The sequence below is a fragment of the Rutidosis leptorrhynchoides genome, chromosome 5, assembly GCF_046630445.1.
Source record: "Rutidosis leptorrhynchoides isolate AG116_Rl617_1_P2 chromosome 5, CSIRO_AGI_Rlap_v1, whole genome shotgun sequence".
In the NCBI taxonomy this organism is placed as follows: domain Eukaryota; kingdom Viridiplantae; phylum Streptophyta; class Magnoliopsida; order Asterales; family Asteraceae; genus Rutidosis; species Rutidosis leptorrhynchoides.
This window is the reverse complement of record NC_092337.1, coordinates 423,441,010-423,513,098: the sequence shown is the minus strand read 5'-3', so window position 1 is coordinate 423,513,098 and position 72,089 is coordinate 423,441,010. Positions and strand designations below refer to the sequence as shown.

General features: G+C 35.3%; 1 long non-coding RNA gene, 1 other non-coding gene and 1 pseudogene across 6 annotated transcripts; 2 read left to right on the top strand and 1 right to left on the bottom strand.

Moving 5' to 3' along the window:
- Positions 1-39,669: 39,669 nt before the first annotated feature.
- On the top strand, positions 39,670-39,776 carry LOC139850777 (small nucleolar RNA R71). Its single transcript, XR_011760158.1, has one exon. It is a non-coding gene; the product is annotated as a small nucleolar RNA R71 (small nucleolar RNA).
- Positions 39,777-58,542: 18,766 nt separating this feature from the next.
- LOC139848044 (uncharacterized) lies at positions 58,543-67,808 on the top strand. Of its 5 annotated transcripts, none has more exons than XR_011759807.1 (7): positions 58,543-58,878; positions 59,025-59,144; positions 60,361-60,632; positions 60,800-60,926; positions 66,884-67,004; positions 67,075-67,186; positions 67,548-67,808. It is a non-coding gene; the product is annotated as an uncharacterized lncRNA (long non-coding RNA). The 5 variants fall into 5 exon arrangements; XR_011759808.1 differs by having other exon boundaries at positions 58,544-58,878; positions 67,126-67,186; XR_011759809.1 differs by lacking the exon at positions 67,075-67,186 and having other exon boundaries at positions 60,800-60,931.
- A 708-nt stretch (positions 67,809-68,516) lies between these two features.
- LOC139848246 (uncharacterized) lies at positions 68,517-70,155 on the bottom strand (annotated as a pseudogene).
- Positions 70,156-72,089: the final 1,934 nt, after the last annotated feature.

The window sequence follows — 72,089 nt, the reverse complement described above, 5'->3', positions numbered from 1 at the left end:
CCCAGTAATTCTTTCAGAAATACATCGGGAAATTCTTTTGCGACGGAAACATCATTGATGCTCTTTTCTTCAGTTTGTACTTTCTCGACGTGTGCTAGAACAGCATAGCAACATTTTCTTATTAGTTTTTGTGCCTTCAAATTACTAATAAGATGTAGCTTCGTGTTGCCCTTTTCTCCGTACACCATTAAGGGTTCTCCTTCTTCTCGTACAATGTGAATTGCATTTTTGTAACATACGATCTCTGCTTTCATCTCCTTCAGCCAGTCCATGCCAACTATTACATCAAAACTCCCTAACTCTACTGGTATCAAATCAATCTTAAATATTTCGCTACCCAGTTTAATTTCTCGTTTCCGGCATATATAATCTGCTGAAATTAATTTAACGTTTGCTAATTCGAGTAAAAATTTACTATCCAACGGCGTCAATGGACAACTTAATTTAGCACAAAAATCTCTACTCATATAGCTTCTATCCGCACCCGAATAAAATAAAACGTAAGCAGATTTATTGTCAATAAGAAACGTACCCGTAACAAGCTCCGGGTCTTCCTGTGCCTCTGCCGCATTAATATTGAAAACTCTTCCGCGGCCTTGTCCATTCGTGTTCTTCTGGTTCGGGCAATTTCTAATAATGTGGCCCGGTTTTCCACATTTATAACAAACTACATTGGCATAACTTGCTCCGACACTACTTGCTCCACCATTACTTGTCCTGACACCATTTGTTCCTTTCGTTCTGTTAACCCCTGGTCCGTAGACCTCACACTTCGCCGCGCTATGACCATTTCTTTTACACTTGTTGCAAAATTTGGTGCAGAACCTCGAGTGATACTTTTCACACCTTTGGCATAGCTGCTTCTGATTGTTGTTATTGTTGCGGCTGTTATTGTTGTTGGGATGATTGTTGTAGTTGTTGTTGTTGTTGTTGTTGTTGTTGTGCCATTTGTTGAAGTTGCAATTGATGTTGCAATTGTTGGGATAGTTGTTGTTGTTTTGGTGACTCTTATCACCGTTTTCCTCCCACTTTCTTTTGACTAGCTTCACGTTGGCCTCTTCGGCCGCCTGTTCTTTAATTCTTCCCTCAATCTGGTTCACTAGTTTGTGAGCCATTCTACATGTCTTTTGTATGGAGGCAGGCTCGTGTGAACTTATATCTTCTTGGATTCTCTCCGGTAACCCTTTCACAAATGCGTCGATCTTCTCTTCCTCATCTTCGAACGCTCTCGGACACAATAGGCACAATTCTGTGAATCGTCTTTCGTACGAAGTAATATCGAATCCATGTGTTCGTAACCCTCTAAGTTCTGACTTGAGCTTATTGACCTCGGTTCTGGGACGGTACTTCTCGTTCATCAAGTGCTTGAATGCTGACCACGGTAGCGCGTAAGCAGCATCTTGTCCCACTTGCTCTAGATAGGTATTCCACCATGTTAACGCAATACATGTGAAGGTATGCGTAGCGTACTTCACTTTGTATCCTTCAGTACACTTACTTATGGCAAACACCAATTCAACTTTCTTGGTCCACCGTTTCAATCCGATTGGTCCTTCGGTCCCATCAAATTCTGAAGGTTTGCAGGCAGTGAATTCTTTGTAGGAGCATCCTACATGATTTCTTACGCCGTTAGCTGTATTGCTAGATTCAGAGTTATTGTTGGTATGTAGCGCGGCCTGTACTGCGGCTATATTTGAAGCAAGAAAGGCACGAAATTCCTCTCCGCTCATATTCAAGGTGTGTCGAGTAGTCGGTGCCATTTCCTTCAAAATAGTCAAATGAAACAAGTTAATCATACAGAATATTAAGAGTAGTCAATAGTATCTCGTAGCATAATATGAACTCATTTATAAAAGCTTTTTCTTCATATTAGCGTTTTATAAGTTTAAATTCGGGTACTACCTACCCGTTAAGTTCATACTTAGTAGCTAATATACAATTCAACTACTACAATTCCATATGAAAAACTGATTATAATAATATATCACATACAAATATTCTTCAAACTTACAACTTCGCTATATTACATATAACATGAAATATAGTACACTATGATACAAGACAGTTTTGAAGATAAATCTAGTTAATACGCAAGTTGTTCAGCAAAGGAAATAAAGACACGTAATTCATAAGTCCAGAAACAAGTCATGCATTCTGGTTTTACTAAGACGACTTCCCATCCTTGGTCTTGTGAAAAATAACCGTTATGACCATTGGCTAGGCAGCATGTTGTAATGTCGTCAAAAGGACGAGGGTTTCGTAATGTCCAACAGCCCCGTAATAATCTAAAAACCTTGTTTCTCACTCCAACTACTGAATCCGTCACTTGTGGGAAAGTTTTATTTAAAAGCTGCAATCCGATGTTCTTTTTCTCACTTTGGTAAGAAGCGAACATCACTAACCCGTAAGCATAACATGCTGATAATGCTAAAAACGAACACATAATTCATAGCATTATTCCTCAAGAAAGACAAGCTTTTAGTTGCAATTGTTCTATTTACAAGTGATATTCGTTTAAATATTAAAAGGTGAAGACAAAAGGCAGATTCGACGATTTAAAGACGCAAATGACCAAAAAGCTCAAAAGTACAAAGTACGATCCAAGAGGTTCAATTTATTGATGAGAAGCGTCTAGAAATGACAAAAGTACAAGTTACAAAACGAAAAGTACAAGATATTAAATTGTACGCAAGGACGTTCGAAAATCCGAAACCGGGACCTAAGTCAACTTTCAATGCACGATGCAACGGAGTGAAAATTACAAATCAACGGAGTACAAAAATATAATATAATATATATATAATTATATTTAATTAAATATATATTATATTATATAATAAATAAATAAGCAGCCCACGTTTTTAAAGACTTTTGAGCTCTCCCAGCTGGCCATGCGATCGCATGGCCTGGAAGAACAAAAACCATGCGATCGCATGGCCCTGAAATCCAGGCCTGGTCCTATAAAGTTCGTGAGTTTTGGACGAAATTACACATCTTTTTCTTCTTTCTCTCATACGTAAGATATATATATATATATATATATATATATTTATATTTTAATTTTAATTTTAATTTTAAATTCTAATAATAAGGGTATGTTAGCGAATGTTGTAAGGGTGTAAGTCGAAATTCTGTCCGTGTAACGCTACACTATTTTTAATCACTGTAAGTTATGGTTAATGTTATTTTTAAATTAATGTCTCGTAGCTAAGTTATTATTATGCTTATTTAAGACGAAGTAATCATGATGTTAGGCTGAAAATATTAAGATTGAGTAATTGGGTTTTGTACCATAATTGGGGTTTGGACAAAAGAACGACACTTGTGGAAATTACACTGTGGGCTATTAATGGGCTTTATATTAACTAAATAATACCTCGTTAATTTAATATATAGACTTAAAAGTGACGTATTTATATATAACCACATACGCTTGACTGGGCACGGTGGGCGGGATATCTATAAATACCAATAATTGTTCATTTTACCGGACACGGAACTGGATTAATAGTTAATAGACTTGTTAAAATAGGGGTGGATTACATTCAAGGGTAATTGGTGTAATTGTTAACAAAGTAGTAAAACCTTGGTTTACACGCAGTCGATAACCTGGTGTATTCATTAAACAAAGTATTAAGACCTTGTTATAATTCGAATCCCCAATTAGTTGGAATATTTGACTTCGGGTATAAGGTTAATTTGGCGAAGACCCTCGCACTTTATAATTATGACCGATGGACTATTATGGACAAAACTAGATGGACTTATCGAATAATCCAGGACAAAGGACAATTAACCCAGGGTAATAAATTAAAATCAAAACGTCAAACATCATGATTACGGAAGTTTAAATAAGCATAATTGTTTTATTATATTTTTCATCGTACTTTTATTTACTCGCTATTTTATTTAACGTCATTTATTTATTGTCATTTATTTTTCGCTACTTTAATTATCGTCATTTATATTTTGCATTAGGTTTTAATTGTGACTTAAAATATAAAATCGACAAACCAGTCATTAAACGGTAAACCCCCTTTTATATATTATTAATATAATATATTTTGTACAGATATAATTGTTTAAAAATATAGTGTAAAATAAGTCGTCTCCCTGTGGAACGAACCGGACTTACTAAAAACTATACTACTCTACGATTAGGTACACTGCCTATAGTGTTGTAGCAAGGTTTATGTATTTCCCATTTGTAAATAAATAATTAAAACTTGTGTAATTTTTAATAGTATTTCGCAATAAAAAATATAACTATTTCGTACCCCTTCGCTTTAACATCAAGTATTTTTGGCGCCGCTGCCAGGGACTCGGCAAAAACGCTATATTTTTAATATATATTTGTGTAAATATTTTTATATATAATTTTTAGAAAAAAATATAAATCTATATAAAAAAAAAAACCTGGACTGACAGGCCATGCAGTCGCATGACCCATCAGCCTAAACCCCATGCGATCGCATGGGGTGGCCTGACAGACCTGATCATTAACATTTATTACGGATTAGGTTTTTAAATTTTTATTAATTATAATTAGGGTTTAATTATTTAATTAGTTTATATTTCTAGTTTTAATTTATATTTAGTAATATTAAGTGTTTTTATTATTATTAAATATATAAAATTAATATTTTTATAAAATATAATATAAAAATAATATTTTTATAAAATTTGTATTTTTATCATTTTAGTTATAATTTGTATTTTTATCGTTTATTTCGTAATATTTATCATTCGTAATTAGCTTTAAACTTAGTTTTTGCCATAGTATTTTATATTTCTAGACTTTTAGGCTTTGCCGTAAAATCCCTTAAGTGCTTTTTCTTTAGACTAAGACTTAGGTGCTTTAGAATTTTGCGACGCTGTTTATAAATTTTAGTACCTTTTAAGTAATTGCCGTTTTTAGTTTAGATTCCTTTTGAGTTTCGACGCGCTATTTTTTTTTATTTATTATTTTTCGACCTTTATTTTTCGACGCTTATTTTTCGACTCTTATTTTTCGACGCACTTTTTCTTTTTCATTTCAACGCTCTAGTTTTTAGGACATAGAATTTTCTATTTCTTCTCAAAAATTTCTTTAAATTTCAACGAAAAATTATTTTAAGTGGTTAAATTGATAGACATCCAAATTTTCTGTTTCGTAGTAATAGTTGGATTTGTTAGTGGCTGAGTTGTGAGCTTCCGATTTAAAGGGTTCTGGCTCCCTGCTACATCTATTGGCTATTCGAAACGTGAGCAAAAGCAGAAAAGTCTATTAATTTGATAACTTAAATATTTTTTATCTTTTATAACTAATAGGATAATTAGTAAATGCACTACATTGTAGCTAAAATTTTGTAAAAAGTGTATTATGGAAAATATTGAGAATATGTTGGAAACTCTTTCTGACATGCGAAATCAATTAAATCAATACTCTCAAACAAGTGTTGATGAAAATTCATTCGGTCAATCTTGGATCACGAATGACGAAACGATAACTGGTTGTGAAATCTGTGGAGATTATCACTCAACATGGGAATGTTTTTATTACGTTCCTATGAAAAATTATGCACCCATAGAACCTGAATGGAAAGATTATGAAGAATATAATTCAAATTGGGATTATTCCCAAGAATATATCCAAACTCAACAACCAGAAGACGAGGAACATTATGTGTCTGAAAATCTTTTAGACAATATGAAAATCAAACTCGAAGAACTCGATGCTCAAAATGAACAAATGAGAGAGTTTGTAAATCGGCAAGCTGAAACTCTATCAGATTACACACCTGTTGATCTGAGGAGTATTGTGCAAGAAAATCTCATATCATCGAATTTTGATGAATTCGAGAGCTCCGAAATCACCAATTATCCCGATGATACTTTTTATTCAGCTTTACCAATTTCACAACATATCGACACATTAGCCTCTACCGACGAAATCAACGATCCATCAATGGATGAAGAAGAAGTAAGGGTGACAAATTGGTACTCTTGGAAAAATGATAACGTTGAAAATTTTACCTCCGAGACCAAAATGGTGGGACCGGTAAGTACCATTAATGAAGAAGAATTTGCTTCGATCCCGAAATTCACCATTCCACAACCTTCCAACCTAATATTCTCAATAGACGAGTCATCTACCAAAGATGAACTACAAGCTGTAATAGATATTGACACCTCGAATTTCATCCAATTGGGTAATAGGGGTAAAAACTTTGATCCCGAGAATAAACGGAAGAAAATGTTAGGAATTGTCCACCCTATAGAAATATGTATGTCGGTGTATATCGATCCATTTGATCAAGAACCAGAAAAGAGACATATCCATTTACTAAAAGCTACACTTAAAAAAGAATTAAGTAGTGACGATCGGGTGGGTCTAAACTTTAAACCCATTGATATATTTTATACCACCCGAGATGTAAATAACTGGCTCACTATTTTAATTCGTGGAACTTATTCTACCGACTTCACATGTCGTCAGCTAAGTGTGGGGAAGTCTAACCCCACTTAACGTTAAATTAGGGGTTCGGGTTAGTGCATAACTCGTTAATAAAAATGCATGATGAGTTAGGGTAAAAGACGCGTTTTCAAATATTAGCAAACAGTTCAGAAAAGCAACCGTTTTTGAAAAAAAACATGTGTGATAAAACAAGAAGGAATGAACGATGAGGCGCGCCATCTATCATTTGACGAGCTTTGTAATTACAAACTGGGTATTTTCAATCACTTTTCTACACTAATCACCCTCATGAATTTATAATTAGAGCCTGATTTCATGCAAATGAGGGCATTGCATGATCTCAAGTGTGGGGAAGGGTTATAAATTCTCTCGGGTTTATACTTGGCTTACTTTCTTTTTATTGTCCTCTATTTTAAAAATTTTCAACTAAATGAATTCAAAATCATGTTTATACATATTTATGAACGATAAAACTATGTGTTAATGCCGAAATTATTGTTACCTCGGAAAGGACATAAATTGAGAAACAACTAAAACGCTTGAATTTATTTATTAGGATATAAAAAGACGCATGAAAAAAGCCAAGTGTGGGGAGAATGTACCAAGTTATTCAATTAAAAACTATCTATCACATGCTTCTGTAAAGTTTATTGCAGGTGCTTTTGTTTTGGACTAAATTAACTGTTTTACCCGATTTATTGTAATACTTTTAAAAGAATAGATGGATCTACACGATGAATCAATTCCATCATTAAAAGGAAGTAAAGTCTTCCGAAAAAGACACGCGCTTCTTGATTTTGGTCAAGAAGTTGTCGTCCAGACCAGCTGTAGGTTGACGAAAAATCTAGAAAAGTCATCTCTAAAATCAGCAGGAAATCCACGGACCTCAGCATCAAACAGGGTCGCCAAGTGGTCAGACTTATCCTAACCATGAGAGGATCTGTCTTGTAAAATGAGAAGGATGCCGTGCAAATTAGCTGGATAAGACTAATGAATCAGATCCCCAGAAAGGATAATCTCCTTAAAGATCAAAAATCAGCTTTTAAGACTGATATTACTCAATCCTTGAGATTGACCTTAAAGATTAAGAATTACAAACTCATGGAATTCGATGATATCTAAACTCAAGCTTAAACGAGAAAATAGTTTGATCGAAATTACAAACCGATTTGTTTTCTAAAAACCCATTTTTATTGCGTTCATTACCATTGAACGTAAAATCCTAGGAATTTACCTGGAATTCATTAGGTCACCTGAACCAAATCGGGTGTCAACCGTAAGAACGGTGGTTGCATAGCATGGTCAAAGACAGGACCTTGTGCCAGACCGAAAAACCATAAGGGTGAGCTTTACTATTTCTCCTACAAAGGATAGTAATTGCATCCGACACGTTATAGACCATAATTAAAAGCATGTCATGGGACATTGCCTTAACAGTTGCTTGTTCAATGCTTTCCTTTACAACCGGACGGTAGTTTATCGAAAGGTAATATACAGAGCAAGTATACTGGACGTGTTGCTTTCCCAATACAAGGTTAGCAAGTGGGTGACACAAAACCGCAAATTTTGAGCTAAAATTTTCAAATCTGAAACCCACCAAACCCACAAAAACAATTTGCAAACACCGGTGAAGGGTTATTCCGGAAAACTTATCTAGGGTAAAAGCTAGATTGAATTTTCAAAAAGATCAAATGTTTTCATAAAGATCCAATTTACTTAAGGATCTAAATTTTCATAGTCATGTGGGACTGTAAACCACAACGTTACTATCATTGTTCATACCGCCGTATAGAAATCACTGATGTACAAAGTGTGAAGAATAAAGAAGTGATTCTAGTATTTTTATTTCAAGACTATATTGCTTGAGGACAAGCAACGCTCAAGTGTGGGAATATTTGATAATGCTAAAAACGAACACATAATTCATAGCATTATTCCTCAAGAAAGACAAGCTTTTAATTGCAATTGTTCTATTTACAAGTGATATTTGTTTAAATATTAAAAGGTGAAGACAAAAGGCAGATTCGACGATTTAAAGACGTAAACGACCAAAAAGCTCAAAAGTACAAAGTACGATCCAAGAGGTTCAATTTATTGATGAGAAGCGTCTAGAAATGACAAAAGTACAAGTTACAAAACGAAAAGTACAAGATATTAAAATGTACGCAAGGACGTTTGAAAATCCAGAACCGGGACCTAAGTCAACTTTCAATGCACGATGCAACGGAGCAAAAATTACAAGTCAATGGAGTACAAGAATATAATATAATATATATTTAATTATATTTAATTATATATATTATATTATATAATAAATAAATAAGCAGCCCATGTTTTTAAAGACTTTTGAGCTCTCCCAGCTGGCCATGTGATCGCATGGCCTGGAAGAACAAAAACCATGCGATCGCATGGCCCTGAAATCCAGGCCTGGTCCTATAAAGTTAGCGAGTTTTGGACGAAATTACACATCTTTTTCTTCTTTCTCTCATACGTAAGATATATATATATATATATATATATATATATATATATATATATATATATATATATATATATATATATATATATATATATATATATATATATATATATATATATATATATATATATATATATATATATATATATTTATATTTTAATTTTAATTTTAATTTTAAATTCTAATAATAAGGGTATGTTAGCGAATGTTGTAAGGGTGTAAGTCGAAATTCTGTCCGTGTAACGCTACGCTATTTTTAATCACTGTAAGTTATGGTTAATGTTATTTTTAAATTAATGTCTCGTAGCTAAGTTATTATTATGCTTATTTAAGACGAAGGAATCATGATGTTAGGCTGAAAATATTAAGATTGGGTAATTGGGTTTTGTACCATAATTGGAGTTTGGACAAAAGAACGACACTTGTGGAAATTAGTCTATGGGCTATTAATGACCTTTATATTAACTAAATGATACCTCGTTAATTTAATATATAGACTTATAATTTGACGTATTTATATATAACCACATACGCTTGACTAGACACGGTGGGCGGGATATCTATAAATACCAATAATTGTTCATTTTACCGGACACAGAACTAGATTAATAGTTAATAGACTTGTTAAAATAGGGGTGGATTACATTCAAGGGTAATTGGTGTAATTATTAACAAAGTAGTAAAACCTTGGTTTACACGCAGTCGATAACCTGGTGTATTCATTAAACAAAGTATTAAGACCTTGTTATAATTCGAATCCCCAATTAGTTGGAATATTTGACTTCGGGTATAAGGTTAATTTGGCGAAGACCCTCGCACTTTATAATTATGACCGATGGACTATTATGGACAAAACCAGATGGACTTATCGAATAATCCAGGACAAAGGACAATTAATCCAGGGTAATAAATTAAAATCAAAACGTCAAACATCATGATTACGGAAGTTTAAATAAGCATAATTATTTTATTATATTTTTCATCGTACTTTTATTTACTCGCTATTTTATTTAACATCATTTATTTATTGTCATTTATTTTTCGCTACTTTAATTATCGTCATTTATATTTTGCGGGTTTTAATTGTGACTTAAAATATAAAATCGACAAACCAGTCATTAAACGGTAAATCCCCTTTTATATATTATTAATATAATATATTTTGTACAGATATAATTGTTTAAAAATATAGTGTAAAATAAGTCGTCTCCCTGTGGAACGAACCGGACTTACTAAAAACTATACTACTCTACGATTAGGTACACTGCCTATAGTGTTGTAGCAAGGTTTAGGTATTTCCCATTTGTAAATTAATAATTAAAACTTGTGTAATTTTTAATAGTATTTCGCAATAAAAAATATAACTATTTCGTACCCCTTCGCTTTAACATCACATGCTTCTTTATGTTGCATGTTAGAAGTTCTTTCTAATTCACGAAATCCTATGTTGGGATATGTTGAGTCAAAATAGGTTCTTAACCCGTAGCGTAAAATTGCATTTGGGTTCCCCGCATTTAATGCTTTAAAGAAAACACGACGTAACTTACGGTCTCCCCAGTGTGATATACCCAACCTATCAAAGGAAAGCCTTTTATAAACTAAGGCATTTTTGGAAAGTCTTTCAAATGTTTGACAAGTTAATTTCACCATAACTAAATGTGCTGATGAATTCTGACCGACTCTAGACAAGATTTCCTCAATCATATCCTCTGGTAGGTCTTCTAAAATATTCGGTTGTCTACCCTTAACGTCCATTTTGTTTTTATACTGTAAAATAGACAAGGATTAGATTCGTAAAAGATAATTAACAAGCAATACAAGCAATTTTTATATAGAACATAAAAGTACAAGCACACTACAATACATATAATACACAACATGATTACAACCCTCTAATCTGAATCACTAGTTTCTTCTTCTTCGGACTTGGTTCGTTTTCCTAATTTTCTAGGAATATATGGTGTCCCTCTAATACGAGCCGTCTTTTTCCACAATGGTTTAGAGAAACCTGGTGGTTTTGAGGTTCCCGGATCATTGTTACATTTTAGGAAATACGGATGTTGTCGATACATATAAAGTTCATCGGGGTTGGAATCGGGTTTCTCTATTTTTATACCTTTTCCCTTATTATTTTCTTTTGCTTTATTAAATTGGGTCGAGGTAATTTCTATAACATCATCGGAATCCTCATCGGGATCCGATTCATCGAAAAATTGGTAATCTTCCCAATATTTTGCTTCCTTGGCGGAAACACCATTGACCATTATTAATTTTGGTCCATTGGTCGAGGATTTTCTTTTATTTAATCGATTTACTATAGGTATCAATATTTTTTCCTCCGGAACCTCTTCTTCTTCTGGTTCCTCCTCTTCCGGTTCCTCCTCTTCCGGTTCCTCCTCTTCCGGTTCCTCTTCGGGAATTTGTGAATCTTCCCAAAATATATTCGACTCTTCATTTTTATTAGGTGAATCAATGGGATTTGTACTAGAGGTAGACATCTATCACACAATATCAAACACGTTAAGAGATTAATATATCATATAATATTTACATGTTAATAATATATAGTTTCCAACAAAAATGTTAAGCAATCATTTTTAAAGAAAACACGGTCGAAGTCCAGACTCACTAATGCATCCTAACAAACTCGATAAGACACACTAATGCAAATTTTCTAGTTCTCTAAGACCAATGCTCTGATACCAACTGAAATGTCCCGTTCATATTGATTATAAACGTTCCATATTAATTGATTTCGTTGCGAGGTTTTGACCTCTATATGAGACGTTTTTCAAAGACTGCATTCATTTTTAAAACAACCATAACCTTTATTTTATCAATAAAGGTTTTAAAAACATTACGTAGATTATCAAATAATGATAATCTAAAATATAGTGTTTACACACGACCATTACATAATGGTTTACAATAGAAATATATTACATCGACATATGTTTCTTGAATGCAGTTTTTACACAATATCATACAATCATGGACTCCAAATCTTGTCCTTATTTTAGTATGCAACAGCGGAAGCTCTTAGTATTCACCTGAGAATAAACATGCTTTAAACGTCAACAAAAATGTTGGCGAGTTATAGGTTTAACCTATATATATCAAATCGTAACAATAGACCACAAGATTTCATATTTCAATACACATCCCATACATAGAGATAAAAATCATTCATATGGTGAACACCTGGTAACCGACATTAACAAGATGCATATATAAGAATATCCCCATCATTTCGGGACCCCCTTCGGATATGATATAAATTTCGAAGTACTAAAGCATCCGGTACTTTGGATGGGGTTTGTTAGGCCCAATAGATCTATCTTTAGGATTTGCGTCAATTAGGGTGTCTGTTCCCTAATTCTTAGATTACCAGACTTAATAAAAAGGGGCATATTCGATTTCGATAATTCAACCATAGAATGTAGTTTCACGTACTTGTGTCTATTTTGTAAATCATTTATAAAACCTGCATGTATTCTCATCCCAAAAATATTAGATTTTAAAAGTGGGACTATAACTCACTTTCACAGATATTTCCTTCCTCATAAATAAGACTTGGCCACGGATCGATTCACGAACCTATACAAATATGTACTTATATATCAAAGTATAATCAAAATATTATTACAACCATTTTTATTATGTTTTAAAGATTTGAGTGTATTAAGTCAGCTGTCCTCGTTAGTAACCTACAACTAGTTGTCCACAGTTAGATGTACAGAAATAAATCGATATATATTATCTTGAATCAATCCACGACCCAGTGTATAAACGTCTCAGGCTAGATCACAACTCAAAGTATATATATTTTTGGAATCAACCTCAACCCTGTATAGCTAACTCCAACATTACTGCATATAGAGTGTCTATGGTTGTTCCAAATAATATATATACATGGGTCGATATCATATGTCAAAACATTTGCATACGTGTCTATGGTATCCCAAGATTACATAATATACTAGAATACATGTATAATACAATATAAGTTATCTAGGATATGATTTGTATAGATTTGTTAAACATTTCCCGTAGCTAAAAAGATCAAAAATATCCAATCTTGTTTTACCAATAACTTCTTCATTTTAAATCCGTTTTGAGTGAATCAAATTGCTATGGTTTCATATTGAACTCTAATTTAAGAATCCAATCAGAAAAAGTATAGGTTTATAGTAGGAAATTTAAGTTACATGTCAATTACTAAAGAGGTAGTCATTTCCGTTGAAAGAACGACATCTTGATGACCATTTTGAAAAACATACTTTCACTTTGAGTTTAACCAAGATTTTTGGATATAGTTTCATGTTCATATGAAAAATCATTTTCCCAGAAGAACAACTTTTAAATCAAAGTTTATCATAGTTTTTAATTATCCAAACCAAAACAGCCCCCGGTTTCACTACGACGGCGTATATCCGATTTTATGGTGTTCATCGTGTTTCCAGGTTTTAAATCATTAAGTTAGCATATAATATAGATATATAACATGTGTTTATTTGATTTTAAAAGTCAATTTAGAAGGATTAACTTTTGTTTGCGAACAAGTTTAGAATTAACTAAACTATGTTCTAGTGATTACAAGTTTAAACCTTCGAATAAGATAGCTTTATATGTATGAATCGAATGATGTTATGAACATCATTACTACTTCAAGTTTTCTGGATAAAACTACTAGAAATGAGAAAAATGGATCTAGCTTCAAAGGATCCTTGTATGGCTTGAAAGTTCTTGAAGCAGAATCATGACACGAAAACAGTTCAAGTAAGATTTTCACTCGAAATAAGATTGTTATAGTTGTAGAAATTGAATCAAAGTTTGAATATGAATATTACCTTGAATTAGAAAGATAACCTACTGTAAATAACAAAGGTTCCTTGATCTTAGATGATTACTTGGAATGGATTAGAAAACTTGGAAGTAGACTTGCAAACTTGGAAGTATTCTTGATTTTTATGAAACTATACTTATGGAATTTATGAAGAACACTTAGAACTTGAAGATGGAACTTGAGAGAGATCAATTAGATGAAGAAAATTGAAGAATGAAAGTGTTTGTAGGTGTTTTTGGTTGTTGGTATATGGATTAGATATAAAGGATGTGTAATTTTGTTTTCATGTAAATAAGTCATGAATGATTACTCATATTTTTATAATTTTTTGAGATATTTCATGCTAGTTGCCAAATGATGGTTCCTACATGTGTTAGGTGACTCACATGGGCTGCTAAGAGCTGATCATTGGAGTGTATATACTAATAGTACATACATCTAAAAGTTGTGTATTGTACGAGTACGAATACGGGTGCATACGAGTAGAATTGTTGATGAAACTGAACGAGGATGTAATTGTAAGCATTTTTGTTAAGTAGAAGTATTTTGATAAGTGTCTTGAAGTCTTTCAAAAGTGTATGAATATATATTAAAACACTACATGTATATACATTTTAACTGAGTCGTTAAGTCATCGTTAGTCGTTACATGTAAATGTTGATTTGAAACCTTTAAGTTAACGATCTTTTTAAATGTCGTTAACCCAATGTTTATTATATCTAATGAGATGTTAAATTATTATATTATCATGATATTATGATATATTACTATATCTTAATATGATATATATACATTTAAATGTCGTTACAACGATAATCGTTACATATAATTCTCGTTTCGTAATTCTTGAGTTAGTAGTCTTGTTTTTACGTATGTAGTTCATTATTAACACACTTAATGATATATTTAAATATCATTTTATCATGTTAAATATAGTGTATCAATATCTTAATATGATACATATGTATTTAGTAGACGTTATCATAATGATAATCGTTATATATATCATTTCGAGTTTCTTAACTTAGTAATCTCATTTCTTATGTATATCACACATTGTTAATATACTTAGTGAGATACTTACTCATCATAATCTCATGTCAACCATATATATATATATGTCTATATATACCACAACATGTAGTTTTCACAATTTTGTAACGTTCGTGAATCGCCGGTCAACTTGGGTGATCAATTGTCTATATGAAACTTATTTCATTTAATCAAGTTTTAACAAGTTTGATTGCTTAACATGTTGGAAACACTTAATCATGTAAATATCAATTTCATTTAATATAAATAAGCATGGAAAAGTTCGGGTCACTACATAATAAATCAAAATTATTGATATCATACAAAAATTTAATTCATCACTGCGAAATTTACCGTTTATTTATAAGGTATAAATATCTTTAATCAATCAATTCAAAATATTTCAAAAATTTGTCAGGAGTAAAACTAGGTAATATAGCCGAAATTACTTTACCCAAAAGAGGAACGTATATTTTTGTTAATATTTGATTGATTAAAGTGGGATAAAAGACCAAAAAGATTTTTATTTGATATTTTTTACCTTGTTTTTAAAATTAATATATAACTATATTATTTTAAATGTAAGTTTGAAAAACAAATGTATATAAATAATATTAATATTTATATGAAATTTTATGCATTATAAATTTAAGTTTGGTGTGAATTTAAAAACAAAATTTACTTTATTTCATTAAGTTAAAAAAATTGATTTTTAAAATTCGTCGTGAGTTGAAGACTAGGTCGTTGAACCGAAATTGCTTTACCCGAGGGCGGGGCGACAATTTTTGTTATCATTATTTTTAATCTTATTGATTTAAAGTATGCCAAAAACATTTAAAAAAAACCCAAAAATCTTTGCTTTTAAAACAACGCTTTTGAAATGACAATTTTTAAAATTTTAATGAACTAGGTGAACGTACCGAAACGCTCTCAATCTAAAAAGAAACAAAATTTTAAATTAATTAATTAATTAATTGTTTTACAAGTAAAAGGTTTAATAATAATAAAAAAAAGAGCACCGCACTCGCGGAGTTCCTGAGGGGAAAAAGCACAGCACTCGCGGAGCAATTAAAATTCAGATGGGATAAACTGGTCGACAGACCAGTCCCCAAAACACACCCAACCCAATTTTTTCTGTGAAAATACACACAAAAACCCTTCCAAAATTCGCGATTATTCATCTAAAATCACCAAATCTTCACTAAAATCATGATTGGGAGATTCATAACAAGAAATTTTTCAAGGAGATCGGTAAATTTCTACACAATACACTCTTTAATTCGTATTATTAGTGTTCTTGAGCAAAATTATACCTAATTTGATTTTGATGATTTCTAGCTTAGTTATAGTTAAAATAATTGTATATTATGCTTGTATAACCTAGATTGATGCTATTTAACATGATTAGAAGCCTTAAACTTCAAAATTTTGAGTAATCTAGAGTTTGTGTTCTTGAGCAAATTTGAGGCTTTTTGATATAAACAGGTTATGGCCGAATTTTGTTGTTAGTTCATGCTTAATTAAGTAGTATAACATGTTTAGGTTGCTAAATGATTCAAACTTTGATCCTAAACATGATTTTTGAGCAAGATTGTTGACTTTTTAAGTCAAAAATGCATGAACTTGATTAATTTGATATGAATGCCATTTGAAACTTGTTTAATTGCTAGTAATGGTTATTTTAACATGTTATTTGAGTAGAATACTTAGGAACAATGTATACATTTTCATATATTTTTATTTGAAAAAAATGTAGAATTGTTAATATTATGAAAATGTGTATAAGTTTATTATTGGTTAAACATGTCATTATGATTCTTTTGATTTATGATTTTGCTAACACTAATGCATATTTGAATGCACAAAAATAATGTTTAATGTGTTTTGCAGACTGAAAGGGGTGAATCTTCATCCGCTGCCCAAGCTCATAATGCTCCTCCTGAGAATGCAGGTGAACAGGAGATTAACGATCAATACAGACAAAATCTACCTCATCCATTCATTGCATATTCAAATATACACGAGGCAGATTTACACCCTAACTTAAGATTTGACAGATATTGGATAGATTATCCAAAATATCAGAGGAACTTACACATTCTTCAGTCTAAGAATGTTGAAGTACCCAGGGTGATAGAGTGGGAACCGTTAGAGACAGTGGGATTGGCTGAACCAATCAGGGAATTACTTTACCAAAGGTATGGTAATTCTACTTTTAACGATTGGGAACGTTTATTCACTATACGTAGGCCTGTATATAGGGAATGGTGTGTGGAATTGTTATGTACTGTTGAAATAAATGATCATGTAGCTAGCTTAATTGATCAGAGTTTTATTAGATTTTTATTAGGAGGTGTGATGCACCATATGTCTCTATTAGATATGGCTCAGACATTGTGTATATATACGCCTGAGGAACTAGCTTCTACTGATTGTCAAAGGTTAATAATTAATGGTAGAAGGGTTGATGATAATTTTGATGCGAATGAAATATGGAGTAGAATGTCTAAACATACTCGATTTCGTGGGGGATCTTACTCTTATACCGATATTGATAGAGCTGAGCTAAGAGTGATTCATAGGTTCTTAGCAAACTCAATTACATAACGAGGTAGGAATAAAGAGAAGGTTAATGAAAATGATCTATTTTACCTCATGTGTATTAGAGACCCACAGAGCTTTGTGAACATACCTTATTGTGTGGGTTATTACGTATCGGTAATGGTAAGGGGAATGCGAAATAATAGTATAATAGGAGGTGGAATTTTCATTACTTTAATTGCTGAGTATCTCAATGTGGATAGAAGTCAGGGGGGATTATTGGTTGCAGTACCAGAACCCCGTGATAGAATTGATTTACGCGTGTATCATGGTGCAAAGGTTTTAAAGAAACGACATAACGCTGCAGTACCATATGATGGCACGCATCCACAGGTAAAACGAGATCAGGAGCAAGGTAATGCGGGTGGAGGAAACCAAATGACAGATATACAAAGAATAATGGCCCAAAGTGCATACAATCAAGCTATGCAACGTGAGTTTCAGGCTTGGCAATATCATCAAGAATATATCAAAGCCTATTTAGCCTCCCAAGGTAGGAACTACATTCCTACTGAACCGACCTATTTTCCTCCATGGACCGACGATACACGACCACCTTTTCCTACATATGACCCATTCCAAGCGTATCAAAACATATACCACGAACCTTGGAACCCCTTCTGGTACAATCAGAATCAACCTTAATTTTCTTAGTCTTATTTATTTTATTATTTGTAATGTTACTACTTTTAATATTTATTTTGGTATTATAAAAGTTTTTATAGTTTTCTAACGTTTTAAATATTATATTTTATAAATTTTTGAACGTGAGGTGATATACCCAACTTCAAAAAAATATATATGTTTGTAGTTTATCTTATGTACAAAACAGGGTAAAATAGCGCACTTTCAAAGACTGGCATTAAGTTCAGCAAAATCTATTAATTTTGACAACAAGACGAAAAATAAATGTGATATAATAACTGCAGGAATGAACAAATGATGTGCACCATTTATCATTCAAACAAACAACAATATGTTTGGAAACTTTGGTAAAATTTAATCATTTTTCTACGCTAATCACCCTCAATAATTTAAATTGTTACTGATTTCTTGCAAATGAGGGCATTGCAAGATCTTAAGTGTGGGAAGGAATTAAATTCTTTCGGTTTTAAACATTTGACTTATACACTTGGTTTAATAGCCACTGATAAGGCTAAAAAGGAACATATATTTCATAGCAATATCCCTTCTAAATAATAGGTTTTCATATGTAATTGTATTATATTTTCATTGTAATTGTTTAAATAAATAAGTGCGAAGACAAAAGGCGAAAACGAAGATTTGAAGACACAAACGTCCAAAAAGCTCAAATGTACAAGATACAATTCAAAAGGTTCAATTTATTGATGAGAAACGTCTAAAAATGACAAGAGTACAATTTACAAAACGCAAAGTACAAGATATTAAATTATACGAAAGGACGTTCGAAAATCCGGAACCGGTACCCGAGCCAACTATCAACGCTCGACGCAACGGAGCTGAAAGTACAAGTCAACTATGCACAAGAATATAATATAATATTTAAATAATTCATAATAAGAATAATAATAAATAATAAAAAGTTGTTAATTGAGCATAGTTAAGGGGTCATAAGTGAAAATTTCAATTCAATATTTGCCTATAAAAGGCAATTCATTTGATCGATTTATGTACACCTTTCTTCATATTTCCTTCTCTCTTCTGCAATATGTAATATATATTTATATTATAATTTTAATATAAGTTAATTTTAATAATAAAGTTATGGTTTAGTTTGGTTATTGTAAGAAATATTTTACGGGTTTTAAGTCGAAATTCTGTCCGTGCAACGCTACGCGATTAATCATCACTGTAAGCTATGTTCTTCCTTTTTAATTTAATGTCTCGTAACTAAGTTATTATTATGCTTATTTGAGCCGAAGTAATCGTGATGTTGGGCTAAAATATTAAGACGTGGTTATTGAACTTTGTACCATAATTAAGGTTTGGGCAAAAGACCGACACTTATGGAAATTGGACTATTGACTATTAATAGATGGGGGGTATTGTCTAATTGAGTGACAACTCATTGGAGTCTGTCGAACCTATCTTCAAATTAATTAACCTAATAATTAATAATGATTATGGTTCTCCTATTTAGTGACGTTGTCCTATTATAATCATTTAATTAATTATTCGGGTTGGGTAATTGATTATTCAAACTGATCAAGTGGGTAAATTAATATTCATATCTAATCAAAACAGGGGTGGATTACATACAGTGATAACTGGTGTAATTGTTGACAGAAGTGATAACTGCGTCACAGTTTAAATCCTTAATTAGTTGGAATATTTGACTTCGGGTATAAGGGTAATTTGACGAGGACACTCGCACTTTATATTTATGACCGATGGACTATTATGGACAAAAACCAGATAGGTATCAAATAAACCAGGCCAAAGGACAATTAACCCGAGTAACAATTAATTAAAATCAAAACGTCAAACACATGATTACGAAAGTTTAAATAAGCATAATCCTTTTATTTCATATTCTATCGCAATTTTATTTATTGTTATTTTATTTATCGTCATTTATTTATTTTACGCACTTTAATTATTGTCATTTATCTTTACGCTTAAAAATATAAAATCGACAAACCGGTCATTAAACGGTAAACCCCCCCCCCCTTTTATAATAATATTACTACTTATATATATATATATATATATATATATATATATATATATATATTTATATAAATATAGTTTTATAAAAATATAGTATGTAATCACTAGCTTCCTGTGGAACGAACCGGACTTACTAAAAACTACACTACTCTACGATTAGGTACACTGCCTATAGTGTTGTAGCAAGGTTTAGGTATATCCCATCCGTAAATTAATAAAACTTGTGTCATATTTTGTAGTATTTCCTAGTAAAAATAATACTATTTCGTACCCTTACGCTACATCATCAAGTTTTTGGCGCCGCTGCCGGGGAGCGCTAAAACGCTATATTTTTAATTTATATCTGTAAAAATATAGTTATAAAAAAAAGTAATTTCGGGGACACTTTTTGTGTTTTCACGGGGTATTTAAGTTTTTTTTTTTTTAGTTTTTGATTGATTAAAGATATATTAATTTAAATATAATAATTTAATAAATATAATAATATAATAATATTGAAATAAAATATAATAATATAATAATATTTTAGAATCAAATTTGATACGTAAAAGTTTTAAAAGTTTTAAAAAGTCGTATTTATTAAATATTTCAGGGGTATATTATGTAACTTATAATTAATAATTTCTACAATGTCGCTTTCATGTGAATAGTAAATTAATTAATTTCTTTCCTTTACTATTTTGAATCGTAAAAGTTTTAAAAAGTCGTATTTATTAAATATTTCAGAGGTATATTATGTAACTTGCAATTAATAATTTCTATCATGTCGCTTTTATGTGAATAGTAAATTAATTAATTTCTTTTCATTTACTATTCATGAATAGTAAATGAGTTAAAAAAAAGTTTTGAAAAAAATTAATAATAATAAAAAAATTATTAATTCCTTTAAAAAAAAATTGGGTAAAAAAAATCGTTTTTTTTAAAGAAAAAAAAATTTCGTTTAAAAAAAAAAATTGTGTAAAAAAATCGTTTTTTTTAAAGAAAAAAAATCGTTTTTTTTTTTTTAAAAAATTCGTTTTAAAAAAAAATTGTAAAAAAAATCGTTTTTTTTAAAAAAAAAAAAGTTTAAAAAAAATATATATAAAAAAAAAATTTTAAAAAAAAAATTTTAAAATCCTTAAAAAACGAAATATAAAAAAAAAATTAAAAAAAAGTTTTTTTTTATTACCTTTAGATTTTTAGACTCTAGTTACAATTTTTAGTATTAAGTTTAGTTTTTCCATAGTTATTTTTATTTCTAGAATTTTTAGGTTTGCCGTAAAATCCCTTAAGTGCTTATTCCTTAGACTAAGATTTATGTGCTTTGGAATTTTGCGACGCCATTTTTCACGCTACTTTCTTATTTTTATTTTTCGACGCCTATTTTTCGACCTTTTTCGACGCGTTTTTTTTTCTTTCTTATTTCTCGCTATTCTAGTTTTAGGACATAGATTTTTATTCTACTTCTTATCTAAATTTCTTAAAATTACAAAAATTTATTTTAAGTGGTTAAATTGATAGACATCAAAATTTTCTAGTTCGTAGTAATAGTTGGATTTGTACGTGAATCGGGTTATTGGAGCCAAACAGTACTCAATTATATTGAGACCAAACGAATCCTGCCCCTCTGCTGCATCTTTTGGCTATTCGAAACGTGGGCAAAATCAGAAAAGTCTATTAATTGGATAACTTATATAATTTTTCTTTCCTTTTAAAAACTAATAGGATATTCAGTGAATGCACCGAGTAAAACGTTCACCACCTTTCATACGTTCACCACCTATAACTCGATCAAGACATCTAGACAATATTGTCGCCGTTGATCTTTCTTTAGAATCATCATCTAGTCGACCAAGAACTCCAACTCAAATTTCCGATAATCCATCTTTTGAACCCGACCTCACAATTGAGAATCCGGAGAATATTCAAGGACAATTCCAAGATCCTGAACCACTAATCATTCCTCCTGAACCACAAACCATTAAATCAGAATCTTCTAGTGATTCGTATTCAACAAATTCAATTATGGAAAATCTGGAACCTCTAAGTATGGAAGACCGAATGAGAGCCACACGCACGGGCCAAGGTCACGCCATTATTAAGCCAGACATTAATGCGCCAGATTATGAAATCAAAGGACAAATCCTACACATGGTAACTAATCAGTGCCAATATAGTGGTGCGCTGAAGGAAGATCCAAACGAACATCTTCGTACGTTTAATAGGATCTGTACACTATTCAAAATCCGAGAAGTTGAGGATGAACAGATCTATCTCATGTTGTTTCCCTGGACTTTAAAGGGAGAAGCCAAAGATTGGTTAGAATCGTTACCTGAAGGGGCGATTGACACATGGGATGTTTTAGTTGAAAAATTTCTTAAAAGATTCTTTCCGGCATCTAAAGCCGTGAGACTTCAAGGAGAAATTGTTACGTTCACACAAAAGTCAAATGAAACTCTATATGAGGCGTGGACAAGATTTGGAAAGTTGTTGAGAGGATGTCCTCAACACGGTTTAGACACTTATCAAATAGTACAAATATTCTACCAAGGTGTCAACGTTGCTACACGAAAAGACATCGACATAACAGCTGGTGGTTCCATTATGAAGAAAACCGCAACTGAAGCTTACAAAATTATTGATAACACAGCCTCCCACTCTCATGAGTGGCACCAAGAGAAAGATATATATCGTTCATCTAAAGTGGCTAGAGCCTATTCTAGCCATAACTTTGATTCCGTTTCCGCAAAAATAGATGCTTTCGAGAGACGAATGGAAAAGATGAATAAAGATATTCACGCAATACGAATCAGTTGTGAGCAATGCGGTGGACCACACTTAATGAAAGACTGTCACATTGAACAAACGATGGAACAACGTGAGAATGTTGTCTACATGAACCAAAGGCTGGAAAATAGTTATCAGAATAATTATCAACCGCCAAGGCCAAACTTCAATCGAAATCAAAACATTCTTTACAATCCAAATGGAACCAACAATAACTCGTACAACCAACAAGGTACGAATAACCAACCAACTCAAAACAACACTTTCAATCAACAAAGACCTTGCTTATATAAACCACCACAACATACCGACGAGAAGAAGTCAAATCTGGAAGAAGTGGTATTTAAGCTAGTTGAATCTCAAACACAATTTATTGAAACTCAAACTCAAACGAATGAGAGGTTTGATCAGTCATTTAGAACTCAACAAGCTTTTATTTTGAATCTAGAAAAACAAGTAGGTACTCTTGTTAGATTGATGAGTGAAAGGAAACAAGGAAAGCTACCGAGTAATACTGAAGTAAATCTTCGGAATGAAAATGTTAATATGGTTTCAACAAATTCTGAAAAACTAGCATCAGAAGATGGGGAGATTTTAGATGTAAGTAACAATGAAGAAGTTACACCACCATCACCACCCGAGTATGTAAAGCCAGTGGTGGCACCATACAGACTACCCATCCCGTTTCCAAGAAAAGGAGTTGAGTATGAGCAAGTAATAGGTAATAAAGTTTGTGATACCTCTGGAAAGAAGAAGAAGAAGAATAAAAAAGTGCAAGAAACAAAAACAGTAGAAGTAAACCCGGTGAAGACAGTTCCACCAAATCCTCCACCTAGGGTAGGTGATCCGGGTGAATTTATTGTTCCTTGTCTACTTAGTGACTGTGTCATGTATGATGCACTAGCAGATTTAGGTTCAAGTGTGAGTGTTATGCCTCTTTCATTATATAAGAGATTATGTGTAGGTGAGTTAACTCCAACGGATATGAGTGTTCAACTCCTTGATCAAACCATTAAGCACCCAGTTGGAATTGCTGACAACCTACCCGTTCAAGTAGGTAATTTAACCTTTCTAGTCGAATTCATTGTCATTGACATAGAAGAGGACTCAAACGTTCCTCTAATTTTAGGTCGACCATTCTTAGCATCCACCGGGGCGTTATTTGATGTAAGAAAGGGTAGAATGACACTTAATAATGATGAGAAATCGATCACCTTTATGATTCGAAAGTCTAAATATCCACAAATCAAAACCGTTGAACCAACAAAAACGATTGGTAAGAACCATGTTGTTTTACCAACTCCAACGGTAATGCTTAACAATAATAGAACGCCTAAGTGTGGGGAAAATGAAGTAACACCTAATGATGACTTGATAACAAAGAACCCCATAGTTGATACGAAATTAAATGACCCCGTTATTAACAGTTCAATGAAGAAACTTTTTAAACGGGTTATTGATGCTAAAAGTAAGGGGAACTTTAAGTTATATAACCGGTTAGTATCCAATCTGTCGCCTAAAGAAAAGGCGAAGCTAGTTGAATTTGTGGATATTACGGAAAAAGCTGGTCACTGGCTTAAAGCAAAAGTCACAGATATGCAAGTTGATTATGGTCCAAGAGAAATTGACGATGAAGTTAATCTCAATTTCGACACCACATCTACCTAAGTGTGAGGAGATTCAAATATTCTAAAAAGAAAATGCTGTTTGGAGTTAGTTGTTCTGTTCTCGTGTAGTTCTGAGAATGGAATCCGATTGGTCTTTTCCACTAGCAGACACTAAAGAACTAGTTTTCTCCCCCCATTCTTATTTTTTTTTATTTTGTAGGTTTTATATAAAATTAATATGCTTTTTAAATTTAAGTTTTGTGTGAATTTAAAAACAAAAATTTACTTTATTTCATTAAGTTGAAAAAAAATGATTTCTAAAATTCGTCGTGAGTTGAAGACTAGGTCGTTGAGCCGAAATTACTTTACCCGAGGGCGGGGCGAAAAATTTTGTCATCATTATTTTTAATTTTATTGATTTAAATACGCAAAAAAAAAAAATTATTTGATTTTATAAATTTTTGAACGTGGGGTAATATACCCAGCTTTAAAAATATGTATATATGTTTGTATTTTATCATGTAAACAACAGGGTAAAACAACGCACTTTCAAAGACTAACATTAAGTTCAGCAAAAGCTACTGATTTTGACGACAAGATGCAAAACAACAAATGTGATATAATAAATGAAGGAATGAACGATGAGGCGCGCCATCTATCATTCGACGAGCTTTGTAATTACAAACTGGGTATTTTTAATCACTTTCCTACACTAATCACCCTCATGAATTTATAATTATAGTCTGATTTCATGCAAATGAGGGCATTGCATGATCTCAAGTGTGGGGAAGGGTTATAAATTCTCTCGGGTTTATACTTGGCTTATTTTCTAAATATTATGAAAATTTTAAAATTTTTTAACTAAATGAATTCAAAATCCTGTTTATACATATTTATGAACGATAAAACTAGGTGTTAATGCCGAAATTATTGTTACCTCAGAAAGGACATAAATTGAGAAACAACTAAAACGCTTGAATTTATTTATTAAGATATAAAAAGACGCATGAAAAAGCCAAGTGTGGGGAGAATGCACCAAGTCATTCAATTAAAAACTATCTATCACATGTTTTTGTAAAGTTATTGCAGGTGCTTTTACTTTGGACTAAATTAACTGGTTTACCCGATTTACTGTAAGAAAGATGGATCTACACGATGAATCAATTCCATCATTAAAAGGAAGTAAAGTCTTCCGAAAAAGAAACGCGCTTCTTGATTTAGGTCATGAAGTTGTCGTTCAGACCAGCTGTAGGTTGACAAAAAATCTAGAAAAGTCATCTCTAAAATCAGCAGGAAATCCACGGACCTCAGCATCAAACAGGGTCGCCATGTGGTCAGATTTATCCTAACCATGAGAAGGATTTATCTGGCACAATGGGGGGCACCGTGCAAATTAGCTTGATAAGACTAATGAATCAGATCCCCAGAAAGGATAATCTCCTTAAAGATCAAAAATCAGCTTTTTAAGACTGATATTACTCAATCCTAGAGATTGACCTTAAAGATTGAGAATTACAAACTCATGGAATTCAATGATATCTAAACTCGAGCTTGAACGAGAAAATATTTTGATCAAAAATAAAACCGATTTGTTTTCTGAAAACCTATTTTCAATGCGTTCATTACCATTGAACGTTAAATCCTGAGAATTCATCAGAATTCATTAGGTCACCTGAACCAAATCGGGTGTCAACCGTAAGAAACGGTGGTTGCATAGCATGGTCTGAGACAGGACCTTGTGCCAGACCGAAAAATCATAGGATGATCTTTACTATTGCTCCTACAAAGGATAGTACTAGCATCCGACACATTTTAAGACCATAATCATATGCATGTCATTAGACATTGCCTTAACAGTTTCTTGTTCATCGCTTTCCTTTACAACCGGACGGTAGTTTACCGAAAGGTAATATACGGAACAGTGATAACTGGTGTAATTGTTGACAGAAGTGATAACTGCGTCACAGTTTAAATCCTTAATTAGTTGGAATATTTGACTTCGGGTATAAGGGTAATTTGACGAGGACACTCGCACTTTATATTTATGACCGATGGACTATTATGGACAAAAACCAGATAGGTATCAAATAAACCAGGACAAAGGACAATTAACCCGAGTAACAATTAATTAAAATCAAAACGTCAAACACATGATTACGAAAGTTTAAATAAGCATAATCCTTTTATTTCATATTCTATCGCAATTTTATTTATTGTTATTTTATTTATCGTCATTTATTTATTTTACGCACTTTAATTATTGTCATTTATCTTTACGCTTAAAAATATAAAATCGACAAACCGGTCATTAAACGGTAAAAACCCCCCCTTTTATAATAATATTACTACTTATATATATATATATATTTATATAAATATAGTTTTATAAAAATATAGTACGTAATCACTAGCTCCCTGTGGAACGAACCAGACTTACTAAAAACTACACTACTCTACGATTAGGTACACTGCCTATAGTGTTGTAGCAAGGTTTAGGTATATCCCATCCGTAAATTAATAAAACTTGTGTCATATTTTGTAGTATTTCCTAGTAAAAATAATACTATTTCGTACCCTCACGCTACATCATCAGCCACCGTTAAAATACTAGTAAAGCAGTAGTTGTATTAGAATCTAGTGCTCTCTAATAAAAAAGAACAGCCCTAGTCTTATATACTAACTACCCACTTCTAGTAAAAATTTTAAAAAAATTTCAACTAAAAGAACTCAAAATCATGTTTATACATATTTATGAACGATAAAACTAGGTATTAACACCGAAATTATTGTTACCTCGGAAAGGACATAAATTAAGAAACAACCCAAAACACTTGAATTTATTTAAAATGGAATAGAAGAGAATAAAAAGGCAAAGAAAGAAATATAAAAGCCAAATGTGGAAAAAATTTACCAAGTTATTCAAATTACATATTACATATTTTTGTACAAATAATTGAAGGTACTTTTGTTTTGGACGATTTTATCAGTTTTACCCAATTTCTTATAATATATTTGAAAGAAATGTGCCACTTGATTTAAAAGGAAGTAAAGTATTCCGAGAAAAAGACACGCGCTTCTTGATTTAGGTCAGGAAGTTGTCGTCCAGACCAGTTGTAGAGTCTACGAAAAACCTTGAAAAGTTTTCTCGAAAATCAGCTGGAAATCCACGGACCTCAGCATCAAACAGGGTCGCCATGTGGTCAGACTTATCCTAACCATGAGAGGATCTGTCTAGTATAATGGGGGGCACCGTGCAAATTAGCTTATAAGACTAATGAATCAGATCTCCAGAATGTATAATCTCCTTAAAAGATTAAAAATCAGCATTTAAGCCTGATATTACTCAATCCTTGAGATTGACTTTAAAGATTGAGAATTACAAACTCATGGAATTCAATGATATCTAAACTCGAGCTTGAACGAGAAAATATTTTGATCAAATTTACAAACCGATTTGTTTTCTAAAAACCCATTTTCAATGCGTTCATTACCATTGAACGTAAAATCCTAAGAATTCACGGGAATTCATTAGGTCACCTGAACCAAATCGGGTGTCAACCGTAAGAACGGTGGTTGCATAGCATGGTTGAAGACAGGACCTTGTTCCAGACCGAAAAACTATAGGGTGATCATTACTATTGCTCCTACAAAGGATAGTAATTGCATCCGACACGTTGTGGACCATGAACATATGCATTTCATTAGACATTGCCTTAACAGTTGTTTGTTCAACGCTTTCCTTTACAACCGGACGGTAGTTTACCGAAAGGTAATATACAGAACAAGTAAACTGGACGTGTTGCTTTCCTAATACAAGGTTAGCAAGTGGGTGACACAAAATCATAAGTTTTGAGCTAAAATTTTAAAATCTGAAACCCACAAAAATATTTTGCAAACACCGGTGAAGGGTTCTTCTGAAAAACTTATCTAGGGTAAAAGCTAGATTGAATTTTCAAAAGATCAAATATTTTCAAAAAGATCCAATTTTTTTAAAGGATCTAGATTTTCATAGTCATGTGAGACTGTAAACCACATCGTTACTATCATTGTTCATACCGATGTATCAAAATCACTTATGTACAAAGTGTGAAGAATAAAGAAGTGATTCTAGTAAAGTTATATTCAAGTTCTATATTACTTGAGGACAAGCAACACTTAAGTGTGGGAATATTTGATAATGCTAAAAACGAACACATATTTCATAGCATTATACTTCAAGAAATACAAGCTTTTAGTTGCAATTGTTCTATTTTCAAGTAATATTCGTTTAAATAATAAAAGGTGAAGACAAAAGACAGATTCGACGATTTGAAGACGCAAATGACCAAAAAGCTAAAAAGTACAAAGTACAATCCAAGTGGTTCAATTTATTGATGAGAAACGTCTAAAAATTACAAGAGTACAAGCCGCAAAAAGCAGAGTACAAGATATTAAATTATTGACGTGCGAAACGTGGTATATGAATTATTGTATGAAATAGTATGGAAAAATACCGATTAGAGATTGCTACACACTAATGGGCAGTGTACCCGATCGTGTAGTAGTATAGTAAATGGTAAAATTCGTGTATCGTTCCAAGGACAATATCTAAATCAAATTAGGATTATAGACTAAATTGTGATTAACTAAGAAAATTACAAGTACAAGATATATTTTGGTTTGCCCTTTTACGATGGGCGAATCAAGTGATGAATAAGATTAAAAAGACAATATTTTTGGTATTTTAAGTTTATGAAAACAGAAAATAGTTTTGATATCAAATTAAGGAAATATGCTCATCTAGACTTTTTACCCTTAATGTTGAATGTTATTTAGGATTAGAATCGGATTGATTGGTTATGCACGAGAACTAATTAATTGGTTCACCAAGAGTAGTCTTGCAAAAACACTCAAACGGGATTTCACGACGCAAGTGATGTTCTTGTCATCTAAGACCTCCTATTTGTAATTAACTAATTCAACTAGTTTGAAGACTTGAATGATGATCAAGTCAATGGTGTGTTGTACATGATCCACTCCTATATCAACTAAAAGTTTAACTTAGTTCATTCCCTTGGTCCGGTTAAATGCTCAATTCACCCAACCCAAATAATTAACTAAGTGTTATAATAAGATCCCTATAAACGTCACTAGATAAAGCAAATCACTAACACATGTTAACTAATAGAACTAGGTAGTTGAAAGTGTGTATAACAGATTCTAAGGAATTGGTCATTCTCTTAGACAATTACACATACTAATTAAGCTATTCCAAAGTATCTACAAGAGTCGTTCTTACATTCTTATGTAAATTAACCATTTGAACTCAACTTATCCCTTTTGGTAAAAGACGGATAAACACATGTCACTAGGTGTAAATCAATACGTTAACTTAACAAGATGATGTTTCTTAATCAAATGAACATATCAACTAGTTGAATCGAAAGGATTAAACTTAACAAGAATGGTTCTTGTATTCAAACATCAAACTATCGTGCATAATAACAATCAATCAATAGTAAACATTCAACATCTCGGTTATTTATCTAGATGAACATAAAATGGACTAGCCAACAATCATGCTTGAAAACTTAAATAAAAGAGTAACAAAGATAGAATTCATTGTGAATACAAGATTGACCTTTTAGGAGTAATCTTGGATGGAGCTCTTGAATGATCCTTGATTCTTCAATGATTTGAGTGCTTAAATGCACTTTGATAAGCCCAAGAACTGCTTTGTATCTTATGTTGTAGTCTCTGAATAGAAAGGAAACTGGTGCCCAAGAAATGAAGCTGGAAATGGAATTAAATAAGCTGAACAGTTGTTGAAAAGTACTGTGCGCGACGCACACAGTAAGGGTGCGCTGAGCTCACTCTTCACCTACTCCACTTTTTCTTTACAGCTCGACATCGCACGTTCAAATCTGATTTTCTGGTAAAAGTGCGCGTAGGGGTGCGCTGAGCGCACTACTGTGCGCGGCGCGCACATAGCTTGGCGCACTTTAGTTTTGGCCAAGAAATCTTCTGATCAAATTTATGCATTGTGCGCTGAGCGCACCCTTTGTGGTGCGCTGAGCGCACCCTTCTGTCTTTGGATTTCTGGTCTTGGTTTCGATCTCTGAGCTGTATCATACATAACCTTCCATATTTCTTCAAGTTTACAATGATTCTAGACTATATTACAATAATATGAAATGCAAATGGAATTACTATGTTTACATACGAAATAAACAACAATAGGACGTGATATTACGACTAAAGATATGACTAATTTGAGTAATATCAAAATCCCCCATACTTAACTCTTGCTTGTCCTCAAGCAAGTCTTGTTCTAATCATTCGTATACAAAACACAAACATCAATGAATCACACGCATTATTTGAAGTACATATTACACGAATCACACGAATCATGCAAAACACACACAAACTCACGCTATATGAAACCCATAAAACACAAATGGAATACACACTCACACTTTTATGAACACATATTTACACAATTGGAATACACACTCGTTGAGGTACACACACAATTTATGAAACACACGCACACATTTGAATTATTTGGGAGAGACAAACTTCGGTGAAAGTTCTTTAAAAGTTTGGATCCTTTGGGAAAATTGGATCTTTGAGAAAATGTTTTAAGATTTTGAAAATGTCAATGCTAGTTTTTAAACTAGTCACGTTTTTCGATTTTAACATCAAATTCCGGTTGAGGGTAATGGAAAACCGAAGTCTCAGTCGACGATTAGCAAGCTATCCGCCCCCATGATTGTAGTATCATGTAACTCTTAATCGGGTGCCCCCGACGCGATATAAATATCGATCTTGCATGTCAATTTGTACAATTTAGATCAAGGGTTAAAACTGTGAAGACTAAGCTATCGCGCGGGACAGATCCTACTCCAGCTTATATACCGTAATCGGTTTTACACTGGACAGCTCCTTGGATTTACCCTACCAAGTTTATTTTCGGGTTTGAAAGTTCAAGACTTTCCCTTCCCACTGTACCTTATATCGTGAAATGATATTGGTATGAAATGACATAGTTTAGAAAGTTTGCTATATCAAGTAAGGCGATATTCGAAAGACTTTACTTCCTTCAAGGATGGACTAGATGCATCCTTTCCGTTTAGTGACTTTTATTTCTTTTATTTCCAAGCCAAAAGTACTTTAATCGTTTTAACTTTGCAAAACTTTGTGATAATAATTCGAAAAGATTAGTAACATCCCCCACACTTGGCTTTTTCGCTAATACTTTTAGTTCAAAAATTTAAAAATTTTCATAAAATGCGACAATATGCCAAGTTGCATTGCATATCCGAGAGAATTACCCCCTCCCCCACACTTAAGATTAAGTAAGGCCCTCATTACTTAAAATCAGAAATAATTTAAAAATTCACGAGGGCATTAGTGTGAAAAGAGTTCGAAGAGATCGTGAAATGTAGGTGAGCGATGACGCTGAACTTAATGCCAACATAAGAACATCGTTCATTCCTTGATCTCTATCACAAATTCCAAATTGATTGTACTTCGCTGAACTTAATGCCAGCATCACTAAACCTTAACAATAAGAAATAAATAAACACACAAAATAAAATAGATAAAAGTGGTGTATTTAACACAACCACCACAAACGTCAAGCATACAACATAAATATTCTAATTATTACACACCATTGTTTAAAAACAAATAATTCTGAAAATTACCAAAATGTTACCAAATAGGGCACATGAGCCCTCTAATTGTCACCAAAGAAGTTACCAAAAGGCCAGCCAGAGTAGGTGCCTGAACCATCATTCCTAGGTCTTCCCTGCAGGTATTGCTCCTCAAAGAGTCTTTGTGCATCTTGCATGGTCGCTTGTTCCTCATATAACGGAGGACTAGGAATTCAGTTTGGTGTATGGTAATAGGTCAGATGTTGGTAGGAAGTAGCATAATATTCTTGTGTTTTGCATATATAAACCAACATTATGGTGAAGCCAATCGCCCTTGTAATTCCCCCACCTTTGGTCATACCTTACAGCCCTATTATGCTCGCGCTGCTCTTCATGATATTGGTTGAATTGTTGCCTTTGTTGCTCATATTGGTCATCCCTGTTTTGATAACCTACCTGCATGTCATGAAAACCAGAAATTACTTCCTCCAACTCTTCTTCCCTTGACCTTTGTGTCCGCCTACGCCTTCGCCTTTGAGCTTGTGGTAACTCTTCTTCAGTTTCAGGTTCTTCTATGCGAACCTCTTCCTCCACATCATCTCTTCCAACACCGCTACCACTCGCTTCATGATCATGGGCACATGGTGGTTCGTTTACCCTCGGGACAAAGAGAATAAGCCTTTGATGATTATTATAGCTCAAAAATTCTGCATTCAAATAATAAGTCTTGTTTAAAGGCTTCATTGTTGTACTGTTTGGAATCAATCGAGATAAATCGACACTAAAATTCCTAGCAATCTGGGTGATGTAATGCCCACCAACAATCTGATTCAACCCTCTATCTCCCCTCGAATTATCAAGATAACTCGCCAACGTAGATGGAATGTCGACACTGCTTTGGTTGTAGATTTTGCCTACAAGAAAAACATCGAGAAGTGTTACCTTATTTGTGCCATGTTTTCTTGCATTAAACGTACATGAAACTAGCCGATGAAGCATTCTTTTGTCTTTACCATTTATATCGGTAAACTTGCTTCTGCTAGAGGAGAATTGAGTGTCGCTCATATCGTTCCAAAACAGGCGTGGATCATAAGAATCGTCATAATACTCGGATGACCGCAAATAAGCATTGAGTTGGTCATCATCAAGTTCGATATACAACTCGAATATTCGAGCAAGCTCAATTTGACTAAGTGCCCGATCGATCCCACCTAAACGAAATCTCATGAAGTTTTGATTTGTCGGGTCCATAATGAGATCAAAACGTAAAGATGCTATGAACTCTTTGCATAATTGCGGGTATATGACATCATTGAACCGTATAATTCTTTCCCATGCCCTGATTGTTATTAACCTGCCCGTTAAAATCCGGTATTTGACCTCCAACATTCTCGACACTCTATCATATTCCTGTGCTTTTACCAATGGAGCCGGGTCAAAATACCACGTGGCATCACATGGTTTGTTCGCTACCCAATTATATGCACTTGCGTAATCCGGATGGTCTCGGACATAAGCTAACCAAATCCTTGGATCATTTTGATCCGGCGATCCTTCAGGTGAAGGTTGTCGTTCATTTAGTGGAGAATTTTGTTCATCTGAAGAATCTTTTTCTTCTCGGTACACGTGTGAAGGTTCTTCTTGTCTTTGATTTCCCCTTGATCTAAAGTTGTACTGCACACATAAGACATACACCAAAACAAAAGAGGCGCATAGAAAATAGTATGCATTAGCGTGAGTTTATCATAAATCAAGTATATGTTCAAAAATACATATAGCACATAATAATGTTAATCATTCATGTAAATATTTTCTCAAAAGATCCAAGATTAACATAACTAGTCTAGCATTTTAGAAACCAAATTTGAACATGAACCTCATATCCTTCTCATCCCTTTAGCAAACTATCACATTAGACACAAAGTAATGGAAGCTTAACAATTTTCAAGTATTTATCTCAATTAAGAACCAAAACATGTTAGATTTCCAAAACATGAACCATGTCATGCTCAAAATGTAATACATACTTATGAAGTACACAAATTATCTCAAACATTCACAAACACTTAGCTAGGAACAAAATTCAACCAAATTCAAAGCCAAAATTCGGATTTAAATTCTACATAAACCCTAGAATCATGAATATACCCTAAAAACACAATGTAATATGATTTCAAGGCATACAAGGCAATTATAACAACCTAAAGCATGTTAATGTTTATAACAATTATCAATTCAAGAAAATCCACATAAATTTCTTAAACAATCCAAAAAATTAAGCATGAAATCGAAGGATTGGAAAGAAAATTAAGTGGAATCATATGAACATACCCTAGGCATCTTGATTTAGGCTTTGATTTGAGAAGAAATGGGTTAAAATTTGAAGAATTGAAATTAGGGTTTGGAGTGTTTTAGTGAAAGAGAGTAAATAGATCTGCGATTTTCGGTGAGGAGTGTGTGAAAAACGAATGTGTGGTGTTAAAGAGGAGATAAAATTGTGGACCTCACAAAAAATTGAAACAGATCTGAGCTGTTTGGGAGAGTGCGCTAAGCGCACACTTTGGGGTGCGCGGCGCACACTAGTGCTCCGAGCTGAAAAACCTACTGACCAAGTTTTTACAAAGTGCGCTGAGCGCACATATGAGGGGTGTGCGGCACGCACAGTTGTTTTTCAGGAGTTTTTCGCGTTTGGTCAGTACAGGGAGGTTGGTAACAGATTGGTGATCGTAATGGTATTCAACAAAAATTAAAATCACTCAAAATCATTAAAAATCACGCAATCCTAATCCTAACATTTGTGAAGGTTTAAAATCGAGTCGCTTCACCCGACTCTCTCCCCCAAACTTTAGGTAGCTTTGGGGTTGAAAATGAGTTTTACCTCATCTTCGATGTTCATGGATCCATCAACATATAGTTTAACTGTGTGTCCGTTTACCTTAAATGTATCACCCTTTGCATTCCTTAATTCCACCGTTCCATATGGAAAAACCTTGTTAACAACAAATGGTCCCATCCATCGGGACTTGAGTTTTCCAGGGAAAACTTTAAATCGTGAGTTGAATAACAAAACATGATCACCCTCTTTAAAATCTTTCGGATTCTTAAGACGGTTATCGTGCCAAACTTTGGTCTTTTCCTTGTATATGAGCGAGTTTTCATAGGCGTTATGTCTCAACTCATCCAACTCATTTAGTTGGTTTAAATGAAGGTTTACTGTGTCTTCAAGATCAAGATTACAAGTCTTAAGAACCCAATGTGATTTATGCTCTATCTCAAAAGGGAGATGGCATGCTTTCCCATAGACTAGGCGGTAAGGTGTGGTTTCAATAGGAGTTTTGTAGGCGGTTCTAAATGCCCACAAAGCATCGTCAAGCTTCGTTGACCACACCTTAGGATTGGATCCAACCGTTTTCTCAAGGATCCTTTTAAGTGCTCGATTCGTATTTTCAACTTGCTCACTTGTTTGTGGGTGATAAGATGTAGAAATTTTATGGGTTACCCCATATCGTTTCATCACCTTTTCTAATTGGATGTTGCAAAAATGGGTACCACGATCACTAATTAAATCCTTCGGGGTACCGAACCGGGCAAAACGCTCTTTAAGAAAAGTTACAACAACTCGTGCATCGTTTGTGGGGAGAGCCTTTGCCTCCGCCCATTTTGATACGTAGTCAACGGCAACGAGTATGTATTGGTTGGAATGAGATTTTGGGAATGGTCCCATGAAATCAATGCCCCAAATATTGAAAACCTCTCAAACTTGGATTATGTTTTGAGGCATTTCGTCTCTTTGACTAATCTTTCCTGCCCTTTGGCAAGAATCGCATGATTTACATATTTGGTGGGCATCTTTAAAGATGGTAGGCCAATAAAAACCGGCCTCATAGACTTTTCTCCCCGTGATTTGGGGTCCGAAATGTCCACCAGTGGGACCAAGATGACATTGGAGAAGAATTTGGTTGCATTCTTCCCCAGAGACACATCGACGGATTATCCCATCGGGACATCATTTAAAGAGATACGGGTTTTCCTAAAAATAGTATTTCAAGTCACTGAAAAATTTCTTTCGTTTTTGATGTGACATACCGTTTTCTAAGAATCCACCCACAAGATAGTTGGCTATGTCTACATACCAAGGATCATCAACTTTCTCAATCCTCATGAGATTTTCATCAGGAAAATTATCTTGAATAACGGTCTCATGGAGAACTTCAAGATTTGGGTTCTCAAGGCGAGAAAGGTGATCGGCTGCTAGGTTTTCGGCCCCCTTTTTGTCTTTAATATCAATGTCGAATTCCTGCAAAAGCAAGACCCAACGTATTAATCAGGGTTTAGCATCTTGCTTAGTAAGCAAGTTCTTTAAGGCCGAGTGGTCCGTGTAGACAACCGTCTTTGCTAGTACCAAGTAAGATCAGAATTTTTCAAATGAAAAGACAATTGCCAGGAGTTCCTTCTCGGTGGTTGTGTAATTAAGTTGGGCTCCTTGTAGTGTTTAAATAGCATAATAAATGGGCTGGAAATGTTTTTCACTTCTTTGCCCCAAGACGGCACCAATAGCAAAGTCACTCGCATCACACATAAGTTCGAATGGAAGTGACCAATTCGGTGATATGAGAATGGGTGATTGTGTGAGCTTTGCTTTAAGGAGGTTAAAGGCGTTAAGACACTCGTCCGTAAAGACAAATGGAGCGTCTTTCTCAAGAAGTTTGTTCATCGGGGTTGCAATTTTAGAAAAATCTTTAATGAACCGTCGATAAAAACCGGCGTGCCCTAGAAAACTTCTTACACCTTTCACATTTGACGGTGGTGGTAATTTGGCTATGACTTCCACTTTAGCTCTATCCACCTCCAATCTCGCACAAGAAATTTTATGACCTAAAACAATGCCCTCTCTTACCATAAAGTGGCATTTTTCCCAGTTATGTACAAGATTAGATTCTTCACACCTAATCAACATACGTTCAAGATTATTAAGACATGAGTCAAAAGAATCACCAAAAACTAAAAATTCATCCATGAATACTTCCATAAAGTCTTCGATCATATCATGAAAAATAGCTACCATGCACCTTTGAAAGGTAGCAGGAGCATTGCATAAGCCAAAGGGCATACGTCGATAGGAGAAAGTACCATAAGGGCATGTAAAGGTGGTTTTCTCTTGGTCCTTGGGTGCTATAGGGATTTGGAAATATCCCGAGAAACTGTCAAGAAAACAATAAAAGTTCTTTCCTGCTAACCTTTCTAACATTTGATCAATGTAAGGAAGGGGAAAGTGGTCTTTTCGGGTAGCATCATTTAATTTTCTATAATCAATACATACCCTCCAACCCGTGACAGTCCTAGTGGAAATTAATTGATCATTTTCGTTGGTGATAACGGTCATGCCACCCTTTTTGGGTACACATTGGACCAGAATCACCCAAGGACTATCCGAAATTGGGTAAATAAGACCCGCATCAAGGAGTTTGACAATCTCCTTTTTAACGACTTCTTGCATATTAGGGTTCAGTCGCCTTTGTCTTTGTACACATGGCTTATAGTTATCTTCCATTAATATCTTATGTGTACAATAAGAGGGACTTATACCCTTGATGTCATGAATTTTCCATACTAGAGCCGGTTTATGGGCTCTTAACATAGAAACAAGTTTAGACTTCTCACTTACAGAGATTCGGATGAAATGATAACCGGGAGAGTAGAATCCTGTTGAAGGTAAGCATATTCCAAGTGACTTGGAAGTGGCTTTAGTTCCAAAACAGGAGGTTCTTCAATCGATGTTTTACATCGGTACTCATTTTTTAAATCCAACTTTCTGTATTCTTCATCATTTGGCTCATAACCGTTAGCCATCTAGGTGGTCAACATCTCCACTTCTTCCACCATGTTCTCTTCATCACCTTCTGCCAAAATGCATTCTCCCGAACCTTGCAATTCTGGAAATTCCTGCAACAACTCTGAATACGTGTCTACAGTTTGTAAATAATAACATTTATCATCAGTAGACTCAGGGTATTGCAAGGCATGGTCAATGGAAAAGGTAACCATAATATCCTCAATGCTAAGGGTCAATTTCTGCCCATGAACATCTATCATAGCTCTAGCGGTATTGAGGAAAGGTCGACCCAATATAAGAGGCACACGTGTGTCCTCCTCCATGTCCAAAATTACAAAATCGGCCGAAAATACTAAGGTACCCACTTTTACTAGCATATTCTCTAAAATTCCATGAGAAATTTAACGAAGCGGTCAGCTAGTTGAATTGCCATTCGGTTTGGTTTTAGTACCCCGGGGTCTAGCTTAACATACAATTAATAAGGCATTAAATTTATGCTAGCCCCTAAATCCGCTAATGCTTTAATGCATTCCAAATCTCCTAGGAGACATGGTATGGTAAAACTCCCAGGATCTACTAACTTCTTTGGTATTTTGTTCATCATAATTGCGGAACAATTAGCATTCATGGTGACGGATGAAAGTTCCTCCATTTTTTTCGATTAGTAAGTAAGTCTTTTAAGAACTTAGCATACTTCGGCATACCTGAAATCACATCAATGAAAGGCATATTTATGTTAATTTGTTTAAACATATCTATAAATTTTGACCTTTCGGCTTCGAGCCTTTCTTGTTGTTGTTTCCTTGGGTATGAGAGTGGTGGTTGATATGGCTTCACTACGGGTTTCTCACGTTCTTCCTTCTCAACCACTTATTCTGGCTCCTTAACCGGTTCATCATTTTTGTTCAACGGAACACTGAAATCAGAATCTTCGGGCATTCTTGGAGCTTCATATGTTAGACCACTCCATGTGGTGATAATATTGGCGTGCTCATTACGGGGGTTCTTATTAGTATCGCCCGGTAAACTCCCTGGTTTTCTTTCACTAAGTAAACTAGCTAAATCATTCATTTGCTTTTCCAAATTCTGAATTGAGGCTTGTTGGTTTCTAAACTGATGTTCATTTTTCTCGTTCATTTGGTTTATGTTTGTAACAAGCTGAGTTTGTGATGCAATCAACTTTTCCAACATACTCTCCAAATTTGACTTTTTCTCTTCCTGTTGGGGTTTTTGATAAAAACCCGGAGTTTGTTGTTGGAACCCACTACTTGACCCTTGTTGGTAATTGAAATTTTGACCTTGAGGGTTGTATGGGTTGTTGAAGTTTCGGTTAAACTGGGCTCTTCCTTGAAATTGATTATTATTTCTTTGACTTATGAAAGCCACTTCTTCTTTCTGAGCCATTGTTAAACCGGCATCACAATCTTTTCCTAAATGGAGACCACCACAGTATTCACAACCCACCTTCATACTATGAATTTCCTTGGTTTTCTTGTACATATTTCGAGCAACACCGTCTATTTTCACACTTAGGGAACTAAGGTCATCATAAGCACCGGTGCTTTGGACTTGAGCATTACGAGTAATTGGCCATTCTTGGTGCCACTCATGAGAATAATCGGCTTGCTTCTCGATTATCTCATAAGCCTCTTGCTCGGTTTTGTCCATGAGTGAACCTCCAGCCGCTTGATCAATAGAAATCCGGGTTGCAACATCACAACCCTTGTAAAAGATTTGGACTTTTTGGAAGGTATCCAAACCATGGTTTGGACAACCTCTTAACATTTTGGAAAATCGATTCCATGCTTCATACAAGGTTTCCATCGGCTTTTGACAAAATTGGGTAATTTCTTGTTGGAGTCTCGCGGACTTAGAAGCTGAAAAATATTTCTTAAGAATTTTTTCCAACATACCATCCCAAGTTTCTATCGTAGCCTCGGATAATGAATCTAACTAACTCCGTGCTTCCCCGTGGAGTGTCCATGGGAAAAGTCTTAAAAATATGGCTTGATCAGTGTCCGGTTGAAGTTTGAATAGAAGACATATCTCTTGAAAAAGACGAATATGTTCGTTTGCATCTTCATTCGGACCACCACCAAATTGACATCTGTTGTTAATCATTTGGAGAATAGGTTCTTTTATTTCAAATTTTGCTTCTCCTGTGGGCGGAGTAATTGCACTTCCTTGTCCGGTTCGGGTCGCCTTCATCTTGGCCGCCATTAATTGTCTTGGTACCACATGTCTTGCCTCTCCTTCCATTTCAAAATTTGGAGGATGAACTAGTTCAAATTCAGAATATCTTGGCTTAGTTGTACTTGATTCTGAATCAAAAGTTTCTTGCTTTGATGAAGATTCAAAAAGTTCAAGTATTTCTTTTGGGATTCTACCAAGCTTCCTATCAGGTTCTGTAAGCGGTGTAAGTAATGGAGAATCTGAACTTCGGGTATGTGGCATATGCAACCTAAAATCTGTCAATCACACAACTAACAAAACTATTAAACGCACCGATTCTACAAAATTAAAATCAAAGACTATTAATAATTTAAAATAATTAAGAAACTACTTAATCACAAATTAGTTAACAATTCTATTTTGACACAAAACTGTCCCCGGCAGCGGCGCCAAAAACTTGATGTGCGAAACGTGGTATATGAATTGTTGTATGAAATAGCATGAAAAAATACTGATTAGAGATTGCTACACACTAACGGGCAGTGTACCCGATCGTGTAGTAGTATAGTAAATGGTAAAATCCGTGTATCGTTCCAAGGACAATATCTAAATCAAATTAGGATTATAGACTAAATTGTGATTAACTAAGAAAATTACAAGTACAAGATATATTTTGGTTTGCCCTTTTACGATGGGCGAATCAAGTGATGAATAAGATTAAAAAGGCAATATTTTTTGTATTTTAAGTTTATGAAAACAGAAAATAGTTTTGATATCAAATTAAGGAAATATGCTCATCTAGACTTTTTACCCTTAATGTTGAATGTTATTTAGGATTAAGATTGGATTGATTGGTTATGCACGAGAACTAATTAATTGGTTCACCAAGAGTAGTCTTGCGCAAACACTCAAACGGGATTTCACGACGCAAGTGATGTTCTTGTCATCTAAGACCTCCTATTTGTAATTAACTAATTCAACTAGTTTGAAGACTTGAATGATGATCAAGTCAATGGTGTGTTGTACATGATCCACTCCTATATCAACTAAAAGTTTAACTTAGTTCATTCCCTTGGTCTGGTTAAATGCTCAATTCACCCAACCTAAATAATTAACTAAGTGTTATAATAAGATCCCTATAAACGTCACTAGATAAGGCAAATCACTAACACATATTAATTAATGGAACTAGCTAGTTGAAAGTGTGTATAACAGATTCTAAGGAATTGGTCATTCTCCTAGACAATTACACATACTAATTAAGCTATTCCAAAGTATCTACAAGAGTCGTTCTTACATTCTAATGTAAATTAACCATTTGAACTAAACTTATCCCTTTTGGTAAAAGACGGATAAACACATGTCACTAGGTGTAAATCAATACATTAACTTAACAAGATGATGTTTCTTAATCAAATGAATATATCAACTAGTTGAATCGAAAGGATTAAACTTAACAAGAATGGTTCTTGTATTCAAACATCAAACTATCGTGCATAATAACAATCAATCAATAGTAAACATTCAACATCTCGGTTATTTATCTAGATGAACATAAAATGGACTAGCCAACAATCATGCTTGAAAACTTAAACAAAAGAGTAACAAAGATAGAATTCATTGTAAATACAAGATTGACCTTTTAGGAGTAATCTTGGATGGAGCTCTTGAATGATCCTTGATTATTCAATGATTTGAGTGCTTAGATGCACTTTGATAAGCCCAAGAACTGCTTTGAATCGTATGTTTTAGTCTCTGAACAGAAAGGAAACTGGTGCCCAAGAAATGAAGCTGGAAATGGAATTAAATAAGCTGAACAGTTGTTGCAAAGTACTGTGCGCGGCGCGCACAGTAAGGGTGCGCTGAGCGCACTCTTCACCTACTCCACTTTTTCTTTACAGCTCGACATCGCACGTTCAAATCTGCTTTTCTGGTAAAAGTGCGCGTAGGGGTGCGCTGAGCGCACTACTGTGCGCGGAACGCACATAGCTTGGCGCACTTTAGTTTTGGCCAAAAAATCTTCTGATCAAATTTATGCATTGTGCGCTGAGCGCACCCTTCTGTCTTTGAATTTCTGGTCTTGGTTTCGATCTTTGAGCTGTATCATACATAACCTTCCATATTTCTTCAAGTTTACAATGATTCTAGACTATATTACAATAATATGAAATACAAACGGAATTACTATGTTTACATACGAAATAAACAACAATAGGACGTGATATTACGACTAAAGATATGACTAATTTGAGTAATATCAATTATACAAAAAGGTGTTCGAAAATCCGAAACCGGTACATGAACCAACTATCAACGTGCGACTCAACGGAGCTAAAATTAAAAATCAACTATGCACATAAATATAATATAATATATAATTAATTATGTAAATTATATATATATATATATATATATATATATATATATATATATATATATATATATTAAATAAATAAACGTCGGCAAGCTAGGATCCAAACTTTGTGTGAGCTGGAAATGGAAGCTCCGCAGTCGTGGAGCTGTGAGGCACAAAACCTCAGCAATCGCGGAGCACACCAGGACCCAAATCCCACTATAAAAGGACATGCAATTCGACGATCATATTACACCATCTTCAATCTTCCTTCTGTAAACATATATATATATATATATATATATATATATATATATATATATATATATATATATATATATATATATATATATATATATATATATATATATATATATATATATATATATATATATATTTATAATTTTAATTTTAATTTTAATTTTAATTTAAGTTTAATAATAATAAGGTTATTATAGCGAATGTTTTAAGGTTTTGTAAGTCGAAGCTCTGTCCGTGTAATACTACGCGATTAATACTCTTGTAAGTTATGTTCAACCTTTTTAAATTAATGTCTCGTAGCTAAGTTATTATTATGCTTATTTAAGCCGAAGTAATCGTGATGTTGGACTAAATATTAAGACGGGGTTATTGGGCTTTGGACCATAATTGGGGTTTGGACAAAAGACCGACACTTGTGGAAATTGGACTATAGACTATTAATGGGCTTTATATTTGTTTAACTGAATGATAGTTCGTTAATTTAATGTAGAGATTTACAATTTGACGTATCTATAAATAACCACATACACTCGATCGGATACGATGGGCGGGATATTTATAAGTACTAATAATTGTTCATTTGGCCGGACACGGGGATGGATTAATAGTCAGTGGACTCATTAAAACAGGGGTGGATTACATACAAGGAAAATTGGTGTAATTGTTAATAAAGTATTAAAACCTTGGATTACACACAGTCGATAACCTGGTGTAATCATTAACAATGTATTAAAACCTTATTACAGTTTAAGTCCCCAATTAGTTGGAATATTTGACTTCGGGTATAAGGGTAATTTGACGAGGACACTAGCACTTTATATTTATGACCGATGGACTATTATGGACAAAAACCAGATGGACGTATCGAATAATCCAGGACAAAGGACAATTAACCCATGGTAATAAATTAAAATCAACACATCAAACATCATGATTACGGAAGTTTAAATAAGCATAATTCCTTTATTTTATATCTCATCGCACTTTTATTTATCGTCATTTTATTTATCGTACTTTTATTTTATTGCACTTTTAATTATCGTACTTTTATTTTATCGCATTTTTATTTATCGTCATTTACTTTACGCTTTAAATTAAGTTATATTGAATATTTTGCATTAGGACTTAAAATCGACAAACCGGTTATTAAACGGTAAAACCCCCCTTTTATAATAATAATAATACTACTTATATATATATATATATATATATATATATATATATATATATATATATATATATATATATATATATATATATATATATATATATATATATATATAAATATAGTTAATAAAAATATAGCGTTAAACTCAGCTGTATCCCTGTAGAACGAACTAAACTTACTAAAAACTACACTAATCTACGATTAGGTACACTGCCTATAAGTGTTGTAGCAAGGTTTAGGTATATCCATTCAATAAATAAATAAATAAATAACTTGTGTAAATTGTATCGTATTTAATAGTATTTCGTAGTAAACTATAATAGTATTTCGTACTACCCCTCGCACACATCAAAAACACTCGAAGAAAAAAATGAAAACATTCAATGCATTGAATGTTTTAATTCTGAGTTTTTTTTAAGGGGTTAGAAATTAGGGTTTAGAAATTAGGGGGTTAAAAATTAGGGTTTAGCTATTAGGGTTTAGAAATTAAGGATCGGGGTTTAGAAATTAGGGTTTAGGGTTTAGAAATTAGGGTATATTTTAACACGAACGGTTTAGGGTTTAGGGTTTAGGGTTTAGGGTTTTGGGTTGAGGGTTTACGGAGAAAACTCGAAAACCCTAAACCCTTATCTCTAAATTGGGCTAAATTCGAAAAAAAAACACTTCACACAAGATGAAAACAAAACGATGCAAATAAACTCAACAGCAAAACATTCAATGCATTGAATGTTTTTATTTTTTTCTTCGAGCGTTTTCCCGCCAAAATAATGACATTCATCACAAAGTGCCTTTTTTAAATGTTCATATTTTCATCTAATCTATAATGTTCGTGAAATTTTTTTTTTTTCAAAAAACAAAAAAATAAAATAAAAAAATTTGCTTCCCCCTTCAAAAAAAAAAAAATGCTTCCCTCTTGATTATGATAATACACACACACACAGACACACACACACACACACACACACATATATATATATATATGATAATTCTGGGTGAAGTAAAAAAAGGGAAAACAACGTAATATCATTCGTCACCCATATGATCTATATGGAAATTCTCATGAGGAAATCCTCACGACGAATCTACACGGATATCACGTGTAGTAATACCCCCTCTTGTGAGGCTCGAAGCAAGACGTCCGAGACCTCCGAGATCTATGAAATATGAGAGTAAGCTCGAGAGAAATATTTTGCAGCGCATGAGAGTTGAACCTCTGACTTCCATTATGACTCGTCGGGTCACCACCAATATACCAACTCCAATATCTATACAATATTATAAATCGTGTGCATGGGTCCTACGTGTCAGCCCCACCTTCTTCGAGTCCACGTGGCATCCTACGTGTTATATCTTCATTGGTCACTCACTTTTCTGAATGATGACTAGGAATCCCACTAGGCCACAATTTGAATTCAAAAACAATTAAATCCGCGGTTAGAGGCAAAAAAATATGATCTGACATAATTAGTCTCATAAAAAATGATTTCATATTTCACAAAAATAATCCATTCATTCAATTCGGTATACATCTTTCATTCAATCCATTCATTCATCTTAAATCTTAAATAGGTTAAAAAAAAAAACTAAAAAACTGCTCAATCAAATCATTGTTACGATCTTCCTCTTCTTCTTCAATTAACCCTAAACACTAATTAGGGTTACTCGCTGTATCTTCTAATTCCCCTTTCTCTTCAATATCAATCGTCAAAACCTTCAGTTCGTATACATCGTCGATTATGATATCACCACCGCCGTCATCGTCCCTGCTGTTACAAACATCATCATCGGTGCTATCGTATCTTTGTGCTGATTACCTTGAATCGATTTTGGCAACTACCAGTTGGAATCACAAAATCGATTTTGATTTGGTATGTATCCAACACTTTTCAAACTATTAGTTAATTTTTCTTTTATGAATTTGTTTTTGTTTTTATGTTTATCAGGTGAGGCCTGGATATAATTATGGATGCATAAACTGCTGATATGGCCAAAACGGACGGTTTTATTTGTGCGGTGTCGTTAGGTCGCAACACGTCAGAATTAGCTATCAAAAGAAAGTAATGGTTTTATCATTTATATTTAGCTAGGGTTTCCTAGCTATAACTCACCTACTTTTCTTTCTTTTAACGAGTAAGTGGTAAATATAACTCAGGTTCATATTTTTGTATGTTTGCTCAGTAACGTGGGACAAAAGTGCCTATACGGTTAACCCTAGTGACAAGAGGTGATAGATTAAGATTAACTAAATAAAACAGTAATTGAACTTATAAAGATAGAGATAGATAGGTATGGAGAATAGAATTCTGAAGGAGAATTATCACAAGAGTTTAACTTCCTAGGATAAACACCAAACCTCAATCAACTGGGCTATGAACCTAATTGATTTGTCACTAAGAGTTTAGGCTTTGAAGATTCTGGCTAAGACGGGTATCCCTACTCCCAACGTTAACCTAAAGGGTTTAAACAACCTTATGTATAGGATCCCAGGTACATGAACAAAGTGGTATACCCATAAAGGAAAGTCTCAGCTTTTCTTAATCCTAGTTGGTCTAACTAAAGCAATATTCCACCACTTAACACTATGCTATGCCTTAACATTAACAGATGTGCAATCTTAGATATTCTAAGGTACTGCTAATTGGGTTAGAGGTCTCTCCTTTGCGATCACTTATTCAACCCCGGATCATCTTACAACATCTCAAGAACGTTGCTTCTGACGCGAATCATGATTTTGAGTAAGCTAGTGTTCACTGAACTCTATGTTGCTAACTCTAATCACAACCTAAATGGGCAGCTCTTCTATAACGAATAAATGGTTATTCGTACGTAGGTACTATATCCATATTGTGACGTTAAGCACACATTACTACTTACCTTGTATCCTAGGGTTGATCAGGTCCCAATACTAGGTTATATCCACGTGAATAAGCAGAAAGGGTGATCCGTAAATTAAACTTCTAACCCGTCAGGGTTTCAGCATAACAGTATGATAAGTCTCAGATAAAGTATTCAACATATAATAAACATTCGTAACAGACAGATAAGCATGCAAGACGAAAGCAACTTAAGATAACAAGATAACTTCATTAAATTAAGGAAAGCGTTCACCGTTTACAGACGAGATCAGGTGCTGACATCCTCTAGACCGCTCCTATTACAATCTTCGGCGTTCACCTCCGGGTACTTAATTTCCCGCTCGGAGGTGAGAAGGCCTTGAAAGCTCTGGTGAGAGAAAGTGTATTTTAGTGAGAGAGTGAAGAGAAGTGTGTTGAAATTGGATCACAAAAAGCCTTTAAATAAGCACAAAATTTACCTGCAAACGGCTGGCAGGCCGTTTGGCAGGCCGTGTGCAAGCCGTTTGCAGAGCCCGTTTGCTAAGGCAAGCCGTTTAATGAGGCCATTGATCTGGGCGTTTGGCAGGCCGTTCGCCACACTGGCAGGCCATTTGGCAGCCCGTTTAGCAAGTCGTTTGGCTTGCTAATTCCCTGGATCGTAACTTAATTTCTTGTCTTTCACCGTTTTCGCTCTAGAATCTTCGTTTTAGCTCCGTTTCTCTTGATTCTTTTTGCATTGCTTCGTAATTACTTTATCTACAAATTTAACTGAAAAACGATTATTTTGCCAACAAACTTTTGAACTTTATGCTTTTGGGACTCAATATCGGGGGTAAAAATATGACTTTTTAGCCGATATCAAATATCCCACACTTAGACTTTGCTTGTCCTCAAGCAAACTTTCGAACTTTAAACAATGAGGACTTTTATTCGTAGTGATCAAGTGGTCTTTGTTCCTCAAGATGAAGGAGTGAAAACTTAGTTTTATTCTTTTCGTTATTCTCAAACTTTTAAGCATGAGGGGAGGTTACATAACTGAGGCTATCTCACTCGGGTCACTCATTTCACTAAAGTGTTTAGGGTGTCCTATAGTTCTAAGAAATGAAATCACTCTTAGCCAGTCATGCTTACATTCTTCGTCATAGGCTTGATCAAGACTCAAATCTCCATCACTTATTTGAGAGAATTTTCAGTTATCGACTCAGCTTGGATTGTGAAGAGATGATGATTTGGAGGTTTCTAGGGTACAAAGGGTTTTGATAGATAGGAGTTTCTTTTGAAAGATCGATTTTAGTGATCCCTTCAGCTTTTTGTCAAGAATTTCACGGTGAGCATCCTTCTTTTTGACTGCCAGGAGTTTCTTTCCTCGAATCTTTTCTGGTTCTGCTCCTTTTTCAGAACCTTTATTCAAATTTTTTTTTTTAAGATTACAAGATAACTTCTGCTTTTCTCTTCGAGGTCTCCTTTCATTGGCGGTCTTTTTCGATAATTGGCTTGGATGCTAGCATTTTTTTCTAATGCGGTTTTGTAGAGGGTTTCCCGAAAGGAATGATTTTGTCGGGATTTATTTCTTTGTTTATGAAGCGGATAGAATAGGTAAGTAGAGGTGAATGGATTTGTGGAATGAAGATGGAAACGAAGATGTGTAGTGGGGGTTGTTTTTGTCTTCACGAATAGCTGAGGTTCTAACTTAGTCATTCTTGCCAAAATGTGTGATTCCGAAATGTAGATCAAGAGCAAGTTCTGATTCCGAGATGTTAACATCGGCGCGCTCAACGGAAGTATAGTGAAGCACTAAAAATGAGTGCTTATAAAGCCTTATTTGGGGGTGCCTCACAACAATTATAATGGGTCGATTTGCGCCTTTCGTTATGCAATGCTCTTTTGGAAAGTTGGTTTGATTTTTGCAAAAAGTTTTTAACCTTGTTTTACCCTTTTGTCTATTTTGTAGCAAAAACTTTTTGATTTTTTTATAGAATTTTATAATCCTTAGTGTTTTTATAGTTCAGAAAGTTTTAAATTTTTATGAAAAATTTAGTTTTACCAACACTTGAGGATTTTACAAGAATCGTTATGTGCAACATTTGCTATCCCACACTTTAAAATAACATTGTCCTCAATGTTAAGGATACGACGTATCCCACACTTTAGGTTTTTAAAAGAGGCGTTATGTTATTAAAAGTTTATGTTGGTGGGGTTGCCAATCCCACACTTAGTTTTTAAAGTGGTATAGTAGTTTGCGTATATTCTATTTGAAAAGGTGGTGAAGACGTAGTACTCCCCTATGGTTGCAAGGCGTGCAGTCGGACGGCGTGCCAATTTTGGGTTCTTCAATTCTTGTGCCGGCGTCATCCTCGTTCAATGCGTCCTTGCTCCAAGTCGTGCTTCCATCTCGTATGGTCTCGATCGTCGTTTGTTTGTGACGTTTTATTCATGCAATTGTTATTCTAAATACCATACATACTAAAAACATAAAACAGTTATGCCCTAAATCGGGCGTACACACATAAAGTAATAGAGTATCATAAGTAATTATCCAAATATTCCATAAATAAATACAGTCATGGCTGAGGTGGTGGGTATGGAAGGGAGTAAGATACACTGGTGCGCGGCCTCGTCGGGTTTCTCAATGCGGACTGACCCTCGTCAGTCATCTCCTCGTCTGTGACGAATTATTGTGCCAATTCTGCCGTGTTCACACCTGAGGATATCCTGAACTGTATCTAGTCCGAACGTGCAATCACACCTGAGGATATCCAAAACGGACGGTTTTATTTGTGCGGTGTCGTTAGGTCGCAACACGTCAGAATTAGCTATCAAAAGAAAGTAATGGTTTTATCATTTATATTTAGCTAGGGTTTCCTAGCTATAACTCACCTACTTTTCTTTCTTTTAACGAGTAAGTGGTAAATATAACTCAGGTTCATATTTTTGTATGTTTGCTCAGTAACGTGGGACAAAAGTGCCTATACGGTTAACCCTAGTGACAAGAGGTGATAGATTAAGATTAACTAAATAAAACAGTAATTGAACTTATAAAGATAGAGATAGATAGGTATGGAGAATAGAATTCTGAAGGAGAATTATCACAAGAGTTTAACTTCCTAGGATAAACACCAAACCTCAATCAACTGGGCTATGAACCTAATTGATTTGTCACTAAGAGTTTAGGCTTTGAAGATTCTGGCTAAGACGGGTATCCCTACTCCCAACGTTAACCTAAAGGGTTTAAACAACCTTATGTATAGGATCCCAGGTACATGAACAAAGTGGTATACCCATAAAGGAAAGTCTCAGCTTTTCTTAATCCTAGTTGGTCTAACTAAAGCAATATTCCACCACTTAACACTATGCTATGCCTTAACATTAACAGATGTGCAATCTTAGATATTCTAAGGTACTGCTAATTGGGTTAGAGGTCTCTCCTTTGCGATCACTTATTCAACCCCGGATCATCTTACAACATCTCAAGAACGTTGCTTCTGACGCGAATCATGATTTTGAGTAAGCTAGTGTTCACTGAACTCTATGTTGCTAACTCTAATCACAACCTAAATGGGCAGCTCTTCTATGACGAATAAATGGTTATTCGTACATAGGTACTATATCCATATTGTGACGTTAAGCACACATTACTACTTACCTTGTATCCTAGGGTTGATCAGGTCCCAATACTAGGTTATATCCACGTGAATAAGCAGAAAGGGTGATCCGTAAATTAAACTTCTAACCCGTCAGGGTTTCAGCATAACAGTATGATAAGTCTCAGATAAAGTATTCAACATATAATAAACATTCGTAACAGACAGATAAGCATGCAAGACGAAAGCAACTTAAGATAACAAGATAACTTCATTAAATTAAGGAAAGCGTTCACCGTTTACAGACGAGATCAGGTGCTGACATCCTCTAGACCGCTCCTATTACAATCTTCGGCGTTCACCTCCGGGTACTTAATTTCCCGCTCGGAGGTGAGAAGGCCTTGAAAGCTCTGGTGAGAGAAAGTGTATTTTAGTGAGAGAGTGAAGAGAAGTGTGTTGAAATTGGATCACAAAAAGCCTTTAAATAAGCACAAAATTTACCTGCAAACGGCTGGCAGGCCGTTTGGCAGGCCGTGTGCAAGCCGTTTGCAGAGCCCGTTTGCTAAGGCAAGCCGTTTAATGAGGCCATTGATCTGGGCGTTTGGCAGGCCGTTCGCCACACTGGCAGGCCATTTGGCAGCCCGTTTAGCAAGTCGTTTGGCTTGCTAATTCCCTGGATCGTAACTTAATTTCTTGTCTTTCACCGTTTTCGCTCTAGAATCTTCGTTTTAGCTCCGTTTCTCTTGATTCTTTTTGCATTGCTTCGTAATTACTTTATCTACAAATTTAACTGAAAAACGATTATTTTGCCAACAAACTTTTGAACTTTATGCTTTTGGGACTCAATATCGGGGGTAAAAATATGACTTTTTAGCCGATATCAAATATCCCACACTTAGACTTTGCTTGTCCTCAAGCAAACTTTCGAACTTTAAACAATGAGGACTTTTATTCGTAGTGATCAAGTGGTCTTTGTTCCTCAAGATGAAGGAGTGAAAACTTAGTTTTATTCTTTTCGTTATTCTCAAACTTTTAAGCATGAGGGGAGGTTACATAACTGAGGCTATCTCACTCGGGTCACTCATTTCACTAAAGTGTTTAGGGTGTCCTATAGTTCTAAGAAATGAAATCACTCTTAGCCAGTCATGCTTACATTCTTCGTCATAGGCTTGATCAAGACTCAAATCTCCATCACTTATTTGAGAGAATTTTCAGTTATCGACTCAGCTTGGATTGTGAAGAGATGATGATTTGGAGGTTTCTAGGGTACAAAGGGTTTTGATAGATAGGAGTTTCTTTTGAAAGATCGATTTTAGTGATCCCTTCAGCTTTTTGTCAAGAATTTCACGGTGAGCATCCTTCTTTTTGACTGCCAGGAGTTTCTTTCCTCGAATCTTTTCTGGTTCTGCTCCTTTTTCAGAACCTTTATTCAAATTTTTTTTTTTAAGATTACAAGATAACTTCTGCTTTTCTCTTCGAGGTCTCCTTTCATTGGCGGTCTTTTTCGATAATTGGCTTGGATGCTAGCATTTTTTTCTAATGCGGTTTTGTAGAGGGTTTCCCGAAAGGAATGATTTTGTCGGGATTTATTTCTTTGTTTATGAAGCGGATAGAATAGGTAAGTAGAGGTGAATGGATTTGTGGAATGAAGATGGAAACGAAGATGTGTAGTGGGGGTTGTTTTTGTCTTCACGAATAGCTGAGGTTCTAACTTAGTCATTCTTGCCAAAATGTGTGATTCCGAAATGTAGATCAAGAGCAAGTTCTGATTCCGAGATGTTAACATCGGCGCGCTCAACGGAAGTATAGTGAAGCACTAAAAATGAGTGCTTATAAAGCCTTATTTGGGGGTGCCTCACAACAATTATAATGGGTCGATTTGCGCCTTTCGTTATGCAATGCTCTTTTGGAAAGTTGGTTTGATTTTTGCAAAAAGTTTTTAACCTTGTTTTACCCTTTTGTCTATTTTGTAGCAAAAACTTTTTGATTTTTTTATAGAATTTTATAATCCTTAGTGTTTTTATAGTTCAGAAAGTTTTAAATTTTTATGAAAAATTTAGTTTTACCAACACTTGAGGATTTTACAAGAATCGTTATGTGCAACATTTGCTATCCCACACTTTAAAATAACATTGTCCTCAATGTTAAGGATACGACGTATCCCACACTTTAGGTTTTTAAAAGAGGCGTTATGTTATTAAAAGTTTATGTTGGTGGGGTTGCCAATCCCACACTTAGTTTTTAAAGTGGTATAGTAGTTTGCGTATATTCTATTTGAAAAGGTGGTGAAGACGTAGTACTCCCCTATGGTTGCAAGGCGTGCAGTCGGACGGCGTGCCAATTTTGGGTTCTTCAATTCTTGTGCCGGCGTCATCCTCGTTCAATGCGTCCTTGCTCCAAGTCGTGCTTCCATCTCGTATGGTCTCGATCGTCGTTTGTTTGTGACGTTTTATTCATGCAATTGTTATTCTAAATACCATACATACTAAAAACATAAAACAGTTATGCCCTAAATCGGGCGTACACACATAAAGTAATAGAGTATCATAAGTAATTATCCAAATATTCCATAAATAAATACAGTCATGGCTGAGGTGGTGGGTATGGAAGGGAGTAAGATACACTGGTGCGCGGCCTCGTCGGGTTTCTCAATGCGGACTGACCCTCGTCAGTCATCTCCTCGTCTGTGACGAATTATTGTGCCAATTCTGCCGTGTTCACACCTGAGGATATCCTGAACTGTATCTAGTCCGAACGTGCAATCAACCCTGTAAGCGATGAGGTGCTTGTGTAAACCATAGGCCCTGTACGCCCACCCATACCTTCCTGTAAATCCCTACCCCACTGGGGGTTAACATCCATACCATCTATGCCCTGCACAATCCCCTCAGTCGTGTACCGGTTCGCAGCCTGATCCCATACGGATTCCTGAGCATCTGTGGATGTATCTCTGTTAGTGTGCAAATGGGAGGTGTCGAACAGGTTGTCGACAAAACCTGCTGCCCCTGTGCTCGGTTCCCTAGGAGGAGATTGGATGACTGTATGCTGCGTGTACTAATACAGAGGAGGAGGAGGAGGAGGAGGAGATGGGGGTCCTGTGTTCTGACGGCCCGGGCCTGCACCTCGGGGGTCCCTGTGGGCGTACATCACCGGATACTCGTGAGGATATGGCGGAACATTGAGATGTCTGCCTGCGTAGTGCGTAAAGTGATCCAGATTCTGAAAGATAGCGTGCTGGGCAAACCAACTCTCATGCCCAGGCAAGTCTTCCATGTGATACTGGTATGGCGGAAAGCGCGACCTATCCCCTTCACCTACTGATGAGTGTCGGTGGGTGTCAGTGGGCCGTACCTGTGCGGTGGGATCATGCTCATCCCTTGGTTCCTGAGAACCTCGCCGTCTCCTACCATCTCTCGTCCTAGAATCATGTCTGAACCCTGTTACTCTCACCCCTGGCACTGCCTGGTCTTCTGAATCAGGTATCGCTGGATTATCTATAATGATCAACTGTTCACCCTCAATACGAATGTATTCCCAAGTGTTCAATATCTTATACCCTATCTCTTCCGACTCAGCCCCAATCTTATACCCAAACCTCTCGATACTCCCCAAAACATGAATCCGACGGAGGAGTTTAGTAACAACTGCTCCCAAAACTGGCACAACTGTCCTTGCCGAATTCTTTTCATTAGTAAATGCCTGGGCTAGGAGGTGTGGGACTTACATATTCTGGTTGTGTATCATGGCATGCATCAGGCGCATATCGTTAATGGTAACGGCACCACCATGTTGGGCTTTTGGGTGAAGGGTTTTAGTGATGAGGTGGTGAAGGATGCGGTGTACGGGATTGATGAATTTTGAAGCCTTTTTACTTGATCTCCACGGCTCATCATCGGAGGTGTATTCGCGCCAGAAAGCTTGGTAATCTATGTTGTTCAAGGTGGTGTACCCTCTCTTAAATATGGAACTGTTGAGCTGTGACGGTTTGTACAGTTCTAAATACCTTGCAAACCGTGCAAGAGATAGGTGGTACGTCTGATTTTGCTGGCGAAATTGGATACACTCTTGATCACTGTAATCCTCTTGATCAACATTTGAGTTAAACCTCCAAGTTGCCATAAATTCCGCGTATGGCTCATCGTACGCTTTTTCATTTATCCCAAACAGGTTTTACCAGGCTCTATTTGTTCTCCCGTTTACTCTAACATTCAAAATTGCCCTAAGCTCTTCGGCCCATCCACACTGTTCCATAATCGTCCAGTTAATATATTTGTTAGCTCCTTTTGGCCGATTAATCCAGGTCCTCATAAATGGCTCATTATCTGCTGGATCATCTTGCCTGAGAAGGTAATGGGGCAATTCATATTCTGCTGGTATGCGATTAGCCATCTTTTACACCAAATTGATGATGGGAACGTGTTTAGGAGGCACGAGAGAGTTGGATTTGAGCTTCGAATCATTAAAAATGGTGAAGAATTGATGATGGTGATGGTGGTTGGGGCCGTCGGCCGTGAGGTGCACTTGAGGGAGAAGAGGAACAAAAAAGAAAGAAAAGAAAAAGAGAAGGAGAAAAGGAAAGGAGGGGAAGAAAAGGAGAAGGAAAAATGGGCCTGTGCGGCTCACGGGCTTATTCCCCTGACCCGACTTTCAAATTTTTAATTTTAAAAAATTAATGAGACTAATAAAAGATAAATAAAATTCTGCTTCGGATTTTAATCAGGATATAAACTAAAATTAAAAAGACAAATGGACGGAGTAAAATTAAAATATTTTATTTTATTAAAAACACAAATTACACAGGTTCCGCGACTAAATTCCAGAAATGACGTGGGAAGAAAGACAAGTTTAAAGCATCTTTGACCATCCAGAGCAAATCAGCGGTGTGTACTAAAAATATTTGAAAATCACTTAACATCTTGCTCTCACGCTTTTGTAAATCTCCGATATCGTCCATAAGTTTAACCAAAGCCCTTCTAACTTTTTTAATGTTTGAAATTCCATCCCTTGGTCCAGTATCTCGATAATTAAGTTTAAAAAGAAGTTTTGACACTGTGTCTTAAAATAAAAGATCTTCAGCGCAGTCAGGATCACCGATAGTAAATTTAAAATTTGTAGATATTTCCCGAATGATCTTTCTTTGCGGGGTTGTAAATGGAAATTTTGACATAGTGAGGATTTGTACGAGTTCAGAATATATTTCCTTTCTTTTTGTGAAGAAAATCTGATGTATTCTTTCCTCGGTAGAATCCGGAAAAGCTTCAATTAATCTTTTGATGAGAAATGAGGCTGGATCAAAGTAAAAGAAATCTCGTTTTCCATATTTTGAAATAGGGTTAGGTCTCTTGCTTTCAACCCAAAATTCTAATTCAGAGATCATTGCGGGGAGAAAACTGACGAATGACTCTAAATCGAATTTGAAATCAATTTCTGCATCCCGATACTTGACAAAAATATCATCCCCACATTCTTTTAACAGTTTGTGAAGAGAACGAACTTGAGAACGCAACTCTTTTAACAGATTGATTTGAAATGTTGAGAACGAGAAGTCTGATGAATAGAGGTGCCTAATGAATTCTCTATAGACGTCTAACCTTCTACTAGGATTTAACAGATTTCCAGTAAACGGAGCTTTTGTTTTATCAATGTGTCGTTTCTCTTTGGGATTAAATTCAAACAAGTCTGGATAATTGAAAATAGTTGGATATTCTTCCCGTATTTCATCTTCCATAATCAGGAGTTCGTTAAGACCGAGCCTCCCTTTTGGATCGTGAAGAGGGTTGAATCCTGGTTCATTTGAGTAAAACTTATCCAAAAGCAATGAAATCTCTAAGTCATATGAAATTATCTGGCTTCTTGGACTACAAGGATCAAGAACTAATTCTTGATGAGATTCATCAGGGTTTAGATTTGTTCAGGTTTATATAAAAAAAAACTTCGCCGGTTTCAGAAGTTGTGGGAGAGCAACTGCCTTTCGCACTTTCTTCGTAGTCGGTTAAGTTTGAACTGGAATATACCATAATTAATATTTTGTTTTTATAGTTTTGAAAAGGGTTTACTGTAATGGCGACTTTAAATCCTATACCGACAAACTCCCTGCTTGTTAAGCATGTGTGTTTCCTTTCAATTTAACTTTAAAACAAGTGGCCAGGCAGACAACGGAGAGGCAGAATCCTTTTGGTTCCAATATAATTGGAGACTTTTCGAAAAATCCAACAACCAAGTCCATGTATAAGTGTCTTTCTTAGACACCACTCAAGAATCTCGGATATTATGACATAACCAACAATTACCTTAACAGACAGAAAATAAGCCCCCGGCAGTGGCGCCAAAAACTTACATCCACTTACGATATGACCAAAACAGGCGGTTTTATTTGTGCGGTGTCGTTAGGTCGCAACACGTCAGAATTAGCTATCAAAAGAGAGTAATGGTTTTATCATTTATAATTAGCTGGAGTTTCCTAGCTATAACTCACCTACTTGTCTTCCTTTTAACGAGTAAGTGGTAAATATAACTCAGGTTCGTATTTTTGTATGTTTGCTCAGTAACGTGTGACAAAAGTGCCTATACAATTAACCCTAGTGACAAGAGGTGATAAATTAAGATTAACTAAATAAAACAATAATTGAACTTATAAATATAGAGATAGATAGGTATGGAGAATAGAATTCTGAAGGGGAATTATCACAAGAGTTTAACTTCCTAGGATAAACACTAAACCTCAATCAACTGGGCTATGAACCTAACTGATTTGTCACTAAGAGTTTAGGCTTTGAAGAGTCTGGCTAAGACGGGTATCCCTACTCCTAACGTTAACCTAAAGGGTTTAAACGACCTTATGGATAGGATCCTAGGTACATGAACAAAGTGGTATACCCATAAAGGAAAGTCTCAGCTTTTTCTTAATCCTAGTTGGTCTAACTAAAGCAATATTCCACTACTTAACACTATGCTATGCCTTAACATTAACAGATGTGCAATCTTAGATATTCTAAGGTACCGCTAATTGGGTTAGAGGTCTCTCATTTGCGATCACTTATTCAACCCCGGATCATCTTACAACATCTCAAGAACGTTGCTTCTGACGCGAATCATGCTTTTGAGTAAGCTAGTGTTCACTGAACTCTATGTTGCTAACTCTAATCACAACCTAAATGGGCAGCTCTTCTATGACGAATAAATGGTTATTCGTACGTAGGTACTATATCCCTATTGTGACGTTAAGCACACATAACTACTTACCTTGTATCCTAGGGTTGATCAGGTCTTAATACTAGTTTATAGCCACGTGAATAAGCGGAAAGGGTGATCTGTAAATTAAACTTCTAACCCATCAGGATTTCAGCATAACAGTATGATAAGTCTCAGATAAAGTATTCAACATATAATAAACATTCGTAACAGACAGATAAGCATGCAAGATGAAAGCAACTTAAGATAACAAGATAACTTCATTAAATTAAGGAAAGCGTTCACCGTTTACAGACGAGATCTGGACCATTACAAGTGCTGACATCCTCTAGACCGCTCATATTACAATCTTCGGCGTTCGCCTCCGGGTACTTAATTTCCCGCTCGGAGGTGAGAAGGCCTTGAAAGCTCTAGTGAGAGAAAGTGTATTGTAGTGAGAGAGTGAAAAGTGGTGTGTTGAAATTGGATGACAAAAAGCCTTTAAATAAGCACAAAATTTGCCTGCAAACCCGATTGCTAAGGCAAGCCGTTTAACGAGACCGTTTGATCTAGGCGTTTGGCAGCCCGTTTGGCAGCCCGTTTGGCAAGCCGTTTGGCTTGCTGATTCCCTGGATCGTAACTTGATTTCTTGTCTTTCACCGTTTTCACTCTAGAATCTTCGTTTTAGCTCCGTTTCTCTTGATTCTTTTTGCATTGTCTTCGTAATTACTTTATCTACAAATTTAACCGAAAAAACGATTATTTTGCCGACAAAATTTTAAACTTTATACTTTTGGGAGTCAAATATCGGGGATAATAACATGACTTTTTAGCCTATATCAACAGCCAATTGAAAGTTGCATCAGCCTGAATTGTTTGGCGATGAACGGTTATGATGCGTTATATATTTTTTGCTTCACCATTAACCTGCGAAAGGTACTTTCAATCTTTATAAATTCATGTATATAATGAGTAATAAATATTACTAGTAATAATTAAAATTTTGTTGTGTGTTTTTGTTTATTTTATCTATTTTATTAAATCTTTTTATGCTTTCTAATCTGTGTCTGTGAATCTGAAAATTATGAATTTATTGTTTCTTATTAGGTTCTCTTCTTGGATCTTGATTTCTTACCGATTGAAATATATAGTTTTATAAAATGTGGTTTATCTCATAGTTGATGTATTGTGCGTAGTTAGTAGGGTTGTGTATTTGATTTTAGGTATAAAAAAAATTATAATTCATCTCGTGTAGATTACTCTTCAAGTTTCCATTTCTCTTCTTTTTCATTTAAAGTGTAATTGATGATTAGTTTTATTGTTAATTCTGTTCTATGTAGTGAAATGAGTATTATGAAATATAATATCAGTTTCGAAGTAACCTAAAATGGCGAATACAATGTGAATCTTCAATGTACTTAATAAGGTAAAAGCTGTAAATTTGTGAATGTAGAAGTTTATTAGTGTAGTTACGCTTATAATCGTTCCTTTTTGCATATTATCTATATAACTGATCTTTCATTTCATACTGAATTGCTTTTTCTAATAGGCTTTTTGGCTCCAATGTTCCAGCTTTGATAGCAATCTGTTCGGCAGAGAAATCAGAAAAAAACGTTATTAAAGAGCATGAAGCAGGAAGAAGCTCGATGCACAGGTTGGTTTTGTGTGGCTGATACAAGCTTCCAATATGAGGTATGCCTAACAAAAATTAACCAGCATTAAAACCATAATAACATGGTTTTCTCTCTTTGTGTGTCTAATTAACATTAGCATTCACAATTTATAGTTTATACTTTATCTTTTTTAGTGTTGTGCTAAAGGCTAATTGCAAAAACCTCTTAATAGCCTTTCTGACCAGCTGATATATATGCATAAAACTCTTAATATACATATTCATAATATACATATATCTATAAATCTTCTATAAACATATATAAATCAAGGGATTAAACCTTTTGTTTCTCATAGTTTGGGCTCACGTGGACAAAAGATTAGTAATTGTATGATTTTACTAGAAAATTACTTGCCAAAAATTGAAACATGAAAGTATGTAGAATAAAAGCATCAACTTCCACATGTCTCATAATATGAATTTTATCTCATACTGCTGCAGTTCCTTATACTTGCATACAAGCATAAACTTTATAATTTAATTATTCTATCATTTAGCTCAAGGCAGCCTGTGACATACTGTTCTAGACCTTAATGAGGAACTAAACTTTATAATTTAATCCTTTTATTTTAATTCATCGATGGTTGGTTCTTTTATGGGGTAGTTATTTTCAACGAATCGATTTATACGTTTTTAAATGTCGCATCGATGTTAATTGAGATGATTTATGGTGGTTTAAGCCAATTGATTTATGTGCCTAAAAAGGGCATCAGGTACGTTTCATTGAATTGATTTCAATTTCTAAACAAGGGGATCAGAGATGTGGGATCTATATTCCCATATGCATTGTCGTTGCCTGTAGCCAGTGACCGGTTTGTTAGTTCTGGTGATCAGGCATCTGAATTAATCAATTATGTATTAATTTGAATTGGTTATATATAGATTTTTAAGTGATTGATGTTGTTCTATAGATTCTTTGGAAGTAGTTCGTGGAGGTCAGTCTACAATAGAATTTCCGTGGTGTTTAATTACGTGTGAAGTCTTATTATTATAATTGTTATTTTTAAATGGGTAAGTACAAATTTGCATAACAGGTTATGGTGCGTTAAAATGGCCAATTCTATATACGGGTCAGTTTGGGTTGGCCAATTTATGCATTTTGCCCTCTACATACAAAGTATAGCCCATTGAACCAAATTACCTTTAAATGGGTCAAAGTTGCCACCTTTGAACTGTACAACTTTACGATTGGCTTAAAAGGCTCACTTTTAATCTACAATGTTTTTTTTTTTACAGGTACCACCGGTTCTAACCGCAATGTATTTGGTAAAGATTCCTTTTTCGAATAAAAAATATGATGCAGCTACTATTGGATTAATCGAATAGGGAAATCTGCTTCAAGGAATACTGCTTCTATTATTGTATCAAGTCATGTATTAATCATCTCAAACAATTGTTGGATGGTCGTGTTTCACAGTTGAGGTGTCTAAATGGATATTTCATACATGTTGATTAATGGGTCAAATCCGAAGTGTCCAAATGAGTATTTTTTTAGTAAATATGTTCAGGTATTCAACAACCTCTCTTTTCTAAATTCGTATTCTTATTAAAGTTTAAATATTATAGACTTAAGAAATATAAAATTATAGTAGATGTACAATCGTGATTAATTATTTTGCGTCATAAGCTGACATTGATAAATTGTACAATTGTGATAGATTTTTCTTTTTTGCAGTGCTACCTCTGCATCATTTTACATGAGAAAATTTGTGGAGAAATTTCCCGACATTAGGTCACATTTTCGTGATAGAGTATTCTTGGCTTGAAGAGTGTGCTCACACTTTCTCTCATGAGAAATACAGGTTAGGTTCGTTCAACGCGTATATGTTCTTTAACTTCTTTTTTTTGAATTATTTGTTCGAATTTTATTCCCATTCAATTTTCAATGGAAGACCAATTTGGGGTAGCTCAACATTCAGTTATTAACTCTGCTGCTTATATCTCTTTTTCTTGGCTTGCTTTTTTGGTTTTTTAAATAGTTCAGTTAAGTCTACGAAAATTTATGATAGGTAGTCAGTTTTAGTGGCTATTATAAATATGATATTTTGTTCCCAATAAAAATTATGGCGTCATAAAATGAGTGTCATGGTCATAGTACTGAAATTTGATAATTTGGTCATAAACTGTATACTTTTCTGCATACGGTATTAAAATATTACAAAGTTCTCATGGACAAGATCCATCACGTTTCCACTGTCACTTTGGAGCTCTAACTTTTTTTTTTTTTTTTTTGAGTGTTACGTTTAAATAGCATTATAAGTTGTTGTCATGAATAGTTCGAATGGACCAACTGTTGAAGATTTCCAGCCTACAATCTAGAAGCCCACCTTCTAGATATTCAAAGTAGGCAACCTTGACAACTCATATGGAAGTAGCAAAGTTGATGACGATGAAGGCCGCCAACCTTCTCCGTTCACACCATTCCACCGCCATAGAATTTTTACTATAAATAGAGGTGCAAACCTCAGTTGTAAATCATCATAAATCACTCAGAGAAGTGTAATCACAACCTTGAGAGTGTGTGTGAGTTTGAGAGTTTTTTTGTAAGAGTTTTGTAATACTCTGTAAATCTATTCTTGTGAGTAATAGAGTTGTTTTTCTCTCAAATTTACATCTCCCAACGTCCAGGCGATCCCCTCTTCCTAACAAGTGGTATCAGAGCTTGGTTAGAGACGTTGGTTGAGTTTTTGGGTCTTCTGAAGTTTTCTCAAAATTCAATTTTGAGTGTACCATTGGATTCGTCTCGTCGAACTGAGTTCAACGCAAAAAACGGCGACTTAAACGGAGTTATAACGAGCCCAGAAAACGCGGTCAAAGTTTGGTCAACTCGCCGGAGAAGACGACCGGTGCCGGAATTTTCGCCGGAGAAGACGATCACTGTAGCAGCTGGCGGCACTGTAGCAAGTCACTGTATCAGTACTGTAGCGGTACTGTAGCAATTCTGAAATTTTACGATTTGGTCCCTGAAATTTTCAGAATTTCATTTTTGGTCCCTGAAGTTTATAAAAATTATAATTTTGCCCCGTAAGTGGAATTTAAGCCGCGAAGTGTCTATTCCACCATTTTCAACCGTTCCGGACGTAACGGTGATCTCTGTTTTCTACAATTCAACCCCGTTTGTGTTAAAAAATTATTTGTAAGGTGATAATGTCCACAGAAGAGTCAACATCATCTTCCGGAGCTATGATTATGCTCACAGCCACAAACTACACACTGTGAAAACCTCGGATGGAAGATCTCCTCAGCTGTAAGGATTTGTTCGATCCTATTGAATTGAAGGGTATAAACCCTGATTCTGCCAAAGAGAAAGAGTGGAAGAAATCAAACCGAAAAACTATTGGTCAGATCCGTCAATGGATTGATCATAGTGTCTTCCACCATGTTGCACAAGAGACAGACGCATATGTCCTCTGGAAAAAGTTGGAGGACATGTATCAGGCCAAGACTGCTCGGAATAAAGCCCTGCTGATGAGGCGTTTAGTCAACATGAAGCTCAAAAGTGGAACTTCAGTTGCCGAGCATACCAGTGAGTTCCAGAGCTTGGTCAACCAGTTATCTTCTGTAGAGATGCCGCTTGGCGATGAAGTTCAGGCGCTACTGCTACTTAGTTCCCTTCCTGATAGTTGGGAAACGCTGGTAGTAACACTCAGCAACTCAGCCCCGAATGGCAAACTTACCATGTCAATGGTCAAGGATGCCCTATTCAGTGAAGAGGCAAGGAGAAAGGACATGGGCACAGATCAGACCCATGCCTTTGTCACAGAGAATCGGGGGAGACAGCGAATGAGTAGCAAAAATAAATGTAGAGGCAGAAGCAAGAGCAGGGGCAGGTCAGCTGATGGCAGAAAACCAACATATAAATGCCATCATTGTGGATTAGAGGGACATATGAAGAAGAACTGCTATAGATTGAAAGAGGAACAAGGTCAAAGCAGTTCACAGCCGAAGAATAAGGGTGGAGAAACATTAGTGACTATTTCTGGTGATGTAGCTTATTGTTCAACCCATGATGAGACATGCCTTCACGTCTCACGAGAAGAAACAGAATGGGTGGTAGATACTGCAGCTTCCTATCACGTGACTCCATACAAGGAATACTTCACAACATACAAAGCTGGTGACTTTGGAGTTGTGAAGATGGGAAATTCCAGTTCCGCTGATATTGTCGGAATTGGAGATGTCAGGATAAAGACAAGTTCCGGGAGCACAATCACTCTGAAGGATGTCCGCCATGTGCCAGATCTTCGGCTGAATTTACTTTCTGGGATAGCTCTCGACAAACAGGGCTATGATAGTCATTTCAGTAAAGGCACATGGAAATTGTCAAGAGGCGCTATGATAGTCGCTCGATGACACATTTGTGGCACACTGTACAAGACTCATGTGAAGATCTGCACAGACAGTATTAATGTTGCAGAAAAGGAGGCTTCACAAAATTTATGGCACCAGAGACTCGGTCACATGAGTGAGAAAGGGTTGTCTACCCTAATAAAGAAGAAGCTTATCAATGTAGACAAGGACGCTGCACTAGATCCTTGCAATCATTGTCTGTTTGGTAAGCAGCATAGAGTCTCGTTTAATTCCTCTTCACCGAGAAAATCAGAGTTACTCAGTCTGGTACACTCTGATGTTTGCGGTCCCTTGGAGGTTGAATCAATTGGCGGTAACCGATACTTTCTAACGTTTATCGATGATGCTTCTCGAAAGGTGTGGGTATATTTCTTACGGACGAAGGACCAGGTGTTCGATTACTTCAAACAGTTCCATGTCATGGTAGAACGTGAGACAGGAAAGAAGTTAAAGTGTCTTCGATCCGACAACGGCGGTGAATACTCTTCCAGGCAGTTCGATGCCTATTGCAGATCATATGGCATCCGACATGAGAAGACAGTTCCACGTACCCCTCAACATAATGGTATAGCAGAAAGAATGAACCGAACAATCATGGAACGTGTTCGGAGCATGCTCAGTATGGCTAAGCTGCCAAAGCCATTCTGGGGAGAAGCAGTCAGAGCCGCTTGTTATTTGATCAACCGATCTCCATCAGTACCACTGAATTTTGAAGTTCCGGAGAAACTTTGGTCTAGAAAGGATCCATCATACTCTCACTTAAGAGTATTTGGATGTTTGGCGTACGCACATGTATCCAAGGAGCTCAGGCAGAAGCTGGATGCAAGGACCACTCCATGCATATTCATAGGCTATGGAGATGAAGAATTTGGATACAGATTATGGGATCCAAAGGAGAAAAAGGTGATCAGAAGTAGGGACGTGGTGTTCCATGAAAGCCAGACAATAGAAGATATTGAAAAGCCCACAATATATCAGAAGACAAATGTTGCTGCTCAGGTGCTAGAGGCAACAACGGAATCATTCATGAGAAATGAATTTTCAGTGCAAGAAGAAATGCCAGAAGTAGAAGATAATGAGGAAAATGACGGTGCTGAGCAGGGGGAGCCACAACCCCATCTGCCAGACGTTCCAGCACCATCACAAGGTCAAGATGATGGTGGATCTCCTCAGAATGTTCCAGAAGTTCGTAGATCTGAACGAGGTCGGATTCCATCGAGTAAATATCCAGAATCCGAGTACCTTCTACTTACTGAAGATGGAGAACCGGAGAGTTTTCATGAAGCAGTAACTCATAAGGATAAAGAAAAATGGTTGCTCGCAATGCAGGATGAGATGGATTCTCTGCAGAAAAATCAAACTTATGAGATTGTAGAACTTCCACGCGGGAAGAAGACACTGAAAAATAAATGGGTGTTCAAGCTAAAAAAGGATGGTAGTGGAAAAGTGGTGAAATACAAAGCACGACTTGTAGTCAAAGGATTCCAACAGAAGAAAGGGATTGATTTTGACGAGATATTTTCACCGGTAGTCAAGATGACTTCAATTAGAGTCATACTTGGATTAGTCGCAAGTATGAACTTGGAGCTTGAACAGATGGATGTAAAGACAGCTTTTCTTCATGGAGATTTACATGAAGAAATTTACATGGAGCAGCCAGAAGGTTTTGAGGTTTCAGGAGATAACCTCGTATGCAAGCTGAAGAAAAGTTTGTACGGTTTAAAGCAGGCACCTAGGCAGTGGTACAAGAAGTTTGACTCGTGCATGGTGAGTCACGGGTACAAGAAAGCTGCAGCGGATGAGTGTGTCTACATTTAGAAGTTTTCTGAAGGAGATTTCGTTGCTCTTCTACTTTATGTAGACGATATTTTGATCGTAGGGAAAGACGCAACGAAGATCAACCAGCTGAAGAAGGAACTCTCTAAGTCTTTTGACATGAAAGACTTAGGACAGGCTCAACTGATTTTGGGAATGCAGATAACCCGAGACAGGAAGAATAAAAGGTTATGGCTATCTCAGGAGAAGTATATTGAACGAGTGCTTTCACATTTCAATATGAACAATGCCAAACCTGTTAGCATTCCATTAGCTAACCATTTCAAGTTAAGCAAGAGTTCTTGTCCCTCATCCAAGGAAGAGATCGAGGAGATGTTGTCAGTACCATATTCTTCAGCAGTTGGAAGTTTGATGTATGCGATGGTGTGTACAAGGCCCGATATTGCTCATGCAGTGGGAACGGTGAGTCGTTTTCTCTCGAACCCCGGGAAAGAGCATTGGGAGGCGGTAAAATGGATTCTCAGATATCTTAAATGTACAAAGAATCTATGTCTTTGTTACGGGGGAGCTGATCCAATCTTGGAAGGCTATACAGATGCGGATATGGCCGGAGATCCTGATAGTAGGAAATCTACTTCAGGATTCATTTACACTTTTGCAGGGGGAGCTGTTTCATGGCAGTCAAGACTACAGAGGTGTGTTGCATTATCCACAACTGAAGCAGAGTATATTGCTGCCGCAGAAGCTGGAAAAGAAATGTTGTGGTTAAAGCGTTATCTTCAAGAATTTGGAATCAAGCAAAAGGAGTACAAGGTATATTGTGACAGTCAAAGTGCTATAGATTTGAGCAAGAACTCCATGTACCATTCTCGTACAAAACATATTGATATTCGCTATCATTGGATACGCGAGGTAATTGATCGACAACTGTTGAGACTAGTGAAGATCCATACAAAGGAGAATCCTGCGGATATGTTAACAAAGGTGGTGACTCGAGAGAAGTTGGAGTTATGCAGAGACATAACTGGAATGTTCGTGGATTCGGCTGGAGGGGGAGAATTGAAGATTTCCAGCCTACAATCTAGAAGCCCACCTTCTAGATATTCAAAGTAGGCAACCTTGACAACTCATATGGAAGTAGCAAAGTTGATGACGATGACGGCCGCCAACCTTCTCCGTTCACACCATTCCACCGCCATAGAATTTTTACTATAAATAGAGGTGCAAACCTCAGTTGTAAATCATCCTAAATCACTCAGAGAAGTGTAATCACAACCTTGAGAGTGTGTGTGAGTTTGAGAGTTTTTTTGTAAGAGTTTTGTAATACTCTGTAAATCTATTCTTGTGAGTATTAGAGTTGTTTTTCTCTCAAATTTATATCTCCCAACGTCCAGGCGATCCCCTCTTCCTAACAACTGTTACCGTTCATATTATATTAATCAAAATTATAGCCATCTGTTTAAAACTTTATCATTAATAAAATGTGTTTTGTTTTTACTTCTTAGGTTTATCTATGAAAGGAGTTTTGGTACTTGAGATAACGAACCTTACACATTTGAGGGTATATACCAGATAGTTGCATATTTTGTTTACTTTAGTAGTCACACAATTATCTTTACTATGGATGTAACAGGTTCAACATAAAGGGATACCACAAATGAACTAAGTTCAAGCCCACTTAGAGAGAGTGATGACATTGATGATACATTTGGGGAGTTTGAGTTTCATTCATAGATCAACCATCAAGGAATAAGGTGGTAAATATGCCTAATACTTACATTATTTCAATTCCTTTTTAATGTGTGATTTTAATTTTAATGGCAGGGTTTTACATTCTAACTATATTGATAATTAATAATTTATAATATACTATAGAGTTTACACAGTAGAAGGGTGGTATTTCATGATATAGAGCGATGGCATATGTGTAAAACAGGTGAGTATAAAATCGATAATTACTTAAAATGTTGTTCGCATGTCATTAGTGAATGTAGCTAAAACTATTTCTAGAAAAAGATGTTCGGCTACTTCACTGAAACTGATGAAACATATTTAGTATTCATCCTATGCTACACAAAAATCTCATTGTTTGGTCACTCAGTCATGTTCATGTCTAAAAACTAGGAGTATACCTTACATAAAATTTTACATCATGTTGACTACTATGTTGTATCATGAAAGTGGGTCAAAAGTTATAACTTTTGTACCAAATATATTTATATTTGAATCCAATTAGTCTCTTTTGTTCCGTTTTGAATTTCTTGCGTTTATGTGTGTAAGGTTGTGTTTTCTTGCAGAATTCAATTACAGATATACCAAATCAGGTGTATAAGTTTAGAGGTTGGGGTGTTGCGGTCAAGACAATAGGCCTGTTATTGGCTTGAATAGCCTTGGAAGAATAGCACATGGGTTCTCATTGTTAGTTATTTGAATTCTTTACACTAGATTCCCCATTAAATTAAATCTTATAATAAGCTGAATCTACCAGATGTATGGTGTATCAAGATAGAAATTTGTGATGACATTTGGTTCTTTGAGCTGCTATATAGTATAAAGTTAGACGCATTTTTTATTCTTATTATAATAAGTTGATGCATCATAGTGCCCACAATAGTACTCGTGACACTGTCTCTATAATATCGTTAATTGATATATTATTTTAAGATTCAAGAGTGTTTACGGAAGAGTCCCCGTGCAACGCACGGGCTCGATAAATCTAGTTCTTTCATATAGTGGATGTTAAATGACCTACTATCTCGTGATTTTAGCGTCTCTTGAGAAGTTTTCACGCAAAACGTTTGTGCCTTTATGCATCTTCTATTTTGTACGTGTTTAAAAATCGACTTAAACATGGTTATGTGATTTATCGTGATACTAAATCAATTCAAAACAAGTGGTATTTCAGCGGAACGATCGATCCATGCACAAATTAGGCCTCACATCCACATATATAATGAATGTATTGAAGAATAAATTCTTGCTGCACTTACAAGTTAAGAATCCTATTCTTCCTCATCACATCACATGCTTCTAAATAATGTCATCTATAAAATGTGTTAGTCAATTCTTTATTCCCTATAACTTTCTAGACACCTTTACATAATATTTTTAAGATGATATATTATCAAGCCAAGTAACTCTAATTTAAACAAGATGATAAAGTTCTGAAAACAAGAAGATATATTTGAAACTTATGAATTACATTTAATTTGCATGTATAATTAAACCAATTAATGTTTAGTACGCACTCCGTATTAAATACTCGTAGCATTTATGCTATAACATGTGAACTTATGCCATATATTACATGGATACATATTAATACTAACAGAATCACTAACTAAATACAGTATTCATGAACATTTTGAATTTTAGCAAATGTATTGTTTATAACAAATGTAGTAATTTCACTAATTGATAATTTCCCCTGTTTTAATTTCTAGACAATTGTACAAGCATTTGGATTATCGTCACTGAAAATTGATGTAATATTACCATTTCCGCTGCTACTGCTGTAATACTCACCACCATAGTGAGTATACTGTGGTGCTGGCTTTGGCCGAGCGTAATTTGCGTATGGCTGTGGTGGTGGCTCTGATCCGCCATAATTTGTGTACAATTGCGGTTGTGGCTCCTGCCGGGCATAGTTTGTGTATGGTGCTGGTGGTTCGGGTCTGTTGTATCATGTGTACTGTCTTGGTGGTTCGGGTCTGTTGTACCCTGTGTACTGTCTTGGTGGTTCGGGAATATTGCTGTAATGTATGTATTCATCTGGTTCTGGCTTAGATCTATTGTAATGTTGTGGTGCCTTGGGTATAGTATAATGTGTTTGTTGCGGCGGTGGTGGTTCTGGTCTGTTATAATGTGTGAATTGTTGTGGTGGTTCGGGTCGATTGTAATGTGTGTACTCTGGTAGTGGTTCGGGTTGATTGTATTGTGGAGGGGGTTGTGCATATTGATATTCAGTGATATACGGTGTAGGTTTGTATGCGTTGTAGCTATGGTTCACACGAATTGGCTCTCGTGGCTCATGTTTGTATTGCGGATGAGGTGAACTAGAGTAATGTTCAACAGTCGCGTTATAAATTACTTGTTCTTGGTTGAATCTATGGCTGTAGTCTTGTGTGTTGCGGTGCACCACGTGAGCCTCTTCGGCTTTTGGTGGTGGTGGTGGCGGTGCTGGTTCCGGTTCAGGAGGTGGATTTTGTGGTTCTTTTGGTGGTTCAACCGGTGGAACTGGTTCTGTTGGAGGTGGGATTGAAGGGTCCGTATGGGGTGCCTCGTTTTTGGATTGTGGTTGGACAGGGAAAAATGGTTCTGTTTCGGAACCAATGGTGGCAAGTTTCCTTGTTTTCTTGAGCGCCTTGACGATTTTTCCAAGATCCGCCCACCCGATAATTGTTAGTTTTTGTTGTGAAATGTCAATATAGATATCTTGTATGCCTGAAAAACGGATAAACCAGATAAACTTTTTCCTAGTAAGTCTACTCAGTAAAACAATATTCATACTTTTAAATATTGTAAATATATGAAATGTGTCACCGGAATTATGAAATATACATTTTTTTACAAGCAAAATATGAGATATACATTTTACATTTAATAACTATATCAAGCATAACAACTTGTATAAGTAGCTTTAGTTAAGATGATAAAGCTCATGTGATCAAGCAGTTAGTTAAGTTAGTTACCATTGATGCTACTAAGAGCTTTCTTGATCTTCTGGACACACCCATTACAATCGATTCGAACCTGGAACTCGGTTACTCGAGGTTTCTGCATTGTTCATACTAGACATTAGAACCATATGTAATTATAAGACTAAGATTGCATAATCAACGTGAGATGGGATTTAGATGATATAATTACCTCTATATCTGGAACCATAATAATGTAGAGATTGATAGTATCAATGGGTGAGGCGGAAAAATGAAGAATCAACATGGCTTTTTATTAGTGCAGGAAAAGCGAATATTTAAAAGGCGTGTATGACTCATGAGTTGTGAAAGTTGTGTAAATATAGATTCTCTGTTTAAATATGACTAATTAACTAATCATTTGATTAACACAGGTAAAACAGATTTTGAATAATCCATTATTCGGAATCATGGTGTTGGGTGATGTTAGGGTGTTGGGTGATGTTGTTTTGTGCAGTGGCGGGTCTAGAAATGACAGTCAGTGGTGTCACTAGTTAAAATTCAAAAAAATTCTACTAGATGGCCAATGGTAGATTCGAGAATTTTTTTGAACGAGGGGCGAAAATTTTCCGAAGACGCTCAAAGTTTATATTGTCAGAACCGTCTCATCAATTATGAATGTCTCCTTCAACACATAAAATTTGGTTCCTATAAAACTTAATAATTAAGTAGAAAATAAACATGTCTTAAATATGATATAGAAAAGATGAATTGTGAGAGCTTAAAAATATGCAATATTCGTTTTATAAATATAAACATTAATGAAATATGAACATCTATATACAGAAATACTTCAATTAGCTTTTATAAGCTTTTTGTATAGGTTCTCTCTCTAAAAAATATCCTCTCCTTCTTTACCAGAGCTAGGGTTCCCTCTTCAAAACTCAACCGCCACCTCCTTCCTCCTTTTTCCAACCTTGTCTATCTTGTCTTTCACAATTTTCGGGTTTGTAGAGCTTAACGCCGATCTCCTTCCGACCATCGGCGCCTTGCCGGTGGTCCGGACTTATATGTGTTCTTTTTCTTCAGTGAATAAGTGTACTTCCTTTTCTTGACTCCCCGATGGCGTGTGCACCGCTGTTATCTCTTCCGTTCATTTTGTCGGAAAGCAGGCAACGATCTGGTGAATTTTTCATTGGATCTGTGATCCGGTTTGGTTGCGGGGTAGATTAGGTTGGGTGCTCCGATTTGGGTGGTTAATGATCTAGGTTTAGTGTACTGTTGTTCTCACGCCGTTATCGTTCCTAGGTGGTCGTAGGCAGCGAGTTCCGGTCGGAACTCTATGGCCATCGTAGCTGGGTGTCGGTTTTTTGGAGGATGACATGTTGCGACGCGTGAGGTGTGTACATGGTTGCTCCGGTGCCTATGCCTCTAACGGACGCTGACGGGTGCTAGCGGTTGCTGGTGGCAGCTAGTGGAAGCTGGCGATGACCAGTAACCAACGACGGCTGATGGCAACTGTTGGAGGCTATGATCAGATTTGACATGTTGTTGATGGTGTTGGCTGTTTGTGTGGTGTCCGGTTGCTGCAGGCAGCTACTGTCGAGCCTTGGCGACGGCTGGTGGCAGCCTGTGGCGGCTGGAGGCTACTATTGTGGCTAATGACTGTTGGTGTCTGATCGGTGTCGGGGTTGTGGTTGTTTTAGAAAATTCAGAAAATTTGGCGATTATGGTCTTGATCTCTTTGCAGCCCGACTTTGCGGATGATTCGGGTTGGTTGTTACACGATTGTTCTCGTTCATTCCATTTTTTGTGACGACCCGGAAATTTCCGACCAAATTTAAATTTAATCTTTATATTATTCCGACATGATAAGCAAAGTTTGTTAAGTTGAATCTCAAAAATTTTAAACTGTGTTCATACATTCATTTAACCTCGACCAGATTCCAACGATTCACGAACCATTATATATTTGGATAGGAATATATATGTATGTGTATATTGTTATAATTCAGTAGGCTTATAACTTATTTTAACCTAAGCCTATACAATCCTTAAATATGAGAGAGTAGTAATGGAAGAGAGAGAGAGTATATTTCTTATATGTAAGAAAATGGTGTGTATATGTGTGTTCATTATCCACATATATATACTACAAATTTTACTATCCATATTTGACTAATTATCATCCATATTTTACTA